The 72,089-nt window shown below is 42.1% G+C and overlaps 1 protein-coding gene across 1 annotated transcript; it reads left to right on the top strand.

The window, feature by feature from the left end:
- Positions 1 to 16,448: 16,448 nt before the first annotated feature.
- On the top strand, positions 16,449 to 69,890 carry LOC138268412 (ras-related protein Rab-11A-like). The gene is made up of 5 exons (XM_069218023.1): positions 16,449 to 16,719; positions 45,830 to 46,025; positions 47,554 to 47,747; positions 57,313 to 57,393; positions 65,460 to 69,890. The coding sequence occupies exons 1-5, from the start codon at positions 16,680 to 16,682 to the stop codon at positions 65,597 to 65,599; spliced, it is 651 nt and encodes a 216-aa protein (XP_069074124.1). The 5' UTR covers positions 16,449 to 16,679; the 3' UTR covers positions 65,600 to 69,890.
- Positions 69,891 to 72,089: the final 2,199 nt, after the last annotated feature.

Here is a 72,089-nt window from a genome sequence, read left to right as displayed (position 1 = left end):
GCAGATATACAACATTGGGGTTAAAAAACAATATGGGACTATCTGTATATGATGGTAATGTTGACCTGTGGGTGTACTATTTTGGTATATTTGGCTGCTTAGTTGCTAAAACTTGACAGGCTTCAAAGTAGAAATGCATGTTAATCAGTTAAATAAATGTGGAAATTTAATATTTTTAGACTCCATTACTCTCAAAACACAGAATAAACACTCACGGAAATGTTTTAAAAAAAAAATACCATAAAACCGGGAGCCCTAGTCATGATTGGTTTATACCCTGATTACCATAACCCGCTCTCTGACTCTCTCTCTCTCTCTCTCTCTCTTGGTTTATCTCTCTGTTCCTCTCTCTCCCACTCAGACCTTGATTAATTTTCCTAATCTCCCCGTCTCTCCTTTCTTCTTCAGGCTGATTAATCTTTCTCTATATATGTCTCTCCCTCTCTCTGACTTCCAGGTTCTGATTTAGTTATTTCTCTTCGTGTCACTTATTCTCTTGCTACTTCACACTCATTCCCTCAGGCCCTGATCTCACACTCACTCTTCAGCTCTCACACTGTTGCTTGCTTCTTTTTTTTCTCTTTCAGTCACTGTTTCTCACACTCTCCAATTTGATTTTTTTCTCCATCTCACTAATTTCCCTTTATCTCGTTCACCCTGTCCTTGCTTCACTTCTCTCTTTCCCGCTCTCCTCTTCTGCCCCTCTCTCTCTCTCTCTCTCTCTCTTTCACCTGCTGCGTCTCTCTCACTCTTCCTCTCTAGTTCTTTGTCTTTCTTTCTCTCTTTCCCTTTGGGAATGATCCATTTACCCCTTCACCTCTACCTTCGCCCATCATCGCCTCTAGATTCCCCTTTCTCTGTCATACCCCAATTTCTCTATTGTCAGCATCAGTCCTTGGTGCTTCTGTCTCTACAAAACCCAGGTTTGCCCCCCTCGCTGGCAGCCGCTAGTCCACCTCTTGTTACCAGGCCTTGGTTTCCCAGCCAGTGTTACTTTTCTGCATATCAGTCAACCTTTCTAGACAAAATGAGGGTGATATTTGTGCATCACAGCTGACCCTGTTGGTGGGCCAGAGATACTGAGGGTCATCTGCACTGGCCGCTGGCCCTTATGGGCGTCTCCAGATTCCTTGTCACTTTTTATTATACCCATAGTAGAGACACATGGAGAAGTGGTCAGAGGCAGACGACCAACATTATATTTGTCCATTTAATTTGAAATCACAGTTTTGAATCTGCTTCGGCATATTAAGGTGAAGCCATCAAACTAAAGTCCTCAGGATCTTCAGATAGGGAGGAAGAAGCGAGGTAGGCCTCTTACCCCCTGACCAGGTAGGCCACATAATGTGTATTTAACAACACTCAGAGATGCACTAATTTCAGGCCAGGGTTTGCAAGGTCGTTCTCCATCTGCCTTTCTCGTAGATTCAACCATGCTGCAGCTGGAAGGCCGGCCTGCCCTGTGTCATATTATGGTTGCGCTTCAGGGGGGTAGAGGCCTCAGGACATCCTGCGGTGTAGGCCTTAGGGCCTCCCTTCTTTACCCCTCTTTTGGCCACCCTGAGCCCAATGCTTTAAGTTCAATGAAAACTGTGGGTGGGGTGCCTACACATGGCACTAGAAATCCTTTCAAAGACATGTTTTCTTTGCAATTAAGGGCATGTCTTAAAACATATAAACCTGAATGCCGTGCTTTACACAGAATGCCCCCCAATTAGTATTTGGCTGCCTCTCAATGAATTTTCTGGTTTGCACCCAGACATATCACACAACAACAAACATATGCTTACCACAAGGCAGACCTATTGGCTTCGCCAATGATTTTTGTAATTATTATATAAATGAGTAAAAACTGGGATTTTATTGAGAAGACTTGAATTTAAAATGTTTCACTTCTTATAATATGAGTCTGTGAGTTATACGTTAATAAGGCCCATGGAAGGGGTAGTCGTCTTTAGGGTGTCTCAGCCGTTTCTGTTTTCCACTGGCTTTACATCATTTTTTTCTGTTTCACTCTGTGAACCACGTATGTCCCTTCTCTCCCACTCCATTCTGCAATCCTCCAGGTGTATATCTCACACATTATCATCCTGCCCGTCACTGCGGTCTATTCACTCTGCCCTTCAGTATGTGTTTCCTTTTATCACCTCCCCTTCAGTGTGGTCTCTCTCTCTCGCTCTCGCTCTCTCTGTCTTTCTCTTTCTCCAACTCTTTCTTTTCCTTTGATTAGTTCAATATTGCAACCGATATGTATACCTCCCCCAGACACCCTCACATAAAAAGTGTACTTACAAGAGGCATATATTTGCCTGTGCTCTGTGTGCTCTACACAGAGGCCAAGAATTGGATGTGCATGTATGAGGATCCCCGTTATGACTCACTGCCAGGAACTGTGAGAAACTCAGCTCCAGAGCTTCAAGTGGTGCCCTGTCATGAGTACACTCATCCAGAACCTGATCTCACCCCAACACCTAGAGGCACCTCAGTTCACTGTTTACACTATGCGGAGTCATAAATCGAATGAAAAAAGTACAGCAACACAACATCTCGGAAAAGCATCCTAGGGAATGCAAAATAAAGTGCTATTTTGTTACAATTCTTTTGCAGCAGCCGATTACGCTCTGTTTTAGCAAAAATAAATACTTGTTTACATTTACTACTACAGTGAGTGCACTGATTTTGCAAAGCAACACCGGAAGCTGGAAAATGAATCCAACATTACATGCTTCATTGTGATGCTGAATAGAACCTTGGTGAACATTAGTGCCTCCCAGGCGGTGAATGCATTCCGACCCCAGGTGCCAGTTTTTCCTGGAAACTTGTCTTCTGGCGTCAGCAACCCATTTTTTGCAAATAGCTGTTGCTTTCCCGACATTGTCAAGGGCACTCCGCTTGCAACAATGTGTTACAGTTAGGGCTGCTGCCTTTGCAAGAGAAAAATACCGTTATTTGTACTTGTTTCTCGAATCCGCAAAGGCCCAGAGCTGCTGCTTAAATAGAAATTAAGAAAAAAAATCACCTGTATTAATTTGTAACAGGCATTTTATTTGTTTCTTTCAATTATTATTCTCATGGATCGTTAAGGCAGTTCAAAAACACATTTTAAAGTGTGTCCTTCACATATTTTCAGTTTGAAGTATGTACTGTTGGGGTGATTTTCCAAATAGTTGTGCTTGACCGGACATTAAAATTCTGGTCAGGCTGGCAACATACCCAGCCAGGTGGCAACCCTGTCAATAGTGGTATTACAGATGCCTACAAGGAAATAAACTTGTTAGACTAAGCTGACCAACTGTGATCTGCAGAGGTCTAAGAGTTGTGCGAGAGAAGAAGAAATGGAGCTGTAATTTTGATTTCTAGTGTAGCTCTTTATGCCACGTTATGGGACTTTTGGGGGGAAAAATGAGATGTGTTAAACCTGCTAAGTTAGTGATGTGGGCCTTGCTAAATTTGCGACAGAGCTTCAATCCTGACTCTTCCACTTGACCTAACTGTGTGATCCTAGGCAAGTAATGTTATCTGCCCCTCGTCTGCCAAAGTTTGGGGCACTTAGAAATGGGCATAACTGCTTCATTGAGTAGGGTTAAAAAGTACACAAATACACGTAGGAGTCACACAGGGCCAACATAACATCAACAAATACTGAGATGCATTCCGAATCTCAGGCAATAGTGGGTGAAGTAACCACACAAAGAAAATTATACTTTTTAGGGAGTGCTCTGGAAGAAAAAAGTAGGCATAATAGTTACATGGCAGACATTTTTAAGAGGAAGTAGTTTTGTGAAAACAATGGCTGGAGGAAAAAAATGAATAGCTAAAGAAAGTATGAATAAAGTGTTTGTTTGAGACGCTCTGATGTACTGTAAGATAATTCAGGGGATTTATCAACTGAGGCAGAAATATTATGTTCTTTCACCCACAAATGGGAGGAGAGAGAGAAATGCATCAGCTGCAAATGTATTGTTGAAACATAGGATGGTTTTCTACTTCTTCCTGAAAGCTGTAGGTCCTCCCTGTCTTTGGTTCAAATTTGCAAGGCATTCCAAAGTTTTAGGCCGACAAGACCATTTTCATGTGTCTGAGTTTGAATTTCTTAGAGTTAAGAGTTCTTTGATTGTTCTGGCAAGAACCAGTGGATAAGGATACACACATTTCATGAGCTGATTTCACCAGTGCCTATCATGAAACTGACCTGTTGGTAATTCTGATCACCTTGAATTAGATGTATGAGACATCTGAGTACTAGTAAGATGCGGTTCTATGGTTTAAAGTGATATAGTACTTAACCTGATCGGTTCTGCACAATCTGGAATTTTTTATCGCACTTTGTTGTGAGGCTTGCATACAGGACATCCTAGTAGTCCACTGGAAGCAAGATCTCAGTACTTATGAGTGATGCTGTACGCCGTAGGTTGAGAAAGGCAATGATGTTCTTGCTAACTTGACTGAATTGGCTCCAAAGGTAGTCTTCTGGTCAAAATGCAGTCTGTTTGTCAGTCCTAGATGGAACTGAAGGGCCCCACAAGAGAAAAGCATTTGAGACCACTCACAGAAAAGTGGCTGATTTGCATAATCTTTGGTGCATCTATGTGTCTCTTGGGTGTGATCATGTAAACTGGTAAAATTCGGATTAAGTTCATTAGACGTACAGTGCACTCTGGAATATGCTTAGTCTAAACCAGAGATTTGAATTCAACCAGATGCAGTTCAGAAAAAGTTTTTAGAATGTAGGGCTTGAGGTGCACATTTTGTTACATTCACAAACAGCAATTCGGACTGTTTGGGACCATAAAAAATATTCTTATTGCACACAGTCCCTATTTTAGAAATCAGTAAATTATTGGTGACTCCAAAAACGGATTTGTAACTCCATAATGAAACACTGTTTGAAAGTGGTGTGTCTTTCGCTTCCCTTCCAAATAGTGATTCTTTAGGAGATGTTTCAAAGTTCTGCTACAAAAAATTGCTCACTCTCGAATTGCTGTGGCAAATCATTCACAAAATGAAAGAGGCCACATGGAGCCTCTTCCCCATTGTGAGTCAATGGGACCACTGCCAACTTTCACACATACTTTTATTTTTTAAGTAAACTTTCTATTTATTTAAGGAAAAGAAGCTGCATTTGAAAAATGTTTACTTTACCTAAATCTGAGCATAAACATGTTGGTCTGCTGACTCCAACAGACCACCATCCCTGTGTTGGAATCCAAACAATGTAGGTCACAGGTTACATCCTCACACTGCAAATGGGCAGATGGAGTACCCAGCCTGATGCAATGCTCCCTCAGTCATCCCAGTCGGCCTCGCTGGATTTGCATCAATTTAAATTATTCAAAAGAAAGGCGAGAGACACAATGATCAAATTAAGTTGGTAATCTTTATTATGCTTCTCATCTATATGATCTCCGACTAACGCATGTTTCACAATAACAGATCACTTCTCCAGGGCCACAATTAATAGTAAGTTAACCACAAAAAAAAACACACACAGTAGAATTAATAATCATATTGTGAAAAAACACATTTCGAAAAACTCTTTCAAGGAGATACTTAGTGCAATTCTAACTCTATCTGTTTACATATTCTATGCCATCAGCATATACTCATAATCCTCTGTTACATAAAAATACAGTAAGTACCTTGACTAATTTCCTGATATAATATGTTTATGCTTTCAATATTATCAGTTAGTTAAGTCGTGCTTGTCAATTAAATCATTACAAATTATATTTAAAAGTATACTTACAATTCCATTTTTCAAGTAGTCATACACATCTAATATCTTTTCAAACTAGGTCAATAAACATAATATGAAAAAATGAAGTTTAACCTTTTTTTAAACCCAATCACAGACATTCCACCTTTTACAAAACAAAGAGGGGGTCATTACGACCTCGGCGGTCTTTTCAAAAGACCGCCGAGGCCGCGGGAGACAGAATACCGCCATTGCCGGCGGTATTTCTGTCTCCCTATTATGACATTTCCGCTGGGCCAGCGGACCGTAACAGTGTTACCGTCCGCTGGCCGAGCGGAAATGTCACATCAACATTGCTGCCGGTTCGTAATAGAGCCGGCGGCAATGCTGATGTGCAGCGGGTGCAGTAGCACCCGTCGCACATTTCACTGCCTGAAATTCGGGCAGTGAAATGCGCGATGGGGCTATGCCTGGGGGCACCCCAAGTCCCCTTACCGCCAGCCTTTCCATGGCGGTGTGTACCGCCATGGACAGGCCGGCGGTCGGGGACTCATAATCCCCAGGGCAGCGGTGCTTGCACCGCTGCCCTGGGGATTATGACTGCCGGGCGGAATCCTGGCGGGAAAGTGGAGGGGCCGGCGGTATGGCCGTGGCAATTCCGCCACGGTCATAATTGCTGGCGGAACACCGCTAGCCTGTTGGCGTGTTGGCGGTGTTACTGCCAACATACCACCGGCCGCCAGGGTCGTAATGACCCCCAGAATGTCTTTCTCAAAGTGACTTTTGACAGGGGAGTCATCTTGTCTTCTAATCTTCACAATACCTAATCAGTTTATTTTTGAAGTTATAATTTTGAAATATGCATGCTTACATAATCCTCCATATTCCTAACATACTTGGATTTGTAAATAATAATAACTTGGGATCTAAACATGTTTGTGAATCCTGTAATGGTGGTAATGGGAGTTTGTGAATAAATGCACATACATATCGTGCTCTTATGACAATATCTGATCATTTTATAGCATATTACATTTATATATTTTCAATTGACCTGGATTTGCTCTTTTGCCTTTCAGAATATATCAGTTCTGTCAGCATCTTGTACTTACCTCTTAGCTCACCTTGATTCCTAGAGCACAATTACAGTAGTTTAGCAAAAAATGACCTTTATGACCTCACCGCCTCAGAATTTTAATGGCAAAGGTCTAAAGCTCTGAATAATATCTTGCTGGGCTTTTAGGGTTTGTAGCATTTTCCTCATTTGAATATATAATTTATAATATTTAAATTAAGCACATATTTTTTCACCGAGGACACCCTATAAAAATACCAACAGCTTCACAGGGATCAGACTTGTTTGAGAAGCAGAGTACAAGTTTTAGTCTAGTGGTATTTTACCAACATGAAACCAGAAAAGGACCTAGATTGCAATAAAGTCCTTACTTTTAAACATGAAAAAAGAGGTCTAGCTGGGGGATTTTGATAAGGACACGTAACTAAAACTCTAGCCTCAGCATAATTACCTTCAATTATCACCTACGTATCCGTTCATGTTGACTTCTGCAGCAATTTTACCCTGAGTTATTATGCAACCACAGGGGATGCACCAGCTCTGCAACACAAGTGAACAGCTTCACAGCTCTAGAAATCCATTTGGCCATCTCCACGCAACACATGCTATCACCCACATGCATGACGCTCTGCCACATAACACACATTTTTAGAAGTAACAGTAGCAGTCCCTGCAAGTTAATTTTTAATTGGTATGGTTTCATGCAGTGAACAGCAAATGAATACAGTTTATCCTGTGTATTTCTTCTGAAAGACTTCACCCCAAACAACTAGGAATAGGTGTCTGCCCACATGGTCATTGATGACAGGTTGCTGCTTATTTCAATCTGACGTATAAATTTACGAATGGAGTCCAGAATGTTTGGCACTACAGTGTTTATGAGGCAACAGTACTCCACAGCAGTGGTTCCCAACCTATGGTCCAGGGACCCCAAGGGGTCCGCGAAGCCTTCTCAGGGGGTCCTAGACTGCCTAGAAAATAAAAAAATATTAACAGATTAAGTCCCCCGCTTTGAGTAATGACTCAGTGGGGGGGGGGTCCCCAGGTTCCAATTATGATTCAGTGGGGTTCCCCAGGTTCCAGTAATGATAAAGTGGGGGTCCACAGAAGACAAAAGGTTGGGAACCACTACTCTACAAAACTCTTAAAGACATTAAAAAAATGTTGTGCATGTATGGCTCTCACAATTGCCATGTCCACACAATGCAGTCCTTTGGCCATCTTCCGGCAAGTCCAATCATTCCTGCCCCAAGTACATTGATTTGTTCAGATTCAGCTATCTATAGTGTGCATAGATAAGGTAATCTTGGTTTTAACAATATATTGAACTGCTCTCTCTGTCACCTACATACTTAGAGATTGAAGTTGACTGCTAGGCAGATGTGTAAAAGAACTTCAGTTTCAGGTGGAACAGTGGTGGAGGGAATTATGGTTATGCGTTTCAGTCAAGTGGAGGATACTGTACAGGTCTGGATATTCAATAATTTATGTAATAATTGTAAACTGAAAATTCTCAGACCAGATTGTTTTTACCACTCCTAGGCGCTGTATCAGTCATTGCCTTCTTGTCTAAGAGGAGACAGAAATATGGCTTCCTGAAAATTGTTAATCAGTAACATGTAGGAGGGCTCAGCAGGCTTCAATGTGTGCCAAGTGATAATTTGGATATCAATGCATAACACAGATGACAAGGTTCGACATTCCACAAAGTTGAAATTTCAAGCAAAATTTCAAGCAAAGCAAAGAAAAAAAAATAGGCTTATATTCTTCAACAAAAGTACGGTTTACAATTTTTCTCCTACGAATGCCAATTTTTTGTGGCTTTACAATTCAGCAACTTCTTAACGTTTGGGAAATATGCAAAAATTGAAAGGAAAACCCATCACAAATTTGCAATCAATGTGGCAAAGCTCATGTCTGTGTCCTGCTTTTAATGTCTGAAGATACTCACAGTCCAGCCAAATGTAAAATATTGCATGTTATACTAATGCATTTCAATGCATCAAAGCAAGGACCAGAGACTGTGAGGCCAATATAATGAGCAGGAGAATGAGCGTGTGCATGTTATTGTGACCTGTAGTGGCCCTAAGTGACTCACTTCCTTCAGTTGGCATTCATCCCTCACAGTGATACGTGAGGCTGGCTCACTGCAGGCAGGACAAGGTTTGTTTACAGCATGATGTGCGGATTATCTGACTGCTCGACCCCAGTCCCGGGCTGCCCTTTTTTTCCACCGGCATTTCGCTGGATGGCCTAGGTCTTTGGAGGCCGTTGGAGAAGGACGCCGCTGCTGGCGCCTCCGTCACTTCCTCCAGCTTCCCCAGGAAATTACAGCAGACACTGGGCGGGGGCGAAGCCTCCAGGAGTGAGAAGAAGGAAAGAGAGAGAGAGAGAGGAAAAAAGAGTGAAGAGAGACAAGAGAGCAGTCAAGGAGCGTGCTGATTTGAACCTTTTTGCCATTTCCAGTTCACAGTCCCCCCTGCTCATCACTAATTGAACTCCTGCTGCCCAAGGGTTGAGCTGGTCCACTCTTCCTGGCTCTTATTAGTTAAATTGCAGAACTTTTGCATTTACTGCATGTGTGTTGTAGTGGTGGCTGCCATGTATTTAGAGTGGTGGGGCGGGGAAAATATGGGTGGGGTTAATATAATAATAAAAAAGGCACTTATCTTATTGACTTGCCACAACGTCCTCCTCGCTCCGGTGTCTTCTCTCCTCGAAGCTACAGACCCAGGAAACTGCACTACCCAATCCTAACGCTACTCTAATGCTGTTAGAAGCATCAGGATTGGAGGGAGCTGCCTTTCTCAGCGCTTTTAAGAGCACTGGAGGCCTGTGCTTTCTATAAACCAGCTGTTTAAGGACAGCTGGGTTAGAGAAGTTTAAAGTGCGCATGTCAGGCTGGCTGTCACAAGACAGACGCCCAAATGGACTTGCACACTTTAAACATAGTGCACAGCTCCCTGTTGCCAATGCGCAGTAACTGCCCCGCCCCGTCCTGACACTCGGTTCATGAAGGGTATCTGAAAAATAAAATGGTAATAAATAAACTTAATGACCATTTTATTTTTCAGCTGCTCTGGGGCAATTTTCCAGCTGGATGACGCTTCTCCGCTCTTATGGGTGAGTCGCACCCGGTGTGTTGTGATTTGTGAGAGAAGAACTCAAAGAAGTTGAGTGTGACTGTCATGACCACTGTGAGCTTCAGTCCTGGCAACCTTCTCAGTTCAAGTAAGTCACCAAAAGTATGCCTAAATGTTGTGACGTCCAGCCCATCCCAGTAGTTTGGACCTAAGCTGTCCAGTGCCTTCTACCATCAATGCAGGTGTGTACCCAAAGCATCTGCTTGTGCTGGAGCACTTTGAGGCCCAGCGACCAGTCAATGAGCCCCAAGTGCAGGTTCCTGGTAAAACGGATGTGCGTCAACTGAAATATTCAGGCACCCAGCTTGAGTGTTTACTGTGACTACAATGTCAAGATGGCTATAGTGATTAATGAGTAATTCTCATACCTTTAGACCCTCAGGTGGGCTGTGGCAGCGGAAGTAATCTTTGAATTGGCAGCTTTGTTTTCAGGAAGATGAATTATGGGACTTGCTGCTTGTTAAAGGTTGGGGACTTGATTGTTTGTTAAATGTTTGAAATACTGATGCTTAATAAACCATTCAGCCATTGATGCATATTAGAGCTTGGGTGCCTTGTTAATAGATACAGACGTTGGCCACTGTGCGGTCATTGATTTCTGAACAACCTGAGGTGACTGATGCATATAATGTCTCTGCCATTAATCCATTTATTGCTAGAGCCATCTGATGCATATATTTCTGAGAAATGTATTCAATATGGTGGCTTATGATAATAATTTTGGCCTGTCAGGAGGTTATATTATTTTGCACCTTTGAGATAGACGTTTCATGTATTATTCTTTGATTGACCAATATTACATGTCTGTAGTTCCTCACAATTGCATCAGTTTTCTTTTTCAACTGCGCGCATAAATGGTGTTACTCGAAATGTCACACCGGTAGGCATGCAAGTGTTAGAAACAAGAAACTGCAAACATAAAGGAAACATGCATACTGAAAATGTAGCGCCTAGCTGCGTACTCGCTGCAGGAGGTGATAGAGAACAGTACGACGCAGGACAATTAGCAAACCTAGCTCTTTGAAAAGGATTTTGCAAAAAAGATTGTTCGACTGCCCGTGAATATATAACAGCATCCCTCAATATTATTACTCGATTGCTGTGAATATCTCCCTTAAAATGATTTCCTAAAGTCGTGCACCCAATCCAGATAGCAGGGAGGAAATTGGTGATGGTTTTATAGGTAATTGCGATAATATTCTACCTTATTTTGAAGGCTTTTTTGCAAATGGATTCCAGAGAGGACGGTGCTGGGCTGGAACACTCAATGACAGCTGGAACATTAAGCTTTTTAGGTCGAAGCCTACCAGACAGCTGCTAACAACATCTTGGGGACATTCGGAAAGCTTCCCTGGGAACGCATTCTGCCCATTACTTACCAGTGGCTTTTTGGTTTCTAACTTACATTTCCTCACGTTCTACTTGCTGGCTTTATTTTTTTTAGGCTGCCTAGCATGAGTATGCCCCTTCCGTTGCCCATGCCTTATTTACTCTATCCTTCGGAGAGCTCCTTTCTGTAAACAGGTCTTTTAAGCTTGCTCATATCTTGATACATTTGCTGTGCATTCAAAGACAGAGGTCAAATGTGAGGCTCTGTCTCAGGAAGTTGTGTCTTTTTTTTTCTTTGTATGACTCCAAAGTGAGAGATTTTGGGTGACAATCTTGCTGGGAAACAAAAGGCTTTTTTTCCTAGCACACAACAAAAATAAACGGTCCTTGTTTTTCAGAATATATCAGAATCAGGAAAGTAAAAATTAAGTAAATTTTTTGTAATTCCAAAGTTGGTAGAAACAAATATTTTAATATGATCAAACAAATCAATACATTAGGTGATGACATTTCCAGACATTATCGTTCATGCGCTGTATGTTTTATCAGTACAACTGTATGTCTATGCAAATGTACTGGTCATTTAATTTAAAGGTGTGTTGCCTGTAATGGCTGTGCGTTACACGACCATGCATCCTTCACTTCACGCCAATTAACTCTATTCTGCACCACTCCATGCCACTGCACTCTAGTCTGCACCACACCACTCTACGCCACTCCACATTGCGTCACTGCACTCTACTCTGCACCACTATACTCTACACCAGTCTATGCCATTGCACTGTACTCTGCACCACTCCACTCTACCATAGACAAATCCCCTCTATGCCACTTCACTCTACTCTGAAACAATCTACTCTGCACCACTCCATTCTATACTGCACCACTCCACTCTGTGCCACTCTACTCTGCTCTGTATCACTCTTCTCTACCCCACTGCACTTTACTCTAACCGCTGCACTCTATGCCAATGCACCCCACCCCACTTTACTCAAAAACAATGCATTCTATGCCACTGCAGTCCACACCAATCTAATCTACACCACTGCACTTTGTGCCACTATGCAATAGTCTACGCCACTGCATTCAGCACCACTGCACTCTTCACCATTGTATTCTACTTCACTGCACTCTATGCCCCTCTGTTCTACTCTGAACCACTGTATTCTACGCCACTGCTCTCTATGCCACTCTATTTTGCACCACTGCACTTTATTCCACTCTACTATACACCACTGCACCCAACAGCAGTCTACTCTGCAACACTGCACTCTCTGCCACTGAACTGTATGCCACTTTACTTTATGCCACTGCACTCTACTCCGCAACACTGCACCACTCTAACCCAATGCACTCTATGCTATTATACTCTATGCCACTCTTTTCAGCATCACTCCACTCTGCGCCACTGCAATCTACCCTGCACCACTTCACTCTATACCACGCCACTCCACTCTGCAACACTGCACTCTCTGCCACAGAACCTTATGCGACTCTACTCTGCACCACTGCACTCTATGCCATTGCACTCTACACTGCACCATTCTATTCTACTGCACTCTAAGCCAATGCACTGTACTCCACTCTACGCAACTGCACTCTGCATCACTCCAATCTACGCTAATTCACTCTAAGCCACTCTAATCTACTCTACACAACTTTACTGAAAACAAATGCACTCTACTCCAATTTACTCTGCAACACTGTACTTTACACAACTTCACCCTAGGCCACTCTGTGACACTCCACTCTATGTTGCTCTACTTCATTAAACTCTAATCTAATCTGACACTCTACTCTACTATATGTCACTCTACGACACTACACCACTCTACAGTGCTCTATGCAACCACCTCTATGCCACTCCATGCCACTTTACTCCACTCTATTCTATGACATATTACTCCACTCCACTACTCCAGTCTATGCTACTCCACTACATTCTATGACACTCTATACCACTCCACAACACTCTTCTCCACTTTACAACACTCAACTCCACTCTACTACACTACTCTATGCCACTCCACTCTATGACATTCTACTCTGCTCTACACCACTCTACTCTACGACACTCTACTCCACTCCAAGCAGCACCTTCAATACCACTCCACTCTGCTCTATACCACTTAACATCACTCTATGCCACATCACTCTGACACTCTACTCCACTTTGACACTGTACTCCATTCTACAACACTTGAGTCCACTCGACGGCATTCCACTCTACTCTACTGGGACACTGATCTCCACTCTGTGGCACTACACTCTACGCCCTTCCAATCTATGACACTCTACTCCCTCCACAACACTCTACCGCGCTCCACTCTATGCCAATCCATGCCACTCCACTCCACGTCACACTACTCAACTCTACTCTACACCACTCCATGCCACTCTACTACTCTCTACATCACTCCATAACACTCTGCAACACTGCTTGACAACACTCCACACCACTCTTGTTTTGACCATGCTGAACAGCACCAACGCTGGTCTACAACATGGCTAAAACATATTGGCAAAGCCAATAGCTCTTACATATGAGAGACCCATTGGTTTTGCCAGTGCTTGTTCCCCAAAAGCCCAGGATGTGTGTTGATACTGAGGTAAGATACTGGAGGTCATTGAAAGGTTATACCAAGATACTGCCTTGCCTGTTGTTTAAATGAGAGCTTAAAGGCACCTCCTCTGCACCAGAAGCTACAGTCCCAATTTCGAGAGAAACAGCAAAGTGCTTGGTGGGATGCTTGCATTAATTTAAAGAACTGGTTCTTACCCTGGGCCACTTTCCAGTCACTATGTCCCTCCAGACAAGGAGCAGTTTAAAAAAAATAGAGTATATAACAAATGTAAACACGTATATATATTTCTGTGTATTAGATATTTATATGGTAGAGAATAACTGTAAACATATATAACTTAAAACAAAAAGTGACACAATGCTCTGGGTTTTATGCTTGGAAAGTGTGGTGTGAGCAAAGAGTAGAGACTGTGACCAAGCACAAGACATAAGTATGAGAAACTAGACAGGGCTTTGAAGGGGATTGTTACCTTCGAAGGAATGTGTGAGATGCCAGTTCAGTAAGGACTGAATTGTGTCAGGGAGCCTGAAGGGAATACATGTGACGTGAACACTAAAGGGAAGTAAGGGGCACAAACACAGATGATGAGGTCCAAAAGTGGGTCTGTGTGCTGTGTGAGCAGACTGAAGGCACATGGGTCCTGCAATATATATTTGAAGGGTCTGAAACCCCAGTGAAACTAAAGATTATAATCTTGGAAGTTAGGAAGATGAAACCAGAGGACTGTGAAGGAAGTGGAAAAACCTGAGTTAGACCTTAGAGTGTTAAATATGAGAAGTATTGAAACTATGAGCAATTAACAAGCGGGGTGGGAGGGCTATACCTGAAGATCGTAAGATTAATGTGTTCTTGAAACAGAGCGTCAGGCAAAGGACGTGGTCTTAAAATACTTCCAACGGTTGTCTGATATAATATTGATGACAAAAATATTGTGTGGACAGATTATTTTGTCAAAAATATTGAGGACTATAATAGTGAGAAGGTAAATGCAAAAAGGTAAGAATAGGTTTATATTCTCAAATCCATATCTACGTACCTTAAATATATATATTGTCAAGGTGCATATATGTGGACTTAAGTATAGTAAAACTTTGCTTACCCATAGAAACATACCTTCACAATATTTTTGTCCTCGAAATTCTTGACAGCAGAGCTCTCCCACTAGTCACCGGAGATGAGGCGCAGGCGGAAAGCCTGCAGGTGGATGAGGGCCTCGAACTCCTGACAGGGGTCAGGAGTTCAGAGGAGCCAGGGAAGGGGCTCTACTTACCAGGTGGAGCCACAGGAGGCAGAGCAGTGCACTGACTAGGTCCAGCTGACCAGCTTTTTGGCTAGCAATTGAGAGTGGCCAGATGTGTAAGAGGTTCATCCCATCAAAGAGAATAGAGAAAAAACCTTTTTGAAAGGTAATGCCAGGGTACAATGAGGATTACCTTATAAAAGTCTATGATGGCATGCACATATCAGAAAGGTGAATATCATTGTAAATAGGATGACTGTCACCAAATGAGGGTGAGTTGACAGGTCTTGTTTAAATTTTCTTGGTCTGAATATGGAATAACATGTAAGATCCAAATTTACCAGACTCATTCTTGCATGTTTTTCGGATTCCAAATGTATTTCTATGGAGTGGCGTAGCGTGGGTTGTCAGCACCCGGGGCAAGGCAAGTAATTTGCGCCCCCTAACCCGTGGATTTTAGCACTCGCGAGTGCGAGCGCGCCCCCCCCCCCAGATGTTGCGCCCGTGCCCAGATTCCTGGTACACCCACTCCACCTAGGGTTGCCACCTAGCGGGTTTTAAACAGAATGACCATTATTTTAATTGTCCCTGCTGGTGAAAACATTAAGAGAATCCCCTATAGCTCGTATTTTTTTCCTCTAATCAAGATAAACTTTAAATATAAGAGGAAAACACTTGAATTTTTTTTTTTCTGCAGCTGCCTTAATGACCGCTGCCTGATAATTAAAGTTAACACAGACCAAAAAACATATTAAAAATTAATACAGACAATTTCATATGAAGTTCTACTTAAGAATCGCCTTTGTAGGATCTTAAAACGTGAACAACTGGACAGCATTTTTCTCTGGGAAAGGTGGCAACTCTGACTCAACCTATTTTGAGATTGAGTCTCTTAAGTATTGCAACCCTGCTGAAAAGCACTCGTGCTCGCCTACTTGATTAAAAAATAAGAGCAGGTACTACCTGCCAAAGATGAGCATTTTAGGTAGTAATGACACAGCAGAACGCAAACATGTTTTTTCAACCTCCTGATAATAAAGTGATGTGCTCAGACAAGTGTTCCGAGTATGTTGTCTTCAGTCGCACCCCAAGAACATCAGTTCCTGGGATTTCAGTCACAGGCTGAACAACTTTAAACATGTTCGCCTTCACAGAACGGTGTACCCCTTTAAGAAGGTGCAACTTCCGGCAGACAGAGCGGTACCTGTCGAAACTCTCCACTAGTTACCTGAGACGCCAGAGGTGAGCCCTGTGACATCACGCCCCGCCCACTCAGCATCTGTCTCCATCGATGGCGAATGAGAGGGAGCCACTGCCCAGCCGGGCTAACACTCGCCGCCCATCGAATGACAAGCACCCCAGCTGACCAATCAAAGGAGTCGAAGGAGCCTGGCCCCACCAAGCCCTTGCCTTCAGGTATTCGCTTCGCCCGTCCGCGAAGCCCTTGAAAGGTGCCGGTGTGGGCGGGATGCCGGCTCGGTGTGACGCGCTGGGGCAGGAAATACCTGCGAAATGAGGTCAGCGGCGCTGGAGGACGGAAGCTGAGCAGGACTCGAGTACCTGGACGCGGCGGACGACGAGCGAGGTCGGGCAGTCTTCCTCCGGCGGCACCATGGGCAGTAAAGACGACGAGTACGACTATCTCTTCAAGAGTGAGTGCTACCTGGACCCGCGAGGGTCGCGCATTTTCTCCAGTTACAGACCCGGGCGCAGCTCCCGTTGCTCCTCCGTGTGGGGTGCACGCGCAGAAGAGGGGGGGATCTCGTGCGCTCGCAGGGCCAGGGGAGTAGGGGGACGGGGCTGCGGTTACGTCATAGCAAGAGTGGGTGACTGGGGTGGGGAGGGGTGGCTTCCCACAAGTATGCATTCAGTGCCAATGGGCCACCTGTTGGCCCTCGATGCGGGTAGGCGGTTCAAGGGATCTGGATCTAGTGACTAAACGATAGGGAGGTCTAAGAGAGTGGCATGCCTCTCGAGTTTCACTCCGATCTGGTGAGGTCGTTTAGAGTTGGCGAGTGAGGGCATTCGGTTGGAGATTAAACTGTTTTTAGGTGCATGAGTTAAGTTTTCTACGTGGTTGTTCCCGTTCACGTATTTTGGAGGTATCTGTACAGGGATGAAGAAGAGTCCAAACAGGGCAACGCCCTAATGACGCATTTTTTAAGGGAGATTCCAGAAATCACGTCCTGAATTAGGTGACATAAAATAAGAGGGTGTTGACATTTGTAAAGGAACATATGTCCTTACAGCAAAAAATGTGATTGAGAAGAACAGGCTCGTGAAGTAAGTGGCCAAATATTAGAGGCAGTCGAAAAGACCGAAAGTAACCAAATGGATCCCGATTCAGAAAGAACTGGGGGCGAGAAACTCGAGAGGGCTCTCTAGGCGATTGTCACTATAGAAAGGACACATAAAATGGCGAAATGAGCGTGTCTTGGAACATCAACGAGAGCCAAGGGACGCAAACATGAGTGATGGGAGGTGAGAAAGTGGATGGGTTCAGAAACCTGGAAGGCAACTGAGCCCTGAATGCCGAGAGCAGACTGAAGGGAGGTGAATCCCTCAGGATTTATTGAAACGGTCTATAACCCTAGATACATTGAAGATTGGAGTCCTGGAACCTGGGAAGTTGAAACTGAGGGCTGTGAAGATGTGGTCAAATATGAAATGGACATAGAGGATGAAATATTCTATTTTTGAGGTCTTGTATGGTGCATGGCTACCGGAAGGCCTCCTAGCGCCTCCCAGGTGGTCAAGGAGGTGGTTGCGAGGAATTCAGATAACATATAAACTATTGCGACTATGAATGTGGTTGTTATACCTGAAGGGTAGTATGATGTATATGCTTGTAGGGATGGAGGAGCCTAAAGAAAAGACCAGTCTGGAAATGCCTTCAACTAAGGCAAATGATTAATGATGAGAGCCAGAACTGTTAGAGGATTTTCCATGCTGAGTCTGACAAGGATGGGGCAGGATGTTAGTTTTACATGAACATGAAAACATTAACTGCTACACCTGCCCACTAAAAAAAAACTTGCCATATTGGCAAACATCAGTGGTTGAACATATAGCATTTTTGGCAGCAGTCAGCATACAACATGTTTTTTGTATAGTTGTAGTTAAACTGTGTAATGCTGTACTTCGAAGTACTCAGGAAGTAGTACACTGAACAACTCATCTTTTACTTATCGCCTAGTTAATCCACATAACCGACTATTGTGTGTTTCACCCATGCATCTATGACCAGGATTCATTGAGGCCGTATACGCACATGCTGGATTTCCTTTTGGAACACCTTTTGTAAACCCCAATACAGTGTGAAGTGATATTAAAAGTATTATGCCTGATATCATAAACATATGGCCAAGACTTGTTCTGTTGAAAGATGTTAGTTTCAGGAGAGGGTTAGAAGATATTCCATACATATGGTGATAGTAGTCAACACTATGGCATGCACTGAAGTAAGAGTTTGAGTCGAGGTGCAAAACATATGGTCATTTGCATCAGCATCCGTAGCAGACTTAAAATGACAGGCAAAATGGCAGAACATTATATTTATCACTCAGTACCATGCTCCTTTGAGTGAACCCATACAGGAAAATCAACTGCAAAAATACAAGTCATTGTTCATCTTTTGTAACCGTATCAGATGCCAGCTGAGGAACCAGTCATCCAACTGAAAGCAGAAGTGCATTGTTGTCTAAACGGGAAATTGACCAGCCTTTAGAAAACTAAGCCCCGATTACGTAAAGAAGCCAGATTTCTTTCTGTAATACTTCCTTAATCTAAACTGAAATAAATGCATTCTATTGTGCACAAGTAAGCCATTATAAAACAAGTTTTGAGAATTTACTGTCAGTCTCTCTGCCTATTTACCTTTCTCTAAATTGATTTAGAATATAACTAGCTTGTCTAAGCTAACTGAGCCTTGGAGAAGAATGCCCTGCTGGGCCTCCCCATCAGTGTCTGTGCACATATCTCATTAAATGTAAATTGAGTGCTCACAATAACTTGCCAGTTGTATTTGGAGCAGAATAGAAGTAGATCATATACAACATTGAACTCGGATGTAAATAAAACTGTGAAGTGAAAGTGTGCTTTTTTCTTTTGTTGTTGGATTTATTATACCAGCTTGCTCGTACCGGTCTCTGCACCACCCCTCTTGGGCCATTGAGTTCACTTCGAGCGTTTGAAGTTGAATATATATATATATATATATATATATATATATATATATATATATATATGTGTGTGTATATGTTGTTTCTGTGCTTGGCATGTTCGTGGATCATTGCATGGCTCCTGGGTGGGTTGTTATACTAGATATCTATGAATTCCTGCTCTCATCTTATCACAATTATCTACTCATCACTCTTATATCATGTCTCTATCAAACTATCCTCCATTCTCACTCTGACTCATCCGAAATCCCTTCTACCACTTTCATCTCCTAAATATTTCTGCCTAAGCTCTTCCCTCCGCTTCCACATCTAACTCACCAAACCTCACTCTACTACTGTGACCTCCCACACAACCCTACTAAATTCTCCTGCATTTATCTCACCCTGCTACTATGCTCTCCCTAACCCTTCCACATACTCTTCCCCTTCCACCCCCCTTTACTCATCCCAAGCCTTTGGGTTGAGTAAATTAAGGTTATACTCCCAATTAACACTTCTGTATTTCTTTCCTCCTCCACCCCTCCATTACTCCATCATTCTAACTAACAAACTCTCATATCCGCGGCTCAAATTAACTCATAATAATATTAAAACTGTACTCATTATTTAACAATACTAATCCATCACTAATTCTTGTTGGGTTCCAGAGTAGCGTGCTACTCATCGAAAAGCGCTTCGACGCCTCGTCAGGGGTAGTAAGCGCTATATAAATACGATTACAATACAATACATTCCAGCCCCCTGATGGTAAGCTGTTATAGTCCTAGTAATTTGAGGGTGCGAAGGGGTGTGTCCTTCAAGAGAGTGTAATGCTGGTACTGGCCCACATGTATCTACACATCCACCTCCGCTCTGAACATCCCATAGTAATGGCTTCTGCCTCCCTACCACCTGCCTTCTGCGTTTCGTCAAATGTTCATCTGGACTCAGCCCAATTCCTTGCAATGCTGGGGCTACCTGATAACTCAAGTGGGCCTGGCTTGTAGTACCAACCCCTTGCCTCCAGGTAACACATCCCTAAAACTAAACCCCCCAAAGTTGCAAGCTATGAGTCGTGATACTATTGACTTAATAAGCTCGACATGCAGTCATGCAGCCGTTTGCTTTTATGCACAGCTATTGTCAGTAGGCGATGCATGACCGCTTTGTGCTCAGGCTTCAACAACGCTGTGCGGTTTGGCATACCTGTGGGTCGGTTGGCCACACATAATGGCTCATGATGACCCTGATTGAAAAACCTGCTCCTCCTTGTTTACCCGTGTACACCTCCTACAGATGAATGGTTTATCCTCGGTATTTCGTTCTTGACTTTTTTCTTTATAGCAGATCTTTTCATTTTAATCCGTTTTTGTGCAGTGCTCCCATATGCAAGCAGTTGATCAGGATAAAAACGTGCGCCTTAATTAGCTTTGTTGCAAACGAAATCTGTTGTTAAAGACCATGTTTGATGTCAGTGTTTGTGAATCATTACGCAAAATAGAAAATTTGTTTTTTAGATTGTTGCTTGCTTTGCTACAGAACCAAAGTACTGCCAAATAAACAGGAAGAAAGTGTTTGCAAGGTGCGCAGCTGGGAAAAATACAGCACTGACTGCAAATAATCAGTGTTTCCATCCCGTCTGCATTTTTTAAATACTAGACGTGAATAGTTCAGCTTCCCCTTTCAAGGGAAATGGCTTAAAAATGTACTTTCCTGACTCTGCAATGTACAACGTCCAGTGTAAAGCTTTGTTTTCTTTACTAATTTATGAGGTTTATGTTATCTTCTAAGAGCTGGCCAAATATGTCAAAATTTATACACACTCCTGTTGAAGTTCTACGTGGGTTGATTTCACTTTTGTTAAACAATGCACTCTGTTTCTTAGTAGTGTCGGAAGTGGAAAATCCGTGCAGCATATTGTTCAGTAGTCATGGCACGAAATTATGTATTTACTTCCTTACACCAGCCCAGTGAATGAGTGACTCACTTGCCTTCCTTTTGTTAATATGCATTGTGTGGGATTGAGGCGAGGCGCCCACACTGCAAGAAAAGAATGACTAGTGGCCCAGGTTTGAATTTAGACTGAAGGGAGCAGACGGTGACTTTTTTTATATATGATATGATATATATATATATGTATGTGTGTGTGTCTTTACGCACATATAAATAAAATATATATGTGTATAATATATATTCTGGGTATAAAATCCTTCCATGACACGTTAAGTGCATGATTTTAGGGCGTCAATTTTCCCCCCTAATTTTGAGAATTGATCATCAAACTTACATAACGAGGTTAATTTACAAGCTGTGCACCTTGCCTCACTTATGTAGGCATATCTCAGAATGTACATGTAGGCACGTATACGAATTCTTATCTAGAATTTGATGTAATAATTCCTGTGCAGAAACTTGTACTGAGCCTCCTCTCCTCTCGGTCCATGATGGCTCCGGGACCACAGAATATACAGGTTCTCTAGGTTGAATGTGCTCGTCGTGTCTCACATCGTAGCTCATTCGATTCCATTGCGGTATCCGCACAGCCACCTTTTATTCAGTTACTTCCGAAGGTACAGCTGCAACCAATATCAAATGTAGTGCATTCACTATTGTCATGTCCACCCAAGACAGCATGTCTCAGCACTATATAAGTACCTTTTTTTTTTTTTTCATTTCCCTCAGCTTGAGGGATACTGATATGTACTGGCCATCCAGCAGATCGTTGTTTGTGCATACTAGAAGAATATGTCAAATGATTTAGAGAAAAAAGCCAGTTTGGATGAAGTCACATAAAATGTGAACAAAGGTCACCGCATTTTTTTTTTTCTGGGCTGACCCAGTATTTACTGCTTCGCCATATTAGAGGAAATGCTGTAAAATAATAGCAAAGATTACATGTATACACACCCTGAGGGGCTTTGGGCCAACCCACTTCATCCATTAGTTCAACTGTCACTTGCATTTTGCTTCCACCTACCTTGGTGTACAACCAATGTCACTAGACCACCCCACTTCATCTGTTGGCTCTATGGATCTATTGGTGATAGATTTTTCAAGGTCATATGTGGGCTTCTGCCTAAAAAGAAATGCACTTCGGAGCCATGACTGCTGGGCTAATAATCGTTGTCAATTCTTTTTTTCCATTCCTTTTTTCCTTTTATAACTTTTTTTTAATCACCCTTAGTATTTACACGTTTTCTTTTGTTGCATATGCCTGGGATCAAAATTATTCCTCATCACCCTTTCAAGGCCTGACCAATCAGCTGCAGATGTTTAATAACAATTACAACAAGCACTGGCAAAGCTACTAGGCTGGGGCAGTTGCCAGTTATGCAAAAGGCACGCCGGAGCTTCTGTTTATGCTCTGACAGTGTTATCAAACTTCAATGGTGAGCAAAAGTGTAACATTGATAGTGGCCACTGCCACCAAGAAATAAAGAATTGTATTTGCATCATAATCTCTAAAAGGATTTTTTTTGTTTTGTATTAGTAGATCTTCTTTAAAATGTTTGTTGAATATAAGGTGCTAAATAGCGTCAATTTAAAATTGCCTCTTAAATAAAGTCTAGTATTTCTTAGTGCCCAAAATCTGAATTTAGTGTAAGAGATTTTAGTACATAATCCATTTCAACAGGTTGGAAACTGAGTGGTTTGGGAGATTTATTGAATAAAGGGATTAGGTATTTTAGTTTTTCTACATTCTGGAGATGGGGAGGAATCCTGTCGGCTTTGAAGTGAGTGCTCCAGGGGTCATTAGCGCAGGCAGGGGCAAGCGTTGGTGCTAGCTGCTGTGGCCTCCAGGCACTTATTTTAACTAAGCACTGTGGTTGGTCATGCCACAAATACATGATTAACTCTGCTTTGTACACTGCACTCATTGTATAACTTTCTCTGACGTACATCTCAGAGAGAAGTATTGTATATGCAGCTCGTGTGAAATAAATAGTTTAATATGTGGATGATCTAGGTGCCACTTTCTATTCATGACAAAAGTTTATTTTTTGCAAGATATTAAAAACATGCTTGCGGGCAGGTGCTTCGCTTAACCTCAGTAAATGGCAGCATGTGTTTTATAGCGTGATAGAGGATAATACACAATGAATAACTCATAATAAGCCCCTTAATCTCAATAACTATATTTCAGAAATACCTCACCTCATTTCAAAGATCACAACTTCTCCCTTAAAAGTCCTACATCTGCAACCTGGCAATAACCTCTCTACTCTCGCCAGTCACTGGCATGTATTCACATTCCCAATCCCACTAAAGACCACACAGAACTCATGTTAATTTAATCTAGCATATAGAAACTGAATGTATGGAATGGTTTCCTTAAGAGCAGAAGAAAAAACCCAATAACCACTGAAAAAACACTAATCTTTGAATCCTGGAGAATTCTGCTGCCCAGTGTAAAGTGCCTCAATGCCTTCTCAGGTGTAGTCAATTTTCGTTCATGAGGCTGCGTAATAACTTCTTATACTGCTAGACACTCTTGCACTCATGTAAGACAAAAATGCTATGTGTCATGTTCATCACCCAGTACTGTACAAATCCACAACAATAAATCACCCATCAGCAACTGAACAGGGATGGCATAACTGAAGATATCTGCCATATGCTAGTGGCCGACTTTAATTTAGTGCACCTATGCAGATGTGCAAGAGCTGCATACTAAGACCCATATCTCACATCCCTAGTCCATCCCTGTAGATCTCTCCACTATGTTATGTCTTCTTCTAATCTATAGCTGTTTGGGTCCATAAAATGTAAACATAATATCTCAGGACATCCCAGTGCAGTAACCAGTTAAGTGGAACATTATCATAAGAAATGCCACAAATGGATCTGCAGAGCTGTTGAAAGCTGCCAGCTTCCAGAAAACCATAAACTGCATGTCTTTCTTGCACACTGTGCTTCATCTATTATACATCTAAGACCTACATCCAGCAACATGATATCCAAACCTCAGTGGCCCTCGCGCCCAACATGGAAACACTTCCCACGTAGGATCGAAACAAAGACAACACACTTGCAACCAAACACCCTAACACAATGTTGCATACTACCCATGCAGACAAGTGCTTCAGCATCCCAAAGAGGGTTGGGAAGTTTTGTATGAATGTTGTGATGCAATAAAAACCAGATCACTGGTTTTAATTTTAACTTTCACACTTCAACTATAATGGGCAGTTTTTCTCAAGCTCCATATTTGTCCTTTGTCCTTCAAATTGTTCCATGCACTTTACAAAATCAGCAGATGGACAACAGATGGCCACCGAACAATTCTCTCTCTAGGTCTTCACAACAAAACAGTACAAGCTGCCTGTGGAGACTAGTTGTAGGCTTACCAAGGACTTACCATGGGCTTCAGTTGGCCATTGCTTATCAGTAGCTGGCATCGCTGTCACTCTCATTAGCTTGCATTTTATTTGATGGCTTCCTTTCCTTTTCTTGTATTTGTCCCTCCCCTGGAGCATAAACTCTTTATCATACCTTTCATTGGCTAACTCCCTTCATTCCACTGCTCAGTTTTAGGGAACCATTTTTTTTCTCTTTTGTTAAGCACTCCGTGACAGTGCATGTGATTTCCAGCTGTCTCCCTCACATGCTTCTCCCACATACCCACACTCTGTGTGTTGTGGTTTTCATTGTGTGCTGCTCTCTCACTTGTTTGCTTCTCCCACTATTAAACACTCCACAACCCTGTGCACAGTTTTCTCCATTGTGTGCGTCTACCCCTGGTTGCACAGTCTCATATAGATGCCTTTCCCCTTGTGCCCTAACTTGGTATTCTTTTGTCCCCAACTCCGATGTACTTAAAAAAAAAAAAAAATTTGATTTATGCTCTTGCAGTACTAAAATGTAGTTTTCTTATTTACCAATCCAAGTGGTGTCCACCATGTTGGCTCTGTTTAAAAATAAATAAATAAAAAATCTACCCTACATAATTCTGTAGGTGCGTGCATGTGTTCATGTGCCTACAGAATGATGCGACTAGCAACAGTGATTGCAACATTGCACTTTTTTTTAACCAATGCTGTCCAGCTTCGGCAGACCTCGCCGGCAAATCCAATGAGTCCAAAAGGTGAGACCTATTGGATTTGCCAGTGCTTGTTACAGCTTTAGTCTCCGCTGATCGGTGTAACAATTGGGACCTAGGGGGAAGAGCGCTTCTCCACTCTGGTGCTCTTCCTCTGTGCTTCCGATTTTCCGCATCACATTCCTCCCATCTCTTGTTCTTCACTCTGTCAGTGAAAACGCCAGTGTCTTATCACCCGCCCAGTGCATTACCTTTCCAAACACTCCTTAGTTGTGTATCGAAATCTTGTGTTGTCACTTCTCCTAGGCATCTTATTTTAATGTCTTTCGTACCCTCTTCTTCAGTCTCCTTGACTCTTCTTCTGTCTGCATGTCTTTCCAGTTTCTCAGAGTAATGTGAGGTGGCTGAAAGTGGCATAGGTGCACAATATAAATAGGGCTTCTGGTTTTATGATCTTTATTTAAAAACAAAATCCATCTTTATCCACATTTATTTTTGTGTCGTCTTATTGGTATTTATCCATATTTATTTTGTGTTTTGATAATCAATGTCGTCATAAAGTGGTATATTTCCACTCTTAGATGTGCACTCATATGTGAATGCTTGTCATATTTCAGCAAATTAGTCAGCCACATATAACAAAGCACTACACCCACAGTTACATATTAGCGTTTAGTCTCTCCCATCTGTTCCCTCTTCCCCTGTGATGAATTAAAATGACCACTTTTTGCCTTGGTGGTGGCAGAAAGAGGCATTTCCTCGAGGATATGCCGTATTAGCTCCCTCTTGTAGATGCAGTATATTTTGACCTAGTGGTGGCTACATGACCACTTGGATAAAACATTAAAAACTGCAGCAGATTTCTGTCCAGAGCTCTTCAGGGGATATTAAAGGTCCTTTGTGTAGGAAATAGTAACTGGTCATGTGGCATTGCTGATCTCAAAACAATTCTTAAAGATAGTAGTGCGTTTTTTCATGTGTGTTCCTCAATCGATACGTCTGCTATACAAATTTGCCTCACAAAAGCCCAACCTGGTAATATGCGGTCTTTTTAGCAGTTCTGTTTTGGGATTTTGTAAAGTCATGGTTGATGTCTGCACGTAGTAAAATATGATTCATTCTGGGGAGGGCTAGAAGGCAGAACCAAACTGTCAGCAATTTAGAGGGAGCGGAGTAGGAAGGATGCTCATGGGTTTGTACACGTGGGTGAGGATGTTGGACAATAAATTGAAGGGCTGAAGAGTTTTAACTTCTGCTTTCCTTCCTGGAGGGGCGATAAGACCCTCTTAAGTGTTGAGCACCTATTCATTGCAACTATAAAGTGTTTTTGTTTTTTTCTTCATTGTACTAATCTTGCAACACTGAATTAAATAGGACCCACTTGTCTAGGTGCATTACCTGACCAGACCTGGGAAAATCGTCCATGCCCATTAAGGGTGTGCACCTTCCGTGCCCTAGTGACATGTTAAATATCTAGTAACAGTGGAAGAATGTATGACCAGGAAGGCAGCTAAGGAGTGACCAGATGTTCACTCTGCTAATTCCATTTGCCTGGGGCGCACTGGACTCAGATTATGTAGTTTTTTGTTATGTTTAGCCTTCTGATGATTGGGCTGGGCCTAAAGGTTGTATTGCTGAAATAATCCTAAAATTGCGTAGCTGTTTTACAGTCTGTAATTTTCCTAAATGTTCGTAAACAATGCTTATTTAGTTTTTAAACTCTAAATTGTAACCAGGACTGATTTTAGTGTGCAGGAAGACTATGCGCCCTCTTCCAGGGGCATGGAAATGGCATTCAGTTCTGTTTGACAGCTGCAAATATTAGCCCCACCTATGCTGGGAGGGCGAGACTAGTAAATGTCACTATGCCTTGGGTGTCTAAGTGTTTGCACTGGCTTTGATGTGAATGACACTAAACCATAGGAATAGGATTACCTTAGATCCTGTGAAGTGAAGTAAAAAACTCCGAATTACACGATTGAAGATTCAGTAATCTCAAAGAAATTGTCTGGTCACATTCTCCTTGTAATTTTCCCACTTATGAGTTTGGCCAGTAGTTTGAAAATCGCTGTTTTAAATTCATAAGTCCATTGCGATTTCCTGTCACAACTTTATCCTTTATTCTTTTCAATGAAAAAATAATCTTAGTGGTAAATTAAGCAAAATATTAACAATGCTAACATACCCTTAAATTTGTAAAAGTGTCACCTGAAATGTCTGAAAAAAGACCATAAGAAAGACTGATGCATAACAGTTGTGATCATGTTTCCTTTTTATTTTGTTCTCTTAAGCTTTGTTCCTCTATCATCTAGTTTTCTGTGCAGCAAACTCTCTAAATTAGAGGTCTGAGTTGCCATCCAATGTGCATCATTCACAAAAAAAACAAAGAAATGTACTAAATTTACAACATAAATTTGGTGGATGTTACTTTTTAGTTTGCTCAAATGCTGGTTATTTTTTTTCTTCTTTTTGTTGGGATATAGTACTGGCGGGATGGTTGAGCATTGCTTCAACTTTTATGGAAGTTATATTTCTGGTAATACAATCTCCATGGTTGCAGTTAAGGTTAACAGCAATAAGATTAGCGGCTTCTGCTCTTTTGTTTTTGCGAGAATCTGTTTTTTTATTTATTGTATTTTTTTAATATATATATATAGAGAGAGAGAGAGAGATATTTTATCTTGTACTATGAACAGTTAGTACTGTTACCAGATCCTGATGCACCAGCTATGAAGTCCTTCTAGGTCTTCTGAAGCCTTGCACTCTTGCAGCAGTACAATTTTGCTTCCAGACTGATCTTCAGTCATTCAGCTAGCTTTTGCTTTTTTATTTATCAAAACATATTTCACAGGAAATGTTTGGTATCACATCCTGCATCTCTTTGACACTGGATACAGGATTGCTATATCACATTAAGGAAGCAGTTCACATCCTGCACAAGGAAAGCAGATGTGTCCTATGCACTGTAGGAAACTGCCCTTTTTATCCATCGTGCATTTCTATTCTTTTAGTTCTACAACACAGCTTTCTAGCAAAGTCCCTCGTGGTGCTCTCACACGTGTGAGGAAACAAAAAGTTAAATCGTCAAAGATTATGTTTTTTTCCATTGGTGATTTGATAGCTTTCTCTTATAGGATATTATGCTAAAAAAATATAGCAACGCTAGAAGCTGTATTTGAAGAACCAGATGTTAATTATGCGTCGGGTCTACTGAGGAGATATGTTTTACTTTTCTGGATTTGGATGAGTTGAGAAGGAGGCACACTTTCGAGCTGAGAACTGAATTCCGTGATTGTCTGCATGCTTGGTTCTTCCCGATTTGAGGTTGCAGGCTTCTTTTGTCGACTTAAACATGGTTTATGACGGCTAATGCTTTCAAGTTTATACCATATTTGGTGTCAAAAGTACATAATGTTTATAAGAAAGTCAGTCAAAATTCCAGGATAATTGTGATTTATTAAATAAGTGTATGACGGCAATTCGCATCCAATTTCTAGTGCCATGGTAATTTACAATTGTAGGGGGTAGTTAATGTAAAGTGATATACATTTTAATAAGAAAAAACTAAAAATGACCTACCGCGTTCATTTTCTGTATCGGAGCAGACTCTTCAGAGAGAAGCAGTATCACAAAATTGGATTGAGACGTTAATAAGTGAACAAAGACTCAGGACACTTTCTGCTGCAGAGCCAGCTTCAGAGGACGAGCGACCCATATCTCAGGGTGCTGCTGGGATCATCATTGATGGACTTATAACAACAAAACTAATGTGCCTTGATGCACTGCACTTTTTTGAGGTGTTTCAGGTACAACATGTTGTAGTCGCTGTCAACTTACATGAAAAACTGCTCCACAAGCTTTATTTGTTTTGCATTTACCTCACTGTTGTGCATCCTTTTGCAACACAAAAGAATGATGGACGGAGTGCTGACAATGCAAACACTCACCCCCAGTCACAGATCTGGGTTTAATCCATTGTTCTTTTGCTCACCATGCCACCCCGGTTTGGACCCAGCCATAATCAAATCAGTCTTGACCCTGTTCCTCATGGGAACAGTTCAGCCCGAAGTGCCAGGCCAGGTCCTCCCTGGACCGGAAACAAGCATCCTGGGACCGGTTCAGGGTATCACCCTTCTTCAGCCAGGCTAGCTTGATTCCAGTGGCACAGTGAGCAAGGGACCCACGTCTGGGCATACCCTTCCCACTTAGGGCAACTTTAGCAACACAAAGGGATGATGGACGGAGTGCTGACCATGCAAACACTCACCCCTCATCCTTTTGGCCTGTTGATCCTTCCTACTGTCAGTACAAACCACTTCTGATTGGCCACGTGGATGGCCTATCAGAATGGTATCTGTGTTTAGGATATTCTGGTGAGCTTATGGGTAGAATATCGGGATAGCTGGAGCAGCCTGAATCCTTGTGGGCTGCTTCATGGTGCATTGGGGATGAGCAGCCCTTGAGTGCACCAGGACCCCCATTGTTGTCTGTGTGCTCTTGGATGCACCTTTAATTGCCATTGCATTATTGTCGGAGTCCTGAAAAATTCCGTCAGCTTGTGTATTAGTCTATTTTAAGATCAATTTCTGACTTTGAGGCTTTCTCCTCCCATGTGGCATCACATGTGTGCCATTACTGGTTGAACTGAAGGAACATCCATTTAACATAGGGCATAGTCCGAGTATGCTGGGTTGGCCAGGAGTGCATTGTGACATCCATGATACAGGATAAAGCATTGATACCTTACATGCCAGCAATGGCCTTACTCCAACTGCTGAGGAGTGGAGTTCTTAGTTGCTGGTGTCGGCCTGTCTCGTCACAGAGGCATTAACGGTGGCACTTGAGGAATGGGTTCAGGAAACTGGCCTGATGGCCCAGAGGTGCGAGTTTGTCCATACATTCTAGTCTGCACCTGGACAGCGGGATCTGAGGGAGAAATATGGCGTCCTTCCCTCTTCAGACTACTAATCGGGCAATAAAATGTCACCTTGACTAAAATGTCAGGCCTTGGCAAAGACGGCCATACCAGCTCGGGTTCCCAGTTAGTCATGGCAAAAAGCCGGCCCATGCCCTTACCCCCATCACAGTGTTGTTTTTTAAATAATTTACCAGGTAACATTTAACATTGCAATGTAATAATCTGGACCAAAAAAGTGATCTCAGATTGTTTTCTACCAGCTGTAAAATAGCTCACTCTGAAACATGTGTGGGTTTTTTTTTGTTTGTTTTTTTTGCAGTCTGATACCGCTAGATTTGCAGTTCTCCTTTTAAACCTAGAACTACAAGAGCTGTAATGCAGTCAGACACAGAACTTCTCGCTCCAGGCATAGAACTTGAGAGCTCAGAGCGAATTACTCAACGCTTCTGCTGTCTATGGGCGCACGGAAATGCCCCTCTGTGGTCCCTGATCGCACCAGCTTGTACCGCAGCTCCTGCAGGGCGCATTCCTAAACCAGTGTACCCCTCTTCCCACTGAACATTCCCCAGTCTGCCCTCCCTCTCTTCGGTGAAGTGCGCGCGTGCTCCGTACGTGCTAGCGCCTTGTACCTCCCAGTGAGGAGGTGGGTTGCACAAGGCAGCGCTTGCTCCAGGGCCTCGGCTGCACGAGCCCCGGCCTGCCTGCAGCTTCCGTTGGGTGTGGACGTCACGAGTAATGGCCGAATGACTCACCCGCAGCCACAGACTGTAGACATAGCCAGCGAGACCGCACTTTCAGTAGCTCAAGGTTAAAATAGTCCACGTTTTAGTGTGGTTCGGTAGGTTTACGGAAACGTGTTCTGTTGTCCTTGGCAATTTATCTACCTTTAAGATTGCATGATGGGGGATCACGCTTGTGTCCTTCGTTTTTTTTTTTTTATGGAGTTTCAAGCCAACTTTATATTTGGCACCAGTAACATTCCCAGTACATAAGTTTATAAGGTGCACAGCCTTGAGATCGTGACATTGAACTGTATTTAATTTCTAGTGTTACTCTGGTCCTGCCTTCCACCCCACAGATTACATTCGCCACGCACCGTGGTATAAACTTAGTTTTTAGTGTGCTGTGTGTCACAACCACTTGTTGCTTGCTCTTGTGTGAGTTGTGCATCTTAAGCTTTATAGACAATAAACATAAAAGATGCTAGAAGAGTGCACCCACCGTGGTCAATGTGCCTCGTGGTTATCCTATGCCACACAGATCCACTCTAAGAAGCGTTCCCACCTGGACCTCTCTTCGAATCAAGCAGGTTGTTCACCTCTTCAAAAAATTACTACCCACGATGCAAAAGCCTTGTACGTCTTATATGCACAACGGCACGTCACGGTGCAAAACTGCAAGCTGCCCCATGCAGTTACAGCTGCTAATCTGTCAACCTATAACCACTCGTTTTTCTTCCTTCAAGCTGTTTAGCCACAACTGTATGCCCCATTTAGCGAAAAATCGGGTTGACTGACTGGTTAGGCATGTTCTAGCTTTTCCTCCGAAAATTACGTTTTTGCTGAATTGTGCTCTTTTTTCTGTTTGTGTTTCATTTTTCGAAACAATCCCTTTTAGTTCAGACCCTAGTTCTTAATGACACTAGCTTTTTCTTCACATATCTTGGCAAATTACATTCCTCTTAACCAACCTTCCCTTAATATTGGGGTAGGTGAATTGACACATGCATGGAGGCTTGTTAGGTCGAGCATAGCATCGCACAAGTGCTGCTCTTTTTGACATGTTGTAATCTATTCTGTGGGTTTTAACCACACCCATCTCACGCTTATCACTTTCATTCATTCCTAGGTCTGAGTTTCAAAATTCCTTTGATTTCATATTGAAATGCTTTACATTTGTCTCGCCTTGAGGCTGCTTTGTTACCACCTTGGAGACTGATCCTATTACATGGGTTACTGCACGATCGTCGAGATAGTTCAGTGTGGTGCACTATTTTTGTTTTCATTTGCCTCGTTGGCTCGCACTGCATGGACGTTTCTTGTTTCTTTCTCTTCCGTGTGTTGGCCATGCCACTGTTTCGTTTTTATTTATTTCACATTTGTTTAATATATATTTTAAAAGGTTTATAGAGTGCAAACTCAGTCGGAGAAGCACTTTACATGAGTCCCTGTAGTTTCATATAGCGCAAACTCATTCTAAGGAGCAATTTATATGACTACCACAAGTTTAGCACTTAGATATACCAACTGGAGCAGTTACAACAGTAAAAAAAACTCAAAGCTCAGTGGGAGAGCTGATACTACAATATTCACTGCACTCGGGGAAACTCACCCCATAATGCTTTGCAGGCATTTCTTTTTCAAAATATTTTTGCCCATAACTCAGCCTATGGTGGTCCTAGGACAATAAGACCCCCATCAAAACATTCAGCCCGATCCACTCTTTCTTTCTAGGTCATCTCTGGGTCCCCACACTAGGATGGGGGACCCCAAAATAGTAACGCCTCCCACCATTTAGTGCCTTTTTAAGCTTTCTCATGGCTGCAATGTTTGTTTTACTGCTCTTCTTACAAATGCTATTTTTATTTAGGTGTCCTATAGGGATGGTTCTGAGCATTACAGTCAAGACACTACAGTATTCACTGCACTTGGAAACTTGCTCCATTATGCTTTGTGGAGCGTTACTGTTACAAAACAGTTTTGCCCATAACTCACAACACAACATGCTATTTCTGACTAGGTCATCTCTGGGTCCCCACATTAGATTTGGGGGGAGGGGGTGCAAAATAATATAAAACAATTGTAGGAGGCTGGCCTGGTTTGTAGTGGGTACCTTGGGTACTTACACCTTATACCAGTTCCAGTTATCCCTTATTAGTGAAATGTAGTGTTCTAGCAGCTTAGGCTGATAGAAGTAGCTATAGCAGAGCAGCTTAGGCTGAACTAGGGGACATGCAAAGCTCATGCAATACCACTAATAGTTATGCAATACTTATACACAAGTAAAGACAATACTCAGTGTTACCAAAAATAAAGGTATTTATTTGGGTGATACAGTACCAAAAAAATCTTAGAGACAATACTCCTTCTGGAGGTAAGTATTATACACACTATATACACTAGACACCATCATTAGAAAAGTAAATAGTCATAGAACAATGCAAGCAATAGGAAATGCAATAGATTGCAATGGGAGAAAATAGGTCTAGGGGCAACACAAACCATATACTAAAAGTGGAATGCGAATCACAAATTCCCCCTTAGACAAGTGTAGTGTGTGCAGAATCACTGGCAGAGTAAGAATACAGTAAAGGTAAGTAAATTACCCCACCCCAGAGCCCAGAAAAGCAGGAGTAAAGTACTGCAAGTTTCCTTAGGACACATTACACCTCGTGATTGGGATTTTGCAGCAGCCAACCAAGTCTGCAAAGAACAACTGCTGGATCCCAGGACCTGAAGACCTGCAAAGGAAGGGGACCAAGTCCAGAAGTCGAAAGAAGTTCCAGAAAGGACAGGAGCCCCTGCCAACCCAGAAGAGGGTGCAAAAGGAGAGTCCACGGTTAGTTGAAGACTGCAAAAATGCACCCTAGGAAGATGCTAGCGGGTTCCTACGTGATGCAAAGGATGTCCCATGACGTGAACATCGTTGAAGATGTGATTTCGTGTTGGAAGTCGCCAACAAGCGTTGGCTACGACAAAAGTACATTTTGCGTCAAAATGGTGCTGGATGGACCCAGGAGGGACCTGGGGGCCTCAACTCAGTGTGAGGAGGAAGAGGAGACTCTCAGCATTTTAGAGAGCCCTCAGGATGCCAGCCGGCACCCCCGGAGGTCCCAGGACATGGGGACAAAAGAGATGCAAAACACAGTGGTTACAGCACAACAAAGGAAGGTCCCACGCCGCCAGAGAACAACTCAGCGAGTTGAGCGCAGCAGGATGGAGTGCTGGGGACCTGGGCCAGGCTGTGCACAAAGGAATTTTGCAAATAGTGCACAGAGGCTTCAGGAGGTGAAGAAGATGTAGTACACAGGGGTACCGTCGCTCTCTGGGAAGGCAAGGTCTTGCCTCCTCCAAATTGTGCCAGCAGGACCTCAGGACAGTCTGTCGATGACGTCCACCCTCTGTGTCTTTAGGAGCACGCTTGTTGCTGTGAGAGGAGTCAAAGGGTACCGGTCGTCGTCTTGGAAGGTGCCTGCTGGAGCAGGGGAGTGACTCCGTCACCCCACAGGACATTTCTTCGGTCCTTCTGGTGCAGGATGAAGACCGGGAGTCCTCAGAGCATGCACACCGTGGAAACTGTTGCAGTTGCTGACTTGGAGCTGAGGTTGCTGAAGAAAAGTATCTCTTGTGGATACTTTGTTGCAGTTACAGCGTTTCTTGGAGCAGGCTATGGTTGATCCGAGGTCAGAGGAAGCTGAAGTTGTTGCAGAGGATTCCTAAAGGAAACTTGCAAGCAGACTCTGAAGAGAACCTACAGGAGAGACCCTAAACAGCCCTGAGAGGAGGATTGGCTACCTTATCAGGTATGAACCTATCAGGAGGGGGTCTCTGATGTCTCCTGAGGGAACTGGCCACTCAGAGGCCCCCAGAGTGCCCCCACACCTTGCAAAGCAAGATGGCTGAAGTCTGGGACACACTGGAGGAGCTCTGGGCACCACCCCTAGGCTGATGATTGTCAGGGGAGTGGTCACTCCCCTTTCCTTTGTCCAGTTTTGTGTCAAAGCAGGGGAGAAGGGGTCGCTGGACCGGTGTAGACTGGCTTATGCAAGGAGGGCACCATCTGTGCCATTCAAAGCATTTCCAGAGGCTGGGGGAGGCTACCCCTCCCCAGCCTGTAACACCTATTTCCAGAGGGAGAGGATGTAACACCCGGCTCTCAGAGGAAATGTTGCCCAGACCCCAGGAGGGCAGAACCCTGTCTGTGTGGTGGCAGCAGCTGTAGCTGCAGTGCAAGCTTCAGAGAGCTGGTTTGGCAGCACTGGGAGTCCATGGTGGAGCCCCCAGGATGCATGGAATTGGCTCCCCAATACCAGATTTGGAATGGGGGGGGGGACAATTCCATGATCTTAGACATGTTACATGACCATATTCGGAGTTACCATTGTGAAGCTACATATAGGTATTGACCTATATGTAGTGCACGCGTGTAATGGCGTACCTGCACTCACAAAGTCCCAGGAAATTGCCCTGAACTGTATGGGGGCACCTTTGCTAGTGCAAGGGTGCCCTCACACTTCTTCACTTGCTGAAGGTTAGGTGCAAAGTTACTGTTAGACATATAGGTGACTTATAAGTTACTTAAGTGCTGTGAAATAACGTGCGTTATTTCACGCAGGCTGCAATGGCAGGCCTGTGCAAGGGTTTGTCTGAGTTCCCTATGGGTGGCAAAAGAAATGCTGTAGCCCATATGGATCTCCTGAACCCCAATGCCCTGGGTACGTAGGTACTATATACTAGGGACTTATAAGGGGGGGTCCAGTGTGCCAATTGAAATTGGTAAATGAAGTCACTAGCCTACAGTGACTAATTTAAAAGCAGAGAGAGCTTAAGCCCTGAGGTTCTGATTAGCAGAGCCTTAGTGACGCAGTTAAGCACTACACAGACACACACATTAGGCCATAAACTATGAGCACTGGGGTCCTGACCAGCAGGATCCCAGTGAGACAGGCAAAAACATTCTGACATACAGGTAACAAGCATTTCCAATGCAATGGGTCTCGCATTTGTTCGAGTTAGAGCTATTAGCATTGTAAAGCAAAAAAGAAACACAGCACGATTGCGCTATGTAAAATGCAGCGCAATCGCGCTGCATGGAAAATAAACAGATAAAGTAGTCCGAACTCCAGGCTGAAAACATCGAGCCTCGTATGTTTTTGGTACTTTACCGGAGCTGTGTAGGTGGGCTAAACACCGGAAAAGGCATGACGTTTGCATGCCTTTCACAAATGAAAGCAAGCGGATTTTAAAAGGCAAGCCCACAAAGCAGTGTAAGTGACTGATGTGGCATGGGTGTGGTTTTAAGCCCAAAGCGAGATTACAGAATGGGCGGAGAACTTTGTGCACGCCCATAAAAATGAGGGTAACATGCCAAGGAAGATGGTACTTTCCTACAACAATAAAATAAATAATGGCAATATTTTCATTTTATGCTGCCGATAGAGGAAGAAGGTAAATGGAAGTGCTTTTGTTTTATGCAGGGCCACTAGAATTTTGTGGCAGCGAGGAGCAAATTATGCAGCGGGTTTTCCAATTTTTATATGGCAACAGACATCCAGTTAAGCGTTTACAATGCTAATAGTTCTACCTCAAGCAAATGCGAGACCTATTGCATTGCAAATGCTTGTTTTTATTTGAGGGGGCAGTACTGATGACTGCAGATGGTTAAAGTGTTACGGTATTTTAGCACTTGTATTCTGAATCTCTTCCACTTGTATGGGTGCATATTGCTCACAGCTCTCAAGATGTGTCTTTCAGTGTGTTTCTCCAGCTGCAGTACTCTGGATTCCTAATTTGTTGTGAAGATTAATTCTTCTCATTGTGTTGCTTTACAGGCTTCTGTATTGGATGAATAGAGGACACCTGCTTGTTCTTATTGTAGCCGAATCTTTACTGATTCTTTGCACTGTCTGTTTCATCTCTCACTGAGTGGCTGTACGACTTTGCTGGGTGAATCATTGTTCATTGCTTGGTGGGTTATGTCCTGTTGGGTACATGTTACCATGCTTCTTTATGGTATTTCTCTTACCTTAGGACTGATATTTTCTATTCCTCTTTCCATTTTATTTCTGTTCTCAAGGTAAGAAATTTAATTTGGTCCCATGCAGTGTCCCACCCAGTTCCTTTGGGTTAGGCTGTGCTAAAACAAATTTGTAAACAAACATTCATAAAAAGTGTATTGAGACTGACTTTTTTCCCCCAAGCCAAATATCACTATCTTTGTGGAAGTTCTGAGCTTGCATTGTATTTATGATCCATACAAACCTTGTAGTAGAGCACGGTTGGTGTGTGAGGCAGGGAAATAGTCTGTGAAGAGGTTCCACTAAGAGACTTGCACAGTACCTCCTTTAAGCCAAGGAGACATACTTCCTCATGCCCTGAGGCCAGAAATTGATTATTTTAATTTTTGTATTTTTTTTACTAGATGCTGAATCGGAACTATGGCTATGTCTCTGAACTATGGCTAACAATGGATGTTTAGCACTTTATAAATCTAGTTTTTAACCGGGGTATGAAACATTTTTGTAATTTCCCTTAGTGTAGTCATATGCAATTTTGGGGTTATTAAGTGAACAGAAAAAATTGCTTCCATTTTAGCTGTGAAGATGCGTTTTGCACTTAAAGTGGCAAGTCCCACATGCCACTATCAGCAGTGGCTTTCATTGTGGTGGTTTGTGTTGTTTTCCCCTGCTCCTGAGATATGATTTTCTGCTAAAGGGATGTAAAATTATGTGCCATGGCTTAGTTTTTGGCATTTCAAGTAAAAAAGCATAATGCAAGAAGAAAGGGCCCTAGAAGGTTAATCGCCACACAATTGATGTATTTTTCATTTAAAAAATACTTCCTAACTAGGTACTACGAATAAGAAAACCAGTGTGGGCATTTTGTTGTTGTGTGTCAAACGCGCAGAAGTACAGCACACCATGAAAAGTAAGAAAAACAATTTCCTGACTCCAATTTTTCATATATCAAGAAATTGCAAACAAATGTAGTGTAAATCCCCAGGTGAGTCCCTAACAAAAAACAAATGGGTAGACAAGTTGGAATAATTGTTGATGTTCCGACACAGATAGTCATTTGTGACAGGCCTTCATCCGGACAGTGTCAATAGACAATCGGAAGATAGAAGCTGTTAGTAAAAATTAAAAAAACGAAACTTGAGTTTCATTATATGTCTGCTAATGTGGTATTTTGAAATCAATTGCACTGCTCTCTTCTAAATTGTGGCTTATTATGGTGAGATTGAGGAAGGGCCTTACTGACAGAACTGAGGCATATAACAGTCCCAAGCAAAAATGCGATTCTGCCCAACTACATTTCAGTGTCTGCATCTGATGCTACGTTTGTGATGGAAACATATTCCCCAAAATAAGATACTCTCTTGCTAAATCCCTGTTAATCTACACTCAGTAGTCGAAAACAAACAGGATTGAAAAATTATTGTAATTTATATCAGAAAATAAATGGTCTAGTTGTTTGAGGAATATATTACATTTAATTTTATCACGGAATAGAGTATTGCCCTCAAGATTTTTCTGTTCAGCTGTTTTTGAAAGTTTGCATTTTCAGGAGTGGAATGTGTAAGTAGTTTTTTTTTTTTATACAAGTGCTTCCATGAATGTTACAAGCTAGAGCACAGTTTGTCCCAGAATGCTTATGATTGGAAGTTATAGTAAGTTGGCTATCTCTTTAGCCCCAAACAAAATAACATTTGTCTTGTTAAGTTTGAGACCAGTCTTGTCCATCCAAGCTTGATAATGGGTTTGTTATTGATGGAGAAATGTATGTACACTGGGATTTCACCAGCGTACTTCCAATTGATTTTGTGTGTATGTGTGTGTTCTTTGTTTATTTTTTGTTTTGTTGTTTTGTCCCCCCCCCTCCACCAACAAGATAGTGACACTGTGGTGTTTTTTTGTTTTTTATTTTTAACCTATTTGTGGAATGTTACCCTAAATCAAAGAACAATTAACTGGGTTGTCAGTAAAAATGTTTAGACCGTAGTCTTTCAGCTGCAGACAAAAACGGTACCGTTATACCTATTAAAAAAAAAAAAAAACGCAAAACTTGTATTTCATTTTACATTTTCATGGCTAATAAAAACGGTCCTATTGCACAAGTGACATCAAGATAGGACTGCCTACTTAAAACAAGATGGGGGAATTATTGTCAAACTTAATTGCCACTGGAAGCGACTCTGCTACCCTAATGTAATCTCTAAGAGTGGTCTACCTACACAAGAATGGCCCTTTTACTACTCATCTGGGAGATCTCATTTCGGATCCAAACTTTACCATCTTTGTTAAACTATCGTGGCAACGCTATTCCTTTATTTTTGGCTGGTTCTTACAGAGCTATGAAACCTATCCCTATCCTATGTCTAGGTGCCCCCCCTCTCCCCCCAGGAAACAGGAAGTGGTTTCATTGCTCCACAAGAAAGTCTAGAGAATACACTACCCTTCTGGGCAGTTACCATTCCACTTCCCTTCTCCTTTTACTTATAAAGATTCTTGAAGAAAGGCCAACAATCAGCTTTCAAGCTATCTACAATTGAACTACTTAATAAACACTACTGAGGATTCCAGCCTCCTCACAGTAGGAAACCTGTGCTGTTGCCAGTATCTGTTGACCTCAGAACCATCCTGCTTGGTGTCTTAGCTGCTGTAGTCTTATTCGATCTCTCTGTGGGCATTGATGTGGTCTCTAATGCAGTTCTCATTAAACGTATTTTTTAGAACAGTATCTGCTTGCAAGTTCTTAGGTGGCTTAACTGTTTCATATTTGATAGATAACGAGCTGTTTTGTTTTCTTTTCTTTTCATTTGAGATCATGTATTAAAAAATGTGGTGTCCCCACCGAGGCTTCTTACTCAGGCCCAAGTTATTCAACATCTGTTTTGCCCCCCCCCCCCCCCTCGCCCCCCAGTCCCTGTTGATTAGATCCTATGACTTTGAAATCCTGTCCAATGTTGACAAAACTCTTATCGACGTGCACCTCTTACAATGTTGCTTCCACTCAATCTTTATAGAAGTACGTTCGTCCTGCTGTTATCTGGATGAGTTCAAACTGTCTCAAAGTTATTAGTGACAAGAAAGAAATCCTGCTATTCAGCTGCCAGTTACCCATCTGATTTTCTTCCCAGAGGCCAACTAAACTTGGAACTCGACCCCTCCAACAAACCAAACCCCCACCTTCTCACTGGCCGATCACTTCTGCTAAAAACATTTCTTTTTTCCAGGACAGTCTTTCTTTCTCATCAGAAAATGCAACAAACAGGCTGTTACACTAAGCAGTGACTAAGTGAGGTATAACTTCAAAAGATTTGTAAAGTCAAGGTTAGACTGCTCAGTTGAAGCTGAGGTAACTGGTTTGCGACGTCAAAAGTCCATCCCAAGTAATGCAGTCTCTAGAGATCCATCGGTCACTGACTTGTGCAGGAAGAACACATTATGCTATGGATCTTCAAAAATATAAGCTGAGCTCCAAAATTGTGTTCCACTGTTGAGCATGGGGCGCCCTCTGGAGATGGGGATGTGCCACTTCAATTGTTAGCCCTACTGGGTTCTAATGTCTTGGAGGTGTGTACTTCATGAAGGGTTATTCATGGTAAAAATTTAGAGCAAACTTAGAGGGTGCTGCACTTCCGCTCTGTCACCTAAGTGCAGCGATTCCATAGCAATAAAGGGAGCTAAGCGGTCTACAGTAGCTCCAGAATCAGGATACACAGCATTAGTCAATGGAACATTCATATTAAAACCTTGAAATTGTATTCTCTTATTGTTGTTATTGGGAGAGAGTTAAAGTCAAGTTTAGATTTAAAGTATTACTGTGATGTCTGTGGGTGCTTATTAAAAAAACATTCACAGTGTGGTCTAATGTGTTAAGTGGGAAATTCATGTATTTGTCTCTTGCATTATGAGACACTGTCCACCCACTCACCTTGGGTATTAATTTCTTCAGCTTCAGTAAAGGTTTAAATGCACGTTTGAAAGTGATCTGTCTTGCCTGCTGTGCCACAGCCCTACTTGTGATGCTGTGGGGCCCAAGGGTGCTGGAACACTTAGTTGTGCTGCCTGTTAACATCATCTCACTGAGTCCTTTGGGGTTGTGAAAAGTCTAACTGCTACTTAAAGCACATGTTATAATTGGACACACAGCGGAAAAGTTGGGGCATGTTGGAAGGACTGCTCATACGTTTGACCTGCCTTTTCACAACTGACTTGCTAAATATAGTGCGGTTATGCAGTGTTATTTATACATGCCACACCCTTCATCAAAAAGGATTCATTTTATTTAGGAATTGCCAGAAACAACTACTTGATGTTCAAGTGGATTGAGAATTAAACTGGAGAAAATGTGATTTATAGGAACACTCAGGGAAATGAACAGCAGATGTCCGTACAATGCTGGGTGAGTTTAGCTTTGTTCTAATCTTCTGATTACCCCTGAATTGTTGGGCCTCCATCAAGTCCTGAGGATGGTCTCCACGAATCACTAATAACTGGACCGAAACGTCAACATATTATGATCTCTGGAGGGTGGTACTGAATCTGGATGAAGGAGGAGATTCAAGCTTGTTGTTATAAAACCATCAGGGCTGGATTTCCAGGGTATCCTATCCTTTATCCCTTGAGCTTGAGATATATTAGTCCATATGTGCTGTGTTTGTGTCTTTCTATTTTTTTTTTTTTTTTTTTTAACGAAGTGTTGATGGGATAAGTCAGTTGTCCCACCGAGAAGGGGGCATGGAAAGGGTACATGAATATTAAGATCTTGTTCTGCATTGAACTATCAAAATATTTCTCCCCTCTTATTGTGAATTGTATAACATGAAATGCAAAATTAATTAATAGATTTATTTGATGCACCAGCGGCCCTTTGGTTGGTTCTGATATTGTGCTGGTCACTACAGCCCCTTGTGAGGATATTGTTTAGACTACAACCCAATGGTGAGTTATCAATTCAGCCTAGCTTGCATGCTGTTAGATTTAATTATCTGAGGTTTATGTTGCCTGTCTGTCACAGCCGTCTAAGGTGGGCCATAGCCATTCCTAATTTCTTTATATACTTGAACCAACTCATTCCAGGCATTTGCAACTGATCTCTTGCCCAGTCCTCTTCTTTCTTGCCTTTGGCGCGCCATACTCTTCTCTTCCGCCCAAGACATTGTATCTTGCATCCGCACGTCTAGTGCATGGGGCTAGACTGATTTCCTTTGCATGATAATAAATCTTTACCAATATTATGGCACAAGCATGAACCTAGTGGTCACTTTATTCATTTTGAATCGAGGGTGAGCTCACAGCAAACAGTGTTTCATTTTCCCCAAATTTGGTTTCTCTGATGGTCGAGTCATATGGTCCACAACTACATGCCAATAGGTCTGTATTGTTGGGCAGTCACATATAATTTGGTGAATAGTCACGGGTCAGCACAGCACGAGGGGCAGGCAGAGCGCCAGGGTATATCCGGCCAATCGTATACAGTGTGAGATATGCTCTTCGCAATAGTTTAAACTGGATGTAGCCAAAACAAACTTTGCGAGACCTTTTGGGTGTATTCCAAGGGCCGTTGGCACCCTTTGTGTTAAAGACCAGTCTTGCTGTCAGTTCCCATTTGTTCCAGGGTGTTTGCAGCTGTGATTTGTAGGACCACGAAACAGTTTCATGTCCCTGGCTTATTGTGTATAGTGTCTGCATTAGTGATTTCGTTGTGGGGCCAGTGGTGGTATGTTCCTTTGGCTCCTGATAACTTGGATGATTCTACCATATAGTAGGAGCTATCCCCTTTGTATGTCCTACTCCTCTATCAAGGCTCGGAAATCCATGCTTGTACTCTGTGAACAAACCCCCAGCAGTGATTAATCCAGCCATTCCCCAGTGATGCAAGGCTCAGGGAGTCATTCTCCCCAGAGTGGACGGTAGTCCCCTTAGAGCAGTGCTTTTCAAACTTTTTAATTGCCCCCCACCCCGTTGAAAAAATACAAATTAGTGGCCCCCCTCAGTTATTCTGTAAAGATGCTAATGTTTCAATACGTCTAGCCTTATTTAAACATTGCAGTTAAGTGCTGTTACCGTTTGGAAAATGCAATAATATTCTCCTTAAAACAAAGAACTGTTGTCTGCATAATGCTTCTTTTGGCCAGAAATCACTTGAGGCCCCCTAGCCCCCCCCCCCCTCCAGTTTGAAGACCCTGCCTTAGAGGATCCACCATGCTTACGGCAGTGTTCGGCGCGCGCGTGTAATGCCACTGCAGTGCGGTTCTGATTCGGCAATTTACATGAAGTGAATTGTGAGATACTCTTTTTTTTTTTTTCTTTACCTTGATATTTTGACATACAACCCACTCAACTGATAAAGCAATAACTTTGTGCCATTTCCACAGCTGATGTCTCGGCGATAGCAGGTGAATATTTTTGTGAAAGGTGTCAACATTTTTCATTTGCCATTGGAGGTTTGTAGAAAAAGATGCAGAATTAAAAAGTCAAAATGTGTGCGCTTGCCTGTCTGCGCGCAGTGTTGTGGGGTGTGAGGTACAGGCCGAAGAATGCGCTCAGATAAGGAATAAGTTCTTAAACAAGCATTCCTTGCATACCCTGGCATTGACGCAGCGCTGACTTTGGCACGGAATGCCGCCCGCGGAGGACCCTCCGCTTGGGTTTAAAGGCGCTCGTTTCTATGCAGTTGAACTCTGCCCCTCCCATCCCCCCGTACCCTGCTCGGTGATGGTTACAGAACTCCCCCCTCCACAGCATTTTTCGTGTTTCAAGGGTGCGAGGTAACCGGGCTGAGCCTGCCTTTCTGTATAGTTAATCCTCACTCTCTGCATTTAATCTTGCTATCTTGCAAAGCCCAGCGTTTTCGTGGTGGTGATAAAGTGACTCGACCCCAAAACCTGTTTGACTTGAAGCCTTTACTCGAAAGGACAGTAGCCACCGGTGAGACAAAAGTGACTTCTGGTGCCATTCCTTTGTAGCACCAGTAAGTGACCTGAAGAAATTTGTTTTTTTTCTTAAAATGGTGAATGGCTGAATTGGGGCCCTCTAATCCTGTGCCCATTTCTTGGCTTTGGCCCCTACCCATCAGGCTTGGGCCTACTTGGAGCATCGGCTAAGCCTCTTACATATTCTCTTATAATCTCTGGTATACTGTATGCAAATTGAGGGTCTAGATATTTCCTACCAAATTCACCCTGGTTCTGGTTTGTTCTTTCATATCAAACCCCCCCCCCCCCCCCCCCCCCCCCGCAAAGTGCTGAATACTGCACAGTCTCTATTTTCCATGGCCACTATGACTTTTTTTTCTTTCAATCAGAGGCCTAATCAGTGCTTAGAATGGGAACACAAAAGTGGACCCAAACGAGAGAGAGAAAAACACAAAAAAATCTCGAGGAAGAGATAGTCAGTACAAAAGTGGCAAAAGGAGAAATCCGGAATGAAAAAAAAAAAAAACATGCAGGTGTGATCTAGAGGGATAGGAGTGTGGGCAGATTAAAAAAAAAAGTACGACATGGAATCAAGACTACACAGCCTTTTTAATTCGAACCCGACCTTTTGCAGTGATGGTGGCAGCTTATGGGCAAAAGTGAGGGTCTGACATTTATTATTTTGAAAATTTGGCACTGCCCATTTTGCATTTCTTTGGTTGATTATGTTTCAACACATTTTCTCCCTATGTCCCTCTGATTTACATTCCAAGTGTATTCAGGTGTAGTACAATGTGAATATATGTACTGTTGAAATTGAGAGTACTGGCCTAACTAAATGGTTTTTAGTGAATCTAGAACCCCACTGGATATACAGAATTTGGAATCCTCTCTAACCTCCCGTTGAAGCACATCAGTCTGGGCCCCCAGCTAGGCCATGGGTTTGTGCTCATACCTTGAGCCAACCACTTTGACAAAGTCAATAACTTTTGTATGCACTTTGAGCCCTGGCTAAAATATTTTTAAAAGTTTCTCCGCAGGACAAACCAAACGTTTCTTCCTTTTAAAGGACTCCTAAAGAATTCAACCTGTCCTGCAGCAAACCGTTTGAGTAAACGTTTGAGATGCGGAAAAATACCTGTTGCACTGCCGTGTAAATTCTCCATCTAAGGTGGCATGTTTCACAAAATATTCAATGGCACAAGGTAATAAAGATATACTCCTGTGGATGGAGCTAAAACCCACTCAAGATATATTTTGAATAATTAACAATAGATGTTGCTGACCGCTTCTCTTGTAAATCCATGATAAACACGCATTTGCAATGTAATGGGTCTCACGTTTGCTCGAGTTAGGAATTTATAACTCTAATAGCTTAAACTGGACTTTTCTTGCCACTTAAAGTGGGAAAAAAAAGGTAAAACAGTTGACATAAGTGAGCCGGTTTAGAGCGCCATGAGCACAAAGGAGAGACACAAAAGGAAAAAGGTCACCTTCCTTAGTCAAAGAAATTGGTCACTGTCTTTCACTGTGCATTGCAGAGCTTCAAGCTTCTTCGTAGTTATCTCCTTAGTTGCTGTTCTAGTGTATTTTTCATATTCTTTTTAACCACTTGACCTTTTGCTGAGTGGGGTGGAAATGTGTTTGGTTCTATGCCTCATTGTTTCAGAATATTGGACTGTTTTAAGGTCAAGCATCAATGTAATTTATCAAATCCCTGTGTATCTGTGTTGCTTAAAATAACAAAAATCCTTTCCAAGCTCTAATGCCACTTTATTAAGGTGCGGTATTTAGAAATATCTGCCAGGTTACGCTTCTCTGCCCCTCCACATATAGATACCTGACATATGTTGCTATGCCAGCAGCAGTGCACGTGCAGATGTATTTAGTTGAAATCAGGTACATTGTAATCTTACAGATCATGAACGCTGACCATGTCAAAATTGTAAGTAACGTGAATTTGGAATGAGTCCTCTTTGAGTATTTGCTTTTTGTTTCCATAGTTGTGCTGATTGGAGATTCTGGTGTAGGCAAAAGTAACCTGTTGTCCCGGTTTACCCGGAACGAGTTTAACCTGGAGAGCAAGAGCACCATTGGTGTGGAGTTTGCCACGAGAAGCATCAAAGTTGAGAACAAGACCGTGAAAGCACAAATCTGGGACACAGCCGGACAGGAGCGTTACCGCGCCATCACTTCCGCGTAAGTACCTCTTATCAGACGTGGCCACAGTGCACGTGTTCTGTGCTTGTTGTTAGAACTTCTGAAATGATAGAATCACGTTCTGGAAGACCTCGTTTATAGTGTGCACGTGTACTTTGAGATCTCGCGCTTAAGGCTTTGCCCACAAAAACAGAAATAGTTTTTGTTGTGATGCTCAGTGCTAGCAGTAGGGCCCTGTCTTCTCCTTTGTGGAGCTCTGGGAAAGCCTCCCTGAGCCCCGTGGATTCTCTGAGGCTCAGGCAGAGGGAGACTGCTTCATTCACCCCCTCACCTAAGACACAAAGGTATACCTTAGGATTACTTTTCCTTGCATGTGTGTTAGGATATACACTAAAGCGTGGGTACTAGTTGAGGCTTTCCTTCACTTGGACCAGTGCTTGCACTAAGGAGTTACCGATCTGTTTTAGGACCCAGGGCCCTGAGGGAATTCCTGTAATTACATGCATTACAGTGCAGTGGAGAATGTTGGATATTCACGTGGAACTACAGCTCATTGCTAGCGTTGGACACTATGAAATCAGCATGGCCCTGCTTGCACTTCTGTGCTAATATTGAACCCTGCATTAGTCAATGACAGCTACCTCTGGTGGAGGTGGAATGGTGCCATGGAGTGGGCTTTAAGCCCGAATGGAGGTAATACCTCAGCTCCAGTCTCTAAAACAAGACCTTGGTGTCCTATGTAAAATGCTATAAATTCAAGAAAGTGTGGTTGCACAAAATTACGTGAACAAGTAAACATTAATTGGTAACGAGTGCCGGACTTGAGCAAACCCTACTGGGTTTGGCATCTGTTCATGCGTTACAACATTTTGATGGATTGCTGGTGTTACCTGAACCGGATCAGATTTATCTTGGAAGAAATATTATGCAAAGGACCACAAACAACCAGTCTATTAAAGCATCATATTTTGATTTTGCGTTTTTCAGTGAGCCCCCTTTTTTTTTTATTTTTATCGAGTTTGTGCAGAGTAAATGCACCAAATGCTACTATACTCAAAGTTAAAGTAGGCACAGGATAGTAAATGTGAGGAAAGAGTGGTCTTTGGAGGGAAGGCATCTGTGAAGGGGAAGACTACTTTAGAATCCAGGGACTAGCGGGCATTTGTTCATTTGTTGGAAACTAACTTTAGTGTATATTGAGACCACGTAGGGTAATGGTTCCCTTTTTTAGTTCGTGATTTGATTCACAATCGTTGATGAAAGGCGGAATAAGTAAGAGTACCCAAAGAATACATTAGGTTTGAATCTGGCCAGCATTAGAAAATACATAGATGACCATGATTATCCTATAATGCTCAAACCTCTAATAAACTGTTGGGTATGGGATGGATATGGCAGCTGCAAGAAAGTGTTAGGTTCCTTCAACAAATAAAATGGAAAATTTGGATTCATTGTCCTTGTTCAGTCTTCATTTCATAGGCAGTACTTTTTGGGTAGCAGAAGAATCCTTGCATGCAGATAAGGAAAGGACAATTACTATTATCTTTTTGTAATTTTTTTCTTGTAGATATTACCGGGGGGCTGTTGGTGCTCTCCTTGTGTATGACATTGCAAAGTACTTGACGTATGAGAATGCGGAACGCTGGTTGAAGGAGCTGCAGGACCACGCTGACGGAAACATTGTCATCATGCTTGTAGGCAATAAGAGTGACCTCCGGCACCTGCGGGCAGTGCCAACTGATGAGGCCAAGAGTTTTTCAGGTAACTTAAACTTTTAAGGTGAGGCAGAAAGTACCATGCACAACTACAGATGCTTATGCTTGAAAGCCATTTTACATATGAATTAGACTTTTTAAAACTACAATACCATTCATATTCTTTATTTTGGCACAATGCCACATTGGAGAATGTTAAAGGACAGTACATAAAAATAAATAAGACAATAAAATCAATTATGCAGATCTTCTGAATCATAAAAGCTTTCATACAAATCTGACATATTGCATACATCATAATTTAAAACTATAACTGATTGTAGTTGCAGGTAAAACATTTTAAAATGGCTGGTTTAAATAAAACTCAATGAACTAGGCATCATTTTCAGTCTAAGCCTCCACATATACATAAAAAATCGAGAGACAGCAAAGACGATATATTGCCTAGTGTCACCACTTAATATTCTATATGAGGTCGTACAAGTCCTAAAACCCAGGTTGCGGTAGACTGGTACGACCCACTTCCTTCTAATGCCTTAATATAATGGACAAAAACACATGTTCAGCTGATTCCACCACCTGGGGACAGAACAGACACAACCTGTTGTAATCACAAGGGTAACATTTCCATTGGCTGTGAAGAAGCAAGTGGAATTGGTCCTCATGCGAAAGGGGGGGGGTCACTCTCATCAAGAACGCCTCCAAGTGGTAATCTGCTTCAAACTCCATGAAGTATTCAGTGAGCAATCCAGCCCTAGGAGAGTATAAAATTGAGTGGTCAATTTGGCGCCAATAGGCATCTTTTAACTCTGATAGGGAGACGTAAGATGGCGTCAGCAGGGGAGTACCGGAGGTTCTCGAACCCAATCGGACCCAGTCGATCTTTCATGGTCTGAAACCAAGGAATCTTACAAGCCCCAGGCTGCCCCAGAACATCTTCTAGTGCCCTACGAAACGGCATAAGCTCTGGGACTACCCAAAGTCTCCGCAAACACACCAGTGGTTTTAACCCAGCTAAATCGATAATACATTTAAGACCATAGTTAAACCATAGAGGAACAAACGGGGTACTAGTAGTTTGCTTAAACTCCTCGTGAAGCACTTTTCTGTTATCTCTAAGGGTCTAGTGTTTTGAAAACCCCAAACAAAGTAGATCCCACGGCTTTAAATTTATAGATTTCTTGGGAAGAGTGACCAGACGGAAAAAAGCCATGTTGGGCCCTCAAAAGGCCCTTACAGTCTTGCTCTAATTTGAGTCTATGCATCTAAACATGGTAGGACCAGTCGCAGCGTTCAGAGAGTGTATTCCCCAAATAGTCAAACATCTGGACTCTCTCCAGTGCTACACCGCTGAGAGTCAGGTTAGAATGGGAAGATGTTGGCAAGAGTTAAAGACCACGTATTTGGTCTTGCCGAGGTTAATCTCTAGCCCCCACTGCTTACAGAAGGACCTAAAGCATTCCAGAAGTTTCTGGATCCCCAAAGGGGATTTAGATAGCCAAGTCAATCAATATTTATTTGTCCACTTAAGGTTAGCCATAAAGAATAAATCTAATACAATTATTTTTTTTTAAAGGTACATATAAGTAAACATTATAAAATCCATCGCTACATCTTAGTAGTCCTCACCAGTTTGAGTGCATTTGTACATACATAAAATCACACATTTCCACAATATCAGTGCTCCCAGACAATTTAAAGTGCATTTGCTCTTCTTATAGCCATGATGTAACTTAGCACTGCAGCACAAATATCCATGGTAGATATTCATTGTAAATAGTGTAGCCCCTCCTTATAGGATTTAAAGTATTTTTTTCTGCAAAATGGGACCAAGAAATCTGAATTTAGGATATGTTTACAATGCACAGAATAACATAAGGTGCGCATACATGATTGTGCTGAATGCCTGTTACATAGGTGGGGGTCGGGGGAGGAATGTGTGCCAAGAGCTACAAACTGGAAAGGTCACCAAGTGATGGATTGTACTGAGCCTTAATCCGGTGAGATAAAACCTCTGCTATCCATGATAAATATGGCTCAGTACTAGATGCTGTACTTACTTGCATGTAGCTCACAGCTGAGGGTCTGTCTAAAATACCAATCAGCCTCTCTTCCTCCATAGCTGACTCAAAAAGCTCGATTAATCTGGCTTTAGAATTGCCCATGATTGACTCTGATTATTTAAAAAAAAAAAAAAAAATACACACAGCCTAAAGCACAGAAGGTAGGCTTTATGTATGCCAACCAAGGAAAAAGTACCATATTATCCAATCTCAAGCAGTCCTCTAATACCTTCGTGGAGATACTAGGTTGGGGATTGCTCCATATCTTCATCCACTGAAGAAGTGGGACCAGCTTGGCACGATCATCAATGCATCCTACATCTAATTCGGTATGCATAATAAAACTAGCAGTGGCTCTTGGGCAGCTAGCAGCCTACATAAAAATTCTGTTTTTAGCAACTTGAAGTTTGGCTGTTCCAGAGTAACCCCATAATCCAGCTCCAAAGGTTCCCACAGCCACACATTCTCTTTTAGATAGCTTAATCAACTTATGCACCAGCCTCTGCCCCAATTGCTTTGAAAATCTAAATATGGACTTTCTCACTGCACCCATTTTATTTGCTCTTTGTGCTATTAGTATGTCCCATTTCCCCTTAGAATCAAATAAGATACCCATATAATTAATCATTTTCGTTCTTGCCATTGGACTTTCTCCCATACAAAATACTTTAAATTTCTGGGACCACATGACATTACAAATTACTTCTGGTAATTCACCTTAAGCTGTCAAAATTATTAAATCCATAAATCGTCTTTTGCAGTCCGGTTGCTGTATGTGCCATTAGAACCGCATCCTCTGTGTACAGCAAAACCGTAATTAATTGGTCATCAGTTTTTGGCATGTCCTTTGAAAGTTATCTCAGAGCGACAGCTATAGAATTAATATAAATATAAAGGGCAAGTATACAACCCTGCCTTAACTCCCCTAACTACTCTAATTGGGGCGGTACAGTAACCCTGCCTTGAGTAACGAACTCCACTGTCACATACTTGCCCCAAATTAGCGCAAGGTTCAGTGCCTGCTCTGTTGTTACCATATCCTGTTGGAAATCATATTGTATCGGGCTAAAAAGTGAATTCTTCTCAGGCCAGGATTCCAATTTTTCCCCAAGATAATCCCCTCCAAGATCTTCATAGTTGAGTTGATTAATGATATAGGTTTATAACATTCTGGCTAGTTGCAATCACCTTTCTTATAAATGGGGAATAATATTAATTCCCTCCAAGAGGTGGGTGGACCATGCTTTACTGCTGCCCTCAGCACGTTTGTGATCAGCGGGGCCCAGAAAAATATATACATTTTTAACAAGTCTACATGCACCCCATCTGGGCCTGGGGCTTTACACGCAGTTGCGCTCTATTACATTTATTACAGAGGGTAGTACTATCAAATCTGCAGCCCATCCTTCCTCCCCTTCAGACCCATCTTCTTCACTGCTAATACTTTGAACACTCTTAGTGTTAAAAACTGTAGAAAAATGTTCAACCCATTCCTAATCTGTAATGAGACCTGTGATCCCTTCAGATTTTATGTCTGAAAAGAGGGTTCATTAGCAATAATCCAAAATAACTTGGAATCTTTTAGTTGAGCTGCATTCTGCAAGTCTTTCCATGCCCTCGCCCTTATCTCCTGCCACCTCGGTTTAAGCGCTCGGGTATTATTAGATCGTGCCAGTCTAATATCTTCCCTTTCTCTCGAGGTACGAGTGGCCAACTTAAGCTCTTGGAGAGCAACCGTACAATCATGCAAGAACTATGAAGGGGAAGAGTGACCCTTAAGGGATCTTTTGGTGGTTAGACCACCTGCTATAGCTTTACAGAGTCCATCAAACGTCCTGAAAATATTAACTGGGTCAACTATCCCTGAAAGGCAGCCCATAACCTCCCTGCTGTTATTTAAAATTACATTGTCAAAGAAGGAACCTGGATCACAGACTCACTTGTTTACTGAATAACTGACTGGGACGATAATTTTTGCAGATAGTCTGTCAGGATCGAGGGAATACAGACTTGGACTACTTGGGTTATGGTCACTAAAAGGGAGAGAGAGAACTTCATAAACCGCAGGAAACCGGGCCAAGTTTCTTGATATCAAACAAAATCTATTGTGGAGCCTCTTCCCCTGCCTCTAAAGGTGGGAGTATTATAGTTACCCCGCCTTTGAACATCTGATAAGAACACAAAGTGACCAATTTCTTCTTCTGCAATATTATTAAATCTACATATATACGTTCCCGTCCTAAGGGCACTTGTTAATATTAGTCACCTGCCCAAATTATTGAATTGTAGACATTTCCACTTATCACTGTGATCAAATATTAGCTTACCTAACTGTTCAACAATATGAGTGGGTTGTGATGAGAAAAAATTTAAGTAAAAAATGACCAAAAGGAGACTCAAATTACTAGGTGAGAGAAGCTTAAGAATTTGAAATTGGGGGGTTGCTACAATGTCTTTAATTTCCAAAGGGCTAAGGGAATTTGCCACAAAAAAATAGACAAACTCCCCTCCCCTCATCCCACTACCGTTGGGGTTGCTTCAAAACAAAAGCGCTTAAATCCGTTTATAACAATATTTTAGTGGCCCAGGTCTATGTGACAACCAATCTTTGTTTTGGAGCTTATTCCTTACCCCCACACGATTCCAAGACAGTAAATGCAAGCCTTTATCTTTGATATAATGTTGGGTACATCAAGACTGATTACTGGACAATTTTAAAGGGAGGTTTGTTGCCCCAAGCTACTACAATTTTTGGCCAAAGGGCTCATTGGCTCACCGGCTATCTCCTGAGAAAGTCAATAATTTGTATTTAATTCACTCAATGCGCTAAATCGGTTCGCAGTAACAAGTGGAAAGTTAGTATACCTACTATTCTGGATGGAATTCAGAGTCCTTGTGCCACCTGCCTGTCGTAAGATTGACTGTAAATGTCTGTAGAAGTACCCTGAAGGTAAAATAAGTAGAGGGTCAGCCTTTATTAGACCTAGGTGCGCATTTGTAAATTTTAGCGGGTTGCAGGGGATATTTAGACAATCACCGTATCACTGGCATAGTTCCCTTGTAAGGGGCTGATACCACTCAGTCACTTGCCAAAATGATGACATAAGGACATGACGCTAGAGGGAGATTTATCACAGGCAAATCTTTAGTTTCAGTCAAGTTATTACCTCCCTGAAATGGCCTAGAAGTACTTGCAGCTTCTATGTGATAGAGGCTGGGAGGGGCCCATGTTGGTTGATGTTGATTTCATATGTTTTACTGGGTTTCTCGGTCTCTCCCTAGACCCCCCCCATTATTTAGTTTGAGTGGACTCCTATGCTGATCATTTTGTAGCTGTGTGATTTATGTTCCAGAAGATCCTACATCATCATCTACTAGAGACTGGGAAGCAACCTGTACTGTTGGTGCCCCCTCCTTTTGGGGAGCTACTTCTATGTTTGGTTTTACAAGTTGGACATTTGTCCCAAAGTAGCTATGATTTTTGGCAATCTTTCACATAATGGTCAAAGTTTAAAATCCATTATTTCACTTGTACAATTTTTCAAATGAGTCCAGCAGGTGATTTCCAAAGAGACTGGCGGTTGAGCTGTGGCTAGCATGGTGCTCATTTCATGTGCCTACCTATTTGTAGTGCATTGACTGGGCTCATGCTTGGATGCTCTTTTCCAGCTCTTGGCTGGCCTATCCACTACTCATGTGTACACAAAATTGAGGCTTGCGTGGGTATCGGTTTGGGGGGGGGGGGGGGGTATTCAGGATCATACTCTCCCTCTGGATTACATTATTAGCTGCCCTCACCCTTTCAGCAACGTGCCCTACCAAACCCTGGGCACCCCTTTAACAGTTCCGGACAAACTAGCAGGTTTTCCATTGTTAGAGAGCCTCCTCTCTGCTAGTTTGATTTCATTTTCTACAATGTAAAGGTCTCTCACAAAAACAATTATCATTTGTTGTACCGGAGTGCTTGGGCTGCAGGGCCAGTCCTCCTGGCAATGCCTTCCTTTTTACCATAGTCCCTGTTTAAAAAAAGCTCAACAGTTTAGGGATAGAAAGCCACAAATCAAAGAAGGAGGGCCTGGCCTCTTTCGGGCTAAGATGAGCCTGGTCTTGGCCTGGGCACATCACACGCTGCAGCAGCGCAAGCTTGCCTAAAAAGCACATGTGGGCCTGCTCTAGTTCTAAGGAGGCTGGGGGATGAAGTTCCACACTGGCCTGATGACAAATTTCCTGCCGGGTCATGTTTAGCATAGGTAACATGCAACAAATGTCCTGCGCTGTGGGAGCGCCGCCGTGCCTAAAAAGCGTGTGTGGACCAGCCCTAGTACTATGAAGGCTGGGGGATGTAGTCCCACCCCAGCCACACTGGCCCAATGACAAATCTCCTGCCAGGTTGGGTTTAGCGTAGGTAACAAGCAACAAATTTCTTGCACTGCAGGAGCGCGACTGTGCCTAAAAAAGTGCTTGTCGGACCCTTCCTGGTGTTAGGAGGCTGGGGGATGGAGTCCCACCCCAGCCGCACTGGCCTGATGACAAATGTCCTGCCAGGTCAGGATTATCAAGGGTAACAAGCAACAAATGTCCCCGATTTAGATAGCGAAAGGGTGTCATCTGTAAACAATAGGGCTGGGATCTTAAACCAAGCAAGACACTGGGCATCACCTTCACAATCCTCGAGCTGGGAAATCATTAATATATAAAGGAAAGAGAGTTGGGGCCAGCACACGCCCTGCCTCACTCCTTCTTTACCAGGATAGGATCTGTTAGTTCACCCTGGGGTCAACATCTAACCTCTGCAAAATTGTTTGAATGTAGTCTAATTATGACTTTTAAAAGCTAGTCGTGGACCCCCATCTCCGCCAGCCCCTTCCACAAAGATTCTCTGGGAACGAGGTCAAAGGCAGGCTGAAGGTCCACAAAGATCACATAGTCTACTGCCCCCAGAGTTAATGATTTTGCCAATACAGCAGCTGCAGGTGAAACACCTGGTCTATTGTTCCAGTGCCATCCATAAAGCCAGCCTGCAATTTAGTCAGTACACTGATGTAGGACATCCACTCATTCAGCCGGATCAAAATTATACAATTAACCCACTTTTGTGAGCTGTCAATAAGGCGGATTGGTCTGTAATTGGAGTGTAGGGACCTACAGCCCTTCATGAATATCGGGGTGATCTCAGTCCCAGATTATGTGGGGGGGCATACATGCACCATAAATTATGGCGATTAAAAACCAAAGCAAAATAGAGGCATCATATATCTCCATATAATTTAAAAGATCACTTGGTACCTTGTCCAACCCTGGGGCTTTATTTGGTGTAATCCAGTCTAATGCTTTGGAAATCTCTGCACAGGATATATGATAGAGCCATTGTGATGCTGGCTTGTTGGGGTACTCGACCACAATGTAACTAGAGGTTTCAAAACTTGTCGCCCAGGTTTCCTGGTTAATAGGCACATTCCCTTTTGGTGGTAGATAAAGCAAAATAGCTAGTATTTTAGGACCACCTAGAAATACATAAGTGGTAGTCTACTTGATAGATGCCCTCAATCAACTTTTGCTTATCCTGTTGCTGCTGCAACTGCCTCCCATACTGATGTTTCCACTTTACCCCGGTGCTGCATCCAATGTCCTAACTCTGTAAATATACAATGTGAACCGATTGAGCAGCAGATGTTAAATTTAATTTGTTGATTTTGCTCATACGCTTATTTTAGCCCCCCCATTAATTTTTAGTTCAAATAATCTGTATTGTAATTTGAGTAATTCAGATTTCATTTCCATGTGAAGTTACACACAATCAAGCAATGATATTGTCAAAATACAACTAAATACTGTAGTGTCAGCCTGAAGAAACCGCTTTTGAGAACTTGAATTCGTCATTGTCCGCCTATAAAGACTGTTTCCTGAGTACATAAATATACATCTTTGACAATGCATAATTCTCACTATTTTGAGTCACTTTCATCCCAATCTGTTTTACACATTTCCCTCTAATTGATATATATTGTTTTTTAAAGGCCACATAAAAAAATAAATTGGTGTGAGGGAGAGTTAGAGCTGTTTTTTGCGTTGTGGCCCTGGAATTCCAACTTCCCATCAGTGTGGCATTCAGGGCATCACAAGGAGGTGTTGTATAAAAGTGTCTTCCTACTTGGTTTGTTCCCTTGATGAGAAGTTACCCTTTATTCAACAAACTGTGAAATGTTCCTTTTGCTTTCATAATGATTTCCTATTTAGCCCCTCTTTAAGATTGGACTAGTTTAAATTGTATTCTACCCTTCAAGGTTTTACTTTTACCAAGGGTTCTATTAATTTTAGGTGTAAGAAAGTTAGAGCAAGATAAAGGGTATTATGCCATTTTGAGAAATAACATGGAGGAATCTGACTTAAAGTGCCGCTTCCCGGATGTTTTTTTCCAATGGTATTTGGCCCAGAGACTGCCAGCTTGCTGCAAGTGACATTTCTGGCCGACTAGCCAAAATATATACTTTTCCTGCCCAACTTACAGTTTTGAAGCGCCAAGTAACTTACTTTACCGGCCCTTTTGGGATTAACAGTCCATTTGTGATGAGGGCTTATGTGTTCTTTATCAGATATTTCTTTATACAAAAATAAAATGTTTTTTGAGACTGCCGATTGATTCATTAGCGGTCCTAGAGGTAATTCACCGTACTAGCCCTTGGGTTCACAATTCTGCATTTTATCTAATTCAGCTCATTATACTAGTTAAAATTGCAATCCCAAAAGATAATTCTGGAAATGGAACTGGGAAACTATCCATACATAGTGATTGATTACCCTGAACAATGGATGAAAAGATTTGCACTTGGAAGAAGGTTCTGGGATTGAAAGAAAAAAAACAACAAAAAAAAACCCTAATACCCACCTACACTCGTTAGAAGCTGTCCCTTCTGCTCTCTGGAAAAATTGCATTATTTGACTTTATAGAACCTTTCTTTTCGAGTTTCTTCTCTTAATGACATGTTGGGCAGCTTGGCTTTCACAGATGATCATTCTACCTAAATACATTGTTAGAAAGCTTTACAACCCCTAGCTAGCTCAACTGTACTAATTGTATCAACATTAAAAGATTAAAGGTAGAGGGAACTGACCAGGGTTTGTACAATTAACCTTTGTCTCACCACTGACATCATTATTCCACTTTACTACCGTAATGACAATAGACAGTCTTCCATTTGTAATATTTCATTAATGGCAACTCACAACATGCACATGAAGGGGAAGGTGACAGGGGTTAAGTTATACTTTTCTTCTGTTTGCATTTTTGATTTGCCTTGACAAACCAAAAGAATCTTTATGGCTTTTACAATTTCCTTGGGATTTTTAACAGGTAGCTAGAGATTTTAGGACTTATTATGACTTTTACGTCGAGCAAAACACCAAGCGGAGGTTTTAATCACTGGTTCATATCAAGATATTGTACCACTTCAGATGTGTTTGTTAAAACCATTTAAGACATTTTACCTGAAGGGTTTGTAACACCGTACCATACATTCACCATTACTCTTCTGTTTTGTTTTTTTATAGAAAAGAATGGTCTTTCTTTCATGGAGACATCTGCATTGGACTCGACAAACGTAGAAACTGCATTCCACAATGTCCTTGCAGGTAAAGCATTGAGAATAAAATAAAGCATTTGCCATTATTTGTTGTCTCTGAAAAGTCATTCCTTTTTCCCCAATTACTAGACCATGCGGCTCTGAAAAAGCTTCTGTGTCCTAAATCTTGAAATTGAAATGCATCTCTGAGATGATGGTTCTTTTATTTAATAAGGTTAAAAGTACTACCATTTTGTTTTGGTTCAAATGTTTACAATAATAATTTCCAGTAATCATATGTTTTTAAGTGTCTGTTATTAATTCATGAAAATCATGTCTTCTGTTGTATGATCGCGAACATTGGGCATGGGGACGAGGCAGATAAACTTTGTTCCAAATTCCATAACTTGTTATTGCTTTAATTGCTTATAAATTTGCACTCCTAATTGATTTACATGTATTGACTCCACTACACTGTTGTGGACAGGCACTTTGTTTCCTCCTCTTTTCAACACTGGAAATGTGAGGGAAGATTCCATAGTCCACCCAAAGCCTTGGGAACAAGGGTCTCGTAAGATAAATTTCATATGGTGATGCCTTGACAGAATGTCCTCGGTGGATTTATGAACCATGTTAGAGGAAAACACAACCTGTTTTTCTCTTTCTCAAAGGACTCTGAAGAACATCCATTATATCTCTTGACGCAAAGGTTTGCCTTTTATCTCCTCTGTCAAAAATACATCAGAAGGGGAATTATATGTTCGGTGGCATGTGTAGCTGCAGATACACATGCTGTGCATAGTCCGCCGTCTGGTGTTGGGTCGGAGTGTTACAAGTTGTTTTTCTTCGAAGAAGTCTTTTCGAGTCACGAGACAGAGGGACTCCTCCCACTTCGGTTCCATTGCGCATGGGCGTCGACTCCATCTTAGATTGTTTTTTTTCCGCCATCGGGTTCGGACGTGTTCCTTTTCGCTCCGTGTTTCGGGTCGGAAAGTTAGTCAGAATCAACGGAAAATTTGTCGGTATTGTTTCGTTCGGTATCGGGATAGTTAGGGCAAATCGACACCGAGCCTTAAAGAGCTCCGGTAGCCCTTCGGGGTATTTTCGATCCCCCGTCGGGGCCTGGTCGGCCCGACCGCGTGCAACATCGAGACTGATGGAACGGACCCCGTTCCGATTCTGTCCTAAATGCCACAGTAAATATCCTTACACAGACCAACATTTGGTCTGTAACTTGTGCCTGTCCCCCGAGCACAAGGAAGAGTCGTGTGAGGCCTGTCGCGCGTTTCGGTCGAGAAAAACGCTCAGGGACCGAAGAGCCAGGAGGTTGCAGATGGCTTCCACGCCGACAGGACAACAAGGGTTCGAGGAGGAGGAAGAAGAAGAAACTTTCTCCATCCGCGAATCGGATTCCGAAGAATTCGACGTCGACGAGCAACCAACCGTGAGTAAGACGTCGAAAGAAAGATCACACGACAAAACAGACAAAGCCCAGGGGACGCCACTGCCAACAGGCCATGGCATAACCCATAAAGTAGGTGACCGTCCATCAGCACCGATAAAGGGCGAGCTGGTGCCTAAGTCGTCCGACTCAGGTCGAGACACAGGGACGCAACACTCTCGGGACCGAGAGAGTGGTGCAGAAAAGGCTCGGCACAGAGACAGCGGCACCGAAGCTGCTCGGCACAGAGACAGCGGCACCGAAGCTGCTCGGCACAGAGACAGCGGCACCGAAGCTGCTCGGCACAGAGACAGCGGCACCGAAGCTGCTCGGCACAGAGACAGCGGCACCGAAGCTGCTCGGCACAGAGACAGCGGCACCGAAGCTGCTCGGCACAGAGACAGCGGCACCGAAGCTGCTCGGCACAGAGACAGCGGCACCGAAGCTGCTCGGCACCGAGAGGCCAAGACACCGAAGATGGTCGGCACCGAGAGGCCAAGACACCGAAGATGGTCGGCACCGAGAGGCCAAGACACCGAAAAAGAGAAAGATCTCTTTGGAGCCGAAAACAACAAAAGACACGGTTTCGATGCCAAAACACCCGGCAACCGAACCAAAAACCAGTTCCTACTCAGAGGAACAATCACTGTCCTCCCAACTAAAAAGACACAGATTTGAGGAGGAATTACAAACTACAGAGGTAGATCACAGGCAAAAGCGGATCTTTATCCAAAGGGGTACAGGGAAAATCAGCACTCTTCCCCCAATCAGAAGGAAAAGGAAGCTTGACTTCCAGCAACAAGACAAGCCACCACAAGCAAAGGTGGTAAAGAGGGTAACTCCTCCACCCTCTCCACCACAGTCAACTCATGTATCACCGGCACAGACTCCACCACAATCACCAGCTCATACCACCATGAGCCAGGATGATCAGGAAGCATGGGACCTCTATGATGCTCCAGTATCGGACAATAGTCCAGAGTCGTACCCAACTAAACCCTCACCACCTGAGGACACTACAGCATATGCACAGGTGGTAGCTAGGGCAGCCGAATTTCATAATGTATCTCTACATTCGGAGCCTATTGAGGATGACTTCCTCTTTAATACCCTGTCCTCCACCCACAGCCATTATCAAAGCCTTCCCATGCTCCCGGGAATGCTAAGGCACGCTAAACAGATTTTCAAGGAGCCTGTTAAAAGCAGAGCAATAACTCCAAGGGTGGAGAAAAAATACAAGGCACCGCCCACAGACCCTGCTTTTATTACATCACAACTGACACCAGATTCAGTAGTCGTAGGAGCAGCTCGTAAAAGAGCCAACTCGCATACATCAGGCGACACACCACCTCCGGACAAGGAGAGCCGCAAGTTTGATGCAGCTGGAAAAAGGGTTGCAGCACAAGCTGCAAATCAGTGGCGCATCGCCAACTCGCAAGCACTCCTAGCGCGATACGACAGGGCCCATTGGGACGAGATGCAGCATCTCATCGAGCACCTCCCCAAAGAATTCCAGAAACGAGCGAAACAAGTGGTTGAAGAGGGGCAAAATATCTCAAACAACCAAATACGTTCTTCTATGGATGCAGCAGATACAGCTGCAAGAACAATAAATACTGCTGTGACAATAAGGAGGCACGCATGGCTGCGCACATCTGGCTTCAAACCTGAGATACAACAGGCAGTGCTCAATATGCTGTTCAATGAACAGCAATTGTTTGGCCCAGAAGTGGACACTGCAATTGAAAAATTAAAGAAGGACACTGACACAGCCAAAGCCATGGGCGCACTCTATTTCCCGCAGGGCAGAGGCACATTTCGCACATTTCGCAAAACAACTTTCAGAGGAGGGTTTCGAGGTCAAGCCACAGAAGCCAGCACCTCACAAACAAGACCACCCACCTACCAGGGACAATATCAAAGGGGTGGCTTTCGAGGCCAATACAGAGGGGGCCAATTCCCAAGAAACCGGGGAAAATTTCAAGGTCCCAAAACCCCTCAAAATAAACAGTGACTCACAGGTCACCCAACCCCTTCACACAACACCAGTGGGGGGAAGACTAAGCCAGTTCCACAAATCATGGGAGGAAATAACAACAGACACTTGGGTCTTAGCAATTATCCAACATGGTTATTGCATAGAATTTCTCCAACTCCCTCCAAACGTCCCACCGAAAACACACAATATGTCAAAACAGCATATAGACCTTCTAGGACTAGAAGTTCAAGCATTACTGCAAAAAGACGCAATAGAATTAGTACCAAAAACACAAAAGAACACAGGAGTTTACTCACTGTACTTTCTAATACCGAAAAAGGACAAAAGTCTGAGACCAATATTAGATCTCAGAACACTAAACACCTACATCAAATCAGACCACTTTCACATGATCACGTTACAAGACGTAATACCACTACTGAAACAGCAAGACTACATGACAACGTTAGATCTATAAGACGCGTATTTCCATATACCGATACATCCCTCGCACAGGAAATACCTAAGGTTCGTATTCAAAGGAATACATTACCAATTCAAAGTGTTGCCATTCGGAATAACAACAGCACCAAGAGTCTTTACAAAATGTCTAGCAGTAGTAGCTGCACATATCAGGAGGCAGCAAATACACGTGTTCCCGTACCTAGACGATTGGTTAATCAAGACCAACTCGCTAACAAAGTGTTCACACCACACAGATTATGTTATACAAACCCTTTACAAACTGGGTTTCTCCATCAACTATGCAAATTCACACCTTTTGCCGTGTCAAACACAGCAATACTTAGGAGCGACAATCAACACAACAAAAGGGATAGCCACTCCAAGTCCACAAAGGGTTCAAAATTTTCACAAGGTGATACAAGCTATGTATCCAACACAAAAGATACACGCAAAGATGGTATTAAAACTCCTAGGCATGATGTCCTCATGCATAGCCATTGTCCCAAACGCAAGATTGCACATGCGGCCCTTACAACAGTGCCTAGCATCACAATGGTCACATGCACAGGGTCAACTTCTAGATCTGGTGTTGATAGACTGCCAAACATACATCTTGCTTCTATGGTGGAACAGTACAAATTTAAACAAAGGGCGGCCTTTCCAAAACCCAGTGCCACAATACGTGATAACAACAGATGCTTCCATGACAGGGTGGGGAGCACACCTCAATCAACACAGCATCCAAGGACAATGGGACGTACATCAAAGAAAGTTTCATATAAATCACCTAGAATTGTTAGCAGTATTTCTAGCGCTCAAAGCATTCCAACCAATGATAACCCACAAATACATTCTTGTCAAAACAGACAACATGACAACAATGTATTATTTAAACAAACAGGGGGGAACACACTCGACACAGTTGTGTCTCCTAACACAAAAAATATGGCATTGGGCAATTCACAACCACATTCGCCTAATAGCACAGTTTATTCCAGGGATCCAGAACGGGAAATTCACCCCCAAATCCTAAACACTTACTTCCAAATTTGGGGAACACCTCAAATAGATCTATTTGCAACAAAAGAAAACGCAAAATGGCAAAACTTCGCATCCAGGTACCCACACCGGCAATCTCAAGGCAATGCTCTATGGATGGTCAGGGATATTTGCGTACGCTTTTCCCCCCTCTCCCTCTCCTTCCATATCTAGTAAACAGATTGAGTCAAAACAAACTCAAACTCATACTAATAGCACCAACATGGGCAAGACAACCTTGGTATACCACACTACTAGACCTGTCAGTAGTACCTCATGTCAAACTACCCAACAGGCCAGATCTGTTAACACAACACAAACAACAGATCAGGCATCCAAACCCAGCATCGCTGAATCTAGCAATTTGGCTCCTGAAATCCTAGAATTTGGACACTTAAACCTCACACAAGAGTGTATGGAGGTCATAAAACAAGCTAGAAGACCATCCACTAGACACTGCTATGCAAGTAAATGGAAAATATTTGTTTGTTACTGCCATAATAATCAAGTCCAACCATTGCATGCATCTCCAAAAGATGTAGTAGGATATTTACTACATTTACAAAAATCAAATCTAGCTTTCTCTTCCATAAAAATACATCTCTCAGCAATATCTGCTTACCTGCAGATTACTCATTCAACTTCCCTATTTAGAATACCTGTCATTAAAGCGTTTATGGAGGGCCTAAAAAGAATTATACCACCAAGGACACCACCTGTTCCTTCATGGAACCTCAACATTGTCTTAACAAGGCTCATGGGTCCACCTTTCGAACCCATGCATTCTTGTGAAATGCAATACTTAACGTGGAAAGTTGCATTTCTCTTTGCCATCACATCTCTAAGAAGAGTAAGTGAAATACAGGCGTTTACCATACAAGAACCTTTTATTCAAATACACAAAACTAAGGTCGTTCTAAGAACAAATCCAAAATTCTTAACAAAGGTTATCTCACCGTTCCACTTAAACCAAACAGTGGAATTACCAGTGTTCTTCCCACAGCCAGATTCAATAGCTGAAAGAGCACTACATACATTAGACATCAAGAGAGCGCTAACGTACTACATTGACAGGACAAAAGAAATTAGGAAGACAAAACAACTATTTATTGCCTTCCAAAAACCTCATACAGGAAATCCAATTTCAAAACAAGGCATTGCTAGATGGGTAGTAAAGTGCATCCAAACCTGCTATCTTAAAGCAAAGAGAGAACTGCCTATTACACCAAAGGCACACTCAACCAGAAAGAAAGGTGCTACTATGGCCTTTCTAGGAAATATTCCAATGACTGAAATATGTAAGGCAGCAACATGGTCTACGCCTCATACATTTACTAAACACTACTATGTAGATGTGTTATCTGCATAACAAGCCACAGTAGGTCAAGCCGTACTAATAACTTTATTTCAAACTACTTCCACTCCTACAGGCTGAACCACCGCTTTTGGGGAGATAACTGCTTACTAGTCTATGCACAGCATGTGTATCTGCAGCTACACATGCCACCGAACGGAAAATGTCACTTACCCAGTGTACATCTGTTCGTGGCATTAGTCGCTGCAGATTCACATGCGCCCACCCTCCTCCCCGGGAGCCTGTAGCCGTTTAGAAGTAGATCTTGAACATTTGTACATTTGTAAATATATTACATTAAACCTTCATTTTGTACATACGTATTTATTCCATTGCATGGGCACTATTATTAGCATACACAACTCCTACCTCACCCTCTGCGGGGAAAACAATCTAAGATGGAGTCGACGCCCATGCGCAATGGAACCGAAGTGGGAGGAGTCCCTCGGTCTCGTGACTCGAAAAGACTTCTTCGAAGAAAAACAACTTGTAACACTCCGACCCAACACCAGACGGCGGACTATGCACAGCATGTGAATCTGCAGCGACTAATGCCACGAACAGATGTACACTGGGTAAGTGACATTTTCCATCTCCATCCACTTTAAACTGCTGAGTTCCAGCCACTTTATAGCAGTGAGTCCGTGGCAGGGTAGCGAACCCTACAAATCCCAACAACGCGTTGCCTTAACACGTGAACCACCTCGAAATTATCCAAGCAATGCACAGCGACTCATTTTCTCACCAAGCATGTTTATTTCACATGCAGCAAAGAAACTTCCTGAAGCGTTTCGGAGCCTTCACTCCTTGCTCACAGGTTAAATGTATGTCATTGTACTTCAGTAACATTATAAAACATACAATTGCATTTGCATTAACAACATAGACAACTGACTCACACAACTTCCTCTATCGTTCGTAAATATTTCGGCCATTTTAGACTGCAAAGAGATTCACATTACTTCTACCTCAAATTATATACGAAGGCACTCATATCTTCTGTTCACTTCGTAATTATTAATAAAAAATACCTACTGGCTAATTCATCTTAGACAGAAATTGCACAAATTTCAAACATAATAATCACTTTAAATCCCACCCATAATCTAAAGAATATAGAGAGCCTTAATTAATATCACTAATAATTCATATCTTTCTTTTATCAAACTCCATTGATTCCCTTATGTAATATAAGACCTAAATGAATTATTAACTTCTTAAATATACATAAACGAATACAAAAAGAAATTCCTACTTAGTGATTATATTTCAAACTCGATCACGTGCAGCGCTTGAACAATTCTTCGGATATAGTAACTCTTTTGCATTTGTCAATATAGCTATGTTGTCACGATGTCACCCTAATAAATGAAATTGAAAAAAATAAAAAGTAAAATGCAAACAATTATTGAACTATGTCTGCTCTTACCTATTATCATTGGGACCTAACACTATGTGGTAGTTTTACTTGTTATTTCTACTGCTTTGCAGAAAAAATAAACCCTTAAGAGACATAAACTCACTATAGGTAATGGCTTTTGCTTCTAGTGGCCAGGTTGAGCTTGTTCTGTCGTGCAATGTAATGAGTAAAGCCTTCCATCCATTAATAACTGTATGATTGGCTAGGTACTTGTCCAAAAAAGGTTCTGCTTTTGTATATGTGTACAGGATACCTTTTGAACATAGTTAAAATCCATCATATTCACTTATCTTGCCAATAAGATAACATTTGTCACCACGAAAAGCAGCACAATTAAAACAATAAGATCTTAACTATTTTTATGTATATTGTAGTTGGTATGTTGCAGTAGCATTGGTGTTTCTTGTGAATATATGTAACTTTTCTCTACTTCTCATTAGAAATATATCGGATTGTCTCACAGAGGCAAATGTCAGGACAGCAAGACACCGAGTTTGGGCCCAGTTCCACAATCGAACCAATCAAGGTCTTGCCAACTCACCAGGAAAATAAACACACTCATTGCTGCCAGAACATCTAAATCAGCAGAGCAAAATCTGGAGGAATGTGCAATCTGCAGCAGCGGTCAACACCGCCACAAGGTCAAGAAGATCGAAGCATATCTATTAAGGACACTGTAAAAGTGTATCTCCTTACTCCACAAATAATACTTATTTTTATTAACTCTCATCCTGCATATTTTTTTTAAGCTGGAGCAAAAAAATATCTGGGTTGTGGCACGATTTAGCATTGACATTTCATGATGTTGGTGTTTGCAGAAGACAGTTCTCCTAAAAGAAGGACAATTAGTGTTATTTTGTCTAAATTGTGATTGGTCAAGGTATGGGCATGCTAATCCTAGGCCATGCCAATCCAATTTTCAGTTGGTTTGTAATATACAGTTGCTCATCTTTGCTGTGTAACGACCCTACAGATGTATAAACTCACATTTCCTTTTGTAGTTATGATCTGGATTTCAGAAGAAACCAAGTACAGCAGAAGATTGAATTCCACTTATAGTGGTGCTACTTGAATTTGGCCTTCAGTGGATTTCTGTGCACTAATGCCCCAATTTAGCACGGATGTCCTTTCTTGTATGAAGGTGCTTCTTTTCAGCAGCAGTGGGGCCAGCATACCGATTCTCCCTCTGGACTCCTCTTTGGTCGTCTAGATAGGTCACCACAAAATTGCAGACTAGATATGTTATCATCTTCTGCATGGGCACAGTTCATAACTGAGTGATTCCAAATCTTCAGATAAACTCTCTGTATGCTGCAAGTTTAAATGCCTTAATATGTAGGGGGTAGAGTGGCTAAAGAAAGACTCAATTTCTGTTCAAGGCTTGAAGGACTCTGATAGTGCCAGTAACAGTCTAGAGAAAATGTGTCATGCAACTGGCTGTGCTTCCTCTTGAATTTTTCGAAGATTGTGTCAGTTCAGACTTTTGGGTTTTTCTATTGACCAGTTCACATTTTGTACAGCTGTTAGAGCAGTGTTGAATTGTTTCAGAAGCTAATGCATACAGCTTTATAAGGTTCTCCGCCAGCATTCACGCTGTCACTAATGTCTCTGCTTATCATCATGTTGGTGAGAGTGGGGTTGGGTTTGTTCTTAGAAGTTCACTTTAATTAAACCCTTTGAGATTATGGGATGACTTTGGGGTAAGGCAGGAATAGACGGGGACAGGACAGAGGCTGACGATGGCACTTGGGTCAGTTTGTAACCCATATATATGATTCTTCTGTCAGTGAGAGCCAGTGTTGTTTAGTAAGTGCAGCTTAAATTACACAGCCGTCATGTGGTTAATATTTAAAAGCTGGTATGGTTAGCTGGCACCTTTTTTGATGTGTACTTCTAACAAACGACATACAAACATAACAAATACTGTCATGAAGTAGATATGAATGTTTAGTTGAGGGAATTAAAGTTCTTTCAATTGCAGTCAGTAGGTAGACTCACTCGTAGATTAGCAGAAACAGTGATCATTCCTGGCTTCAAAGTGTTAAAAAGGGCATTCAAGAACACAACCCTGTCAGTTTGAAAATATACTTTTTAGCATACAGTGTCTAATAATGAGCTCATCAAGTTTCGGAAGTGCTAATTCCCAGCGTGATGGATAGCCGAGATAGATTTGTTTATACAAACTGTGGTCTTGCTGTTGCCTTAATGCCTTATTAGCCAGTTTGATGGCTTTGCAGTTTTGAGTTTAGATGATCTTTTGAAAAGTAAAATAGTCTGCAGCTGCTAAACGTTTTTTTTTTTTTTTTTTTTTTGGGGGGGTGGAAAGTGATCAGGATTGGTGGAGGTTCCTGCTTCAGGAGTGTTTTTGGCACATTGCTGTGAGGAGTGAAAAATAACAATATATGAGAGAAGCTGTCATACTTTATTGTTGGTGTATTTTTAAGGGAGCATTCTTGTATCATTCTCTTTGTTTTGGTGGACTCTTGCTTGGCACTGGATTTATTTAATCGAGAATCACGACATTCCAGGTGTGATTATGCCTGACCGTAGATTTGTTTTTTTTCTAGACAATATGGGAACAAACCTTTGAGGAAAATTACCTGTGAACACAAGATAATAGTGTAATCAAAAAGTTCTATTCTTGATTTATTTTTTTTTTTTATTTTTTTTTTGGTAATCTGTTTTTATCTGTGTGACCGAATATCTGAAAAAGGGGTAATTTGTAGGATATTGAGATAGTTTATACCAGCTCTTTGGCTGCCTTGAAAATGTTTCTCTTACCATAGATAGCAATTGCGAAAGCTTTGGAGCAAAGACATTTTCCAACAGATTAGGCCCAGTAAGACCAAATCGAGTTCTCAATGAGTTGGACATTGCTGTTCACTGCACTTTAATGCAGTTAAGAAATACTGAAAAAGTGCTTTGGCTTTGGAGACCGCTTACTGGTTGTATTGTGGGTTTGTTTTTGCAGATGTCCTGCTATTGTAAGATGGTGTTGTTTTCCATGAAAATATCCACAAACTGGGTCTTCATTGGGAGATTTGTTATAGCTTGACTCCGGATGTATTTAGTATGCTCAACATATTTTTTCTCCTTGTGTTGAGCACACGTTTTTTGAGACTAGTGAAGTCATGTGTATTGATCCTCTATTCACCGTGGTTAATCTTAGTGACAGATGCTCTCTGAGATTAAATGTTTTCTGGCCATCCTGTGTCAACGAAGTCCTGGTTTTTATAGCTGTTCTCTGATTTTATGCAACTACAGGAAGATGATGATAATTTAGGTAAAATATACATACTCAAAGTTATAAGTGTCATTTATAATTCAGAAATTCTCTTGAATGGGATTTGATTTCTCAGTAGAAAAGTTCAAGTGAATTATCTTTAGCCTTGTCTTGCACAATCCATTTGTGTTTTGTCTGGGAAACTTTTCAATCTTTTATGAAACATGTATTGTGATTTTTAGGTCTTGAATTTAAATCCAGTAATGCTGACTCTGCTAAAATTGGAATTGTAGTCCTCCCGACCTTTTCCATACTCGGTAGGTCATCATAACTATAGTTAAACTGAGCAACGCCATACGGACATAAAGTTATTTCCAAAAACTCGGTGTTTCCACTCTGTGATTGGTTGGATAAATTCAAAGTCAAATTTACAATTTTTAATGAGCAGTAAATTTCTACAGCACTGTTCTGCTTGGTTGCATTCCTGTTCCTGTGGTTGTATACTCTCACTAATAAGTGCTTACTCTCTGGTAATAAAGTATATAACCCTTTATTTTCACTCTTGAAATCAGTTAACTGCCAAACACATTTTTCTTGTCCCTTTCTTTGATCATGCCTAAGTTGACCAGTCCAGGGGATCTCTGTTTTATTGTTTAAGGCGGTAATTGATTTCATTACTAACCCCAGCCAATGCAGGCTCTGCAACCCATAACTTTAAGCTGTGCCCTATGACTGTCTAGTGCAGACTTGCTCAGAATTTTGCGTGGACCACAGTAGCTCATACAGTGTATGTGGATGAAATCCAGAAGAGGATAAAGTACATGTTCCTATCTTCTACAGTGTAGTTTCCATGTATCTTTTAAAATTCTCTGCTTAGTGGAAGGGATCTAGAATTTAGTTTTTGTTTTTTAATTGCAGTGAAAAAATAGATCCCATTGTTGGCAGTGTGTGTGCAGAAAAGCCTTGGATTTGAGAAACCATACACATGATCTTCCCTTGAGGTGATGTTTTAAATTCTGCTTCTAAGTTTCTAGATTAGAGCATGTATGAACTCAAGATGGTCCTAAAGTATGATTAAAAAAATAACATTTTTGTGCTTTTTATTCACTCTTTTCAGTTGAAGATTCCCTTACTCTGCAGCTGTGTGAATGAAACAACGTGAGTGGGGGCAAAGGGTTCTCCCCCTCCTCTTTGAGTAGGCAGGATTTATATGTGGTTTTCTCCTGAATTTTCTGAAGTAAATCATATCTATGTCAGGAAAAGACTACGCCTCTTTATGAAAAGATTTGATAATCAAAGTAATGGAGACAAAAAAAAACTGGAGATATTATTCAGAAAAAAAAAAAAAAATGTTTTATGTGTATTGTACGATCACCATCAAATTGACCATGTAGACCATGGTGAACAAAGCATTCCTATAGAATTGTTGTTGCAGATGCTCGCTAGGTGCCTGGAGTAATGAGGTGGGGTACGTGTTTTATGCCATGTTATGTAAATACTGAATTAAACCACTCCTATCCTATAACCTGTGAATAACCAAAGTGATCTATCCCACATTGTGTTGAGAGGGAATGCCTGCTCTAAAATGTTCTACTACTTTTTCTGAAATAAAGTTATTTGAATAAAATGTTATACATTCTTAAAATAATTGTAGTTTACTTTTTATTGTTCTAGTCCCTAGAGATGCGGTTGTACATACTTGAACTTTGCATAATTAGTCCTATTTTGTTCCAAAGGTGATAGACCACTCATGGTTCAGTACACGTCAGAGTATAGCTCCACGAAAATGCCTACCTTGGGAAGAACAGTTTAAACTGACATTCTAGTTGTTTAACAGTGGAATTGTACAAGAATCGTGCAAACGAAACTAGGAGAGCTTGGCTGGCCCATAGTAAAGGTTTCTTCCTCGTGCACAGCACAAAGCACCAGTATTTTTCGAGGATCCCAACTATACAGGTCTATCCAACAGAGAGTGACAATACTTGCACACAACTTACAGAAGGGATCCCCTTCAATTGTGTCATCTGATCTTTGTTTTGGACCTGTATTTGCTGTAGAGGTAGTAGTTTATGAAGAAATGTTGGAGAGAGAATCACTTGTCAGCTCTGTGGATGCCCCCAATAGGTCTGAGCCTCAAGAAGGCAAAAGCTTAGCCTTATGGTATGGGTTAAGATATTGGAAAACTTTGTGATCCGCTTATATTGTAACATTTTGCATTGAAGGCAGTTAGTCACTCAAGGGGCTATGACTGACGAAGAGTTTTGTGCAGAACCATGGGTGTTCTACAAATAGTTGGCCCATGCCTGAAATGGCAGAGGAGCTTAATAAATATGTAATGCATTTTACTCAAAGTTCTGCAGTTTAGATTGATTCATTTCCATCCATCACTTATGTGCTGTCTATTGGCCTGAATCTGAGCTGTCTGTTCTATGCGCTAATAACCACAGCTGCTGAAACTAGATATTGCAGAGTGTGCTTTTTATTTTATAAAGTGTGCCCTTTCTGCAAGTCAGAATGGGGATAACCCAGTAATACCACACATCTTGCTTAGTTCTTAGCTGCAAAACTCAAATTATTGCAGTGTTGTCATGCATATATTTCGTTACATAACACATTACAAAATATGTGCAGAGGAAAACTGCACATTCATGTTCTTAGCATGATTTCTAGGGCACTCTGAATGAGGCTGTAGGTGAACCTTTGACCACCTCATATTGCAACAATAGTAATTGACCATATTGTTTCGAGGTTTTTCATACTTCGAGAAAGGGCCTTGTTAAGTGTGTGCTAAATAAATGTGTACTGAAGCACATCAAGCATAAGTGCATTTATTATGAGCACGCATTGTATAGTCCAGTGGACTTCAGGGCTTCAATTGCATTGGTAAACTTGCAATAATATAGATCTGACAATGTAAATAGTATGTATTTGTACATGTGTGTTTATGTATATATTTAGATGTGTGCGTATGTTTGTGTGTGTGTGTGTGTGTGTGTGTGTGTGTGTGTGTATATATATATATATATATATATATAATAGAAATGGGGTCTCTAGTTGGCAGTCGGTTTGCACCCTGTCCAAGTAGGGACCCTCACTTTAGTCAGGATAAGGGAGATACCCGCTCAGATAAGCCCTGCTCCCCCCCCTTGATAGCTTGGCACGAGCAGTCAGGCTTATCTCAGAAGCAATGTGTTAAGCATTTGCACATAACACACAGTAATAAATGAAAACACTACAAAAGGACACCACACCATTTTTAGAAAAATAGACAATATTTATCTATATAAAACAAGACCAAATACAATAGAAATCCAACATACAGTAATAAAAATATGAATTCTGCAAGATTTACTCAAAAAAGCAGTTCTTTGAAGTCGATAGCTCCACCCAGGGCTATCATGGCATCGTGATCAGCAAATCCAACAGTTCAGGCTGGCAACTTTGTTGTCAGAGTCACCAGATTCTCTGGGTCTGTGCACGTTCCCAACACTTCCCCCACAAGACAGCTCCAATACTCTGATTAGAATTGTCACAGAGTCTAAGAGAGTCCCAAGTGGGGGAAAAGGGGATTAGGAAGGAAACAGCTGGAAGGAGACCTGTAAGAAGCAAAAGGTTAAAACACACAATATCATGATTTGATCATATGAATCAATACTAGACTAGGACTCTAAACATTGTCATTCTGAAAACATGGACAACCTAAGCATAGACTTAAAATGACTAGGCTTCAAGATGACTGGGTACCTGTGAGGGAATCAAGTAAGGCTAAATGCAACTTTCAAATTCAAGTACCGTCCTTTGCCTGAGGATCAGGAAACAATCTGAATGATTTCTAAACCATCATACA

This window comes from Pleurodeles waltl, chromosome 12 (genome assembly GCF_031143425.1).
Source record: "Pleurodeles waltl isolate 20211129_DDA chromosome 12, aPleWal1.hap1.20221129, whole genome shotgun sequence".
Lineage (NCBI taxonomy): Eukaryota > Metazoa > Chordata > Amphibia > Caudata > Salamandridae > Pleurodeles > Pleurodeles waltl.
The sequence above is the reverse complement of the archived record's forward strand: the minus strand, read 5'-3'. Positions and strand labels throughout refer to the sequence as shown.

Bases quoted from the DNA above. Each gene is read 5' to 3' on its own strand.
- LOC138268412 (XM_069218023.1), top strand. From the start codon at position 16,680: ATGGGCAGTAAAGACGACGAGTACGACTATCTCTTCAAGA. The intron at 46,026-47,553 runs GTAAGTACCTCT...TTTTTCTTGTAG, and splicing joins TACCGCGCCATCACTTCCGC to ATATTACCGGGGGGCTGTTG. The intron at 47,748-57,312 runs GTAACTTAAACT...GTTTTTTTATAG, and splicing joins TGAGGCCAAGAGTTTTTCAG to AAAAGAATGGTCTTTCTTTC.